Source organism: Hemiscyllium ocellatum, chromosome 37 (assembly GCF_020745735.1).
Source record: "Hemiscyllium ocellatum isolate sHemOce1 chromosome 37, sHemOce1.pat.X.cur, whole genome shotgun sequence".
In the NCBI taxonomy this organism is placed as follows: Eukaryota; Metazoa; Chordata; class Chondrichthyes; order Orectolobiformes; family Hemiscylliidae; genus Hemiscyllium; species Hemiscyllium ocellatum.
The window spans coordinates 17,833,822-17,905,910 of record NC_083437.1 but is presented as its reverse complement, the minus strand read 5'-3'; positions in this window follow the sequence as shown (position 1 = coordinate 17,905,910).

Genomic DNA, 72,089 nt, shown 5'->3' with positions numbered 1-72,089 from the left:
TTGGTGACCCCACTCTGGACTCTCTTTCAGTTATATCATTTATCCTTTTCATTCTCAAACTATTCAAAATGGCGGCGGTTACATCGACAGTTGAAGCTTTTCACTGCATTTTACTGTATTAATCACTGTAAAATGCAAGTGACGATAAATCCATAAATAAATCAGGCTAGTCAAGCTGCAGCCTGGCATAAACATACGTAGGGAATTGTACTTCTCAGAAAAAATGTCCCCAACGACACTATCACCATTGCTGGGTTCACTCTGTGCCCTGTGGGACTGACCCAGTGGAGGTGGCAACACAGTGAGATACAGTAGGAAGGAAACTGCCCTGAGAGTCCTTAATGTTCACTCCCGACTCCATGAAGTCTCTGCGTGTCAGGTCAAACATGGGCAAGGAAGAGCTGTATAGATTTATAGCTGGCGCCAACCCCAACCTCACCAACCATCTCACAACAATCTGCAAAGAAAATCAATCCCTAACTTACACTTTCAACAGCGGCTCAACTCTACTCCTACCAATGGGAGCTCTGTGCACATTTAGGGCCCTGGGTAGTGTTGTTTGACAGAGAGACCTAGGAATTGAGATACATATTTCTTTAAAAATGGTGTAGCAGGTAGACAGGTTGGTAAAGTATGTGTTTGGTACACCTGCCTTCATTGATCAGAACATTGAGTTTAGGCATTGGGATGTCATGTTGTGACTGTACAGGACATTTGTGAGGCCACTTTTGATGTACTATGTACAATTCTGGTCACCCTGCAATAGGAAGGACATTATTAAATTGGAAAGGATGCAGAAACGTTTTACAAGGCTATTACCATAACTGGAGGTTTGAATTGTAAGGGGAGGCTAGATGGGCGGGGACTTTTTTCTCTGGACCAAAGGAGGTTGAGCGGTGACCTCATAGAGGTTTATAAAATCTTAAGGAGTATGGATAGGATGAAAAGCAAGTCTTTTTCCAAGGGTAGGAGAGTCCAACACTAGAGGGCGCAGGCTTAAGGTGAGAGGGGAAAGATTTAAAAGGGACCTGAATGGCAATTTTTTTTTCACAGAGTGATGCATATATTGAATGAGCTGCCAGAGAAAATAATGGAGGAAAGTTCATTTACAACATTTAACAGACGTTTGGACAGGTATCTGATCAGGAAAGGTTTAGAGGGATATTGGCCAAATGCAGGCAAATGGGATTGGTTTAGTATGGCAAACTTTGTTGGCATGGTTGCGTTGAACTGAGAATCTGTTCCCATGCTGCATGACTTTATGACTCCATATAATTGGGTTTTGACATTCTGAAATCTTTAATTCCTGTAAATTAATTCAGTGAACTTTTATTTTAATTTGTAACTAGTAATGTCTCTCTTTCCTTTCTTCCTTGAGAGTGTGAATGCATGTTGCAAACCATTCCTCCTTCCCCTGGGTTTTGAACACAGTAAGAAACCTTACTCTGTTTTAACCTGAAAGCATTTGCTGTGTGTCTTTGTTAAAATGGACTTCACAGAGTTCAGGAAAACACACTACCGCCTACTTTTGAAAGGGGAAGGGAAATGAAATAAGAAAATACATTGAAAAATCAACCCTTGTTTTCAGTCAGTATGAATAACTCAATTCATTTCTCCCTCTTGTCTGTGACCGAAAATATTTAGTTACAATCCACAACACACTCTTTATAAACCAGGTTTCAATTTTGTTGTTTAAAAATAGGACTGAAAATCACCATTCCAAGTGGCAAAAACAGGAAAATAGAGCAGATTTACCTCTTATTGTCTTTGATGTAAAGGATTGATTGGGCACGGAGCGTGTGAAAATTCCTGAAACACAAGTTCGATGTGAGAAAGGTCTGGCCTTGGGTTGGCTGAAAGAAGGAGGTATTTGCCCTCAATCAAGAAAAGAATGTTTAAAGTGAATTTTGATTTGTTTTGGGGAGTGATTAAAAAAAAAGGGATTTGCATAATCTGGAATCTATGGAGATATTTTTCACTGTACTCCATTGAGCAGGTCAAAACTGAACACTAATTCTTTTAAAAGATATGAAGTCTTTGGTATAATTAGAATCTTGGCATTCTCACAGGGAAACACATGAGAGAAAACACAAACTGCTTCACCTCATTTTATGACAACAATCTCTGTTTCATGTCATTACTTGCTCAAGAACAAGATAACTGAGGACCTTATAAAACAGCAGCAAGGAGAGAAGCCTATTATGACTTAACTAGGCTGCTAAGTCACTGGTCTAACTTTAAATGCCCATTCCCATGAGCCTTTGCACTTCATGAGGCCACCTCCATTAAGTATGCAGCTTGACTCCATACTCCTTGTCACTTATACCTCAGTCACATGATACAATGTCTGTAGCTTCCTTAAAACACTTGACTTTGCAATTTCTTTTGGGGGGGTGGTGGTGGTGAGATTAAGCAGCACACGCCTCAGGCAACCTCAATATCTGGAAGAATAAGTGGTTACTTTGATTTTTCTTGTGTCATCTTCCAAGCCATATTTCTACTTAATTCTGAGAGCCTTTCTACGAAGATGAAGTTAAGCATCTTTTTGAGAGAGGCTCATTAATAGTTGTTATCAATGATCAAAGCAGGCACAGCTACAAGAGGAAAAATTATTCAGAGATGGTGACAAAAAAAAAACGCTTTTTTAAAAAAAAGCCATTTTGAGATGAAAGTCAGAAATGAACCCTGTGGCAACAAATGACCAGAATTAGTAATTACATTAAAGGAAATGATTTTGGCATCCAGCTACTCAACAATTCTGTTCAATGTGCACCGATACTCTCACACAGAAGTCTTTCAAGGTTGTCCCAGATTTGTTCCATCCTTTATGATTTGAAGATGATTATTGTCTCATTACCAGGCTCAATATGCTTTTGGATGTGCTTTAACCCAGCACAGCACATCCTGTTCTACAATGCCACATGACAATTTTCACCAATTATTAGGCACAGCCAATTTGGAAAATTATTGTCTTTTGCACCCATGAGATGGTTTAATATTGAGTTTAAGACTAGAAGACATAGGAGTAGAAATTAAGCCATTCGTCCCATCGAGTCTGCTCCACCATTCAATCATGGCTGGTAGATTTTTCAACCCCATTTTCCCACTTTCTTCCCTTAATAAGACCATAAGACATAGGAGTGGAAGGAAGGCCATTCGGCCCATCGAGTCCACTCCGCCATTCAATCATGGCTGATGGGCATTTCAACTGCACTTACCAGCATTCTGCTCGTAGCCCTTAATTCCTTGTGACATCAAGAATTTAGCAATCTCTGTCTTGAAGACATTTAGCGTCCCAGCCTCCACTGCACTCTGCGGCAATGAATTCCACAGGCCCACCACTCTCTGGCTGAAAACATGTCTCCGCATTTCTGTTCTGAACTGACCCCCTCTAATTCTAAGGCTGTGTCCACTGGTCCTAGTCTCCTCACCTAACAGAAACAATTTCCTAGCGTCCACCCTTTCCAAGCCATGTATTATCTTGTAAGTTTCTATTAGATCTCCCCTTAATCTTCTAAACTCCAATGAATACAATCCCAGGATCCTCAGCCATTCCTCGTATGTTAGACCTACCATTCCAGGGATCATCCGTGTGAATCTCCGCTGGACACGCTCCAGTGCCAGTATGTCCTTCCTGAGGTGTGGGGACCAAAACTGGACACAGTACTCCAAATGGGGCTTAACCAGAGCTTTGTAAAGTCTCAGTAGCACAACGGTGCTTTTATATTCCAACCCTCTTGAGAGAAATGACAACATTGCATTCGCTTTCTTAATCACGGACTCAACCTGCATGTTTACCTTTAGAGAATCCTCGACTAGCACTCCCAGATCCCTTTGTACTTTGGCTTTATGAATTTTCTCACCGTTTAGAAAGTAGTCTATGCTTTTATTCTTTTTTCCAAAGTGCAAGACCTCGCATTTGCTCACGTTGAATTCCATCAGCCATTTCCTGGACCACTCTCCCAAACTGTCTAGATCCTTCTGCAGCCTCCCCACTTCCTCAGTACTACCTGCCTGTCCACCTAACTTCGTATCATCGCCAACTTTCTTAGAATGCCCCCAGTCCCTTCATCCAGATCATTGATATACAATGTGAACAGCTGCGGCCCCAACATTGAACCCTGCGGGACACCGCTTGTCACCGGCTGCCATTCTGAAAAAGAACCTTTTATCCCAACTCTCTGCCTTCTGTCAGACAGCCAATCCTCAATCCAGCCCAGCTGCTCACCTCGAACACCATGGGCCCTCACCTTGCTCAGCAGCCTCCCGTGTGGCACCTTTTCAAAGGCCTTTTGGAAGTCTAGATAGACCACATCCACTGGGTTTCCCTGGTTTAACCTACTTGTCACCTCTTCAAAGAATTCCAACAGGTTTGTCAGGCACGACCTCCCCTTACTAAATCCATGTTGACTTGTTCTAATCAGACTCTGCTCTTCCAAGAATTTAGAAACTTCATCCTTAATGATGGATTCTAGAATTTTACCAACAACCGAGATTAGGCTAATTGGCCTATAATTTTCCATTTTTGTCTTGATCCTTTCTTGAACAAGGGGGTTACAACAGTGATCTTCCAATCATCCTGGACTTTCCCTGACTCCAGTGACTTTTGAAAGATCTCAACCAATGCCTCTGCTATTTCCTCAGCCACCTCTCTCTGAACTCTAGGATGTCTCCCATCGGGGCCAGGAGATTTATCAATTTTAAGACCTTTTAGCTTTTCAAGCACTTTCTCTTTTGTAATGGCAACCATACTCAACTCAGTCCCCTGACTCCCTTTAATTGTTGGGATATTTCTCCTGCTATTTTCTTATCTCCCATCACTAGGCTTCTAGCATCAGTTTGAAGTGGCCCAACGTCTACTTTTGCCTGTCATTTGTTTCTTATGTATTGAAAGAAACTTTTAGTATCATTTCTAATATTACTGCCTAGCCTACCTTCATATTTGATCCTCTCCTTCCTTATTTCTCTCTTTGTTATCCTTTGTTTGTTTTTGTACCCTTCCCAATCTTCTGATTTCCCACTGCTCTTAGCCACTTTATAGGATCTCTCTTTTTCTTTAATACATTTTCTGACTTCCTTTGTCAGCCATGGCTCTAATCCCTCCCCAGATAATCTTTCTTTTCTTGGGGATGAACCTCTGTATAGTGTCCTCAATTATACCCACAAACTCCTGCCATTTTTGCTCTACTGTCTTCCCCGCTATACTCTGCTTCCAGTCAATTTTTGTCAGTTCCTCTCTCATGCCCTCATAATTACCTTTATTTAATTGTAACACCATTACATCCGATTATGCCTTCTCTCTTTCAAACTGCAGAATGAACTCTACCATATTATGATCGCTGCTTCCTAAGTGTTCCCTTACTTTAAGATCTTTTATAAAGTCTGGTTCATTACGTAGCACTAGGTCCAGAATAGCCTGCTCCCTTGTGGACTCCATGACAAGCTGTTCCAAAAAGCCATCCTGTAAGCATTCCATGAATTCCCTTTCTTTGGATCCACTGGCAACATTATTTACCCAGTCCACCGGCATATTGAAGTCTCCCATGATCACCGTGACCTTGCCTTTCTGACATGCCTTCTCTATTTCCCGGTACATGTTGCGCCCCTGGTCCTGACCACTGTTAGGAGGTCTGTACACAAATCCAATTATGGTTTTTTTGCCTTTGTGGTTCCTCAATTCCACCCACACAGACTCCACATCATCTGATGCTATGTCATTCAGTGCCATAGATTTAATTTTGTTCTTAACTAACAAGGCAACCCCACCCCCTCTGCCCACCTCCCTGTCTTTTTGATCAGTTGAAAATTCTTGGAGTTTTCACTGCCAGTCCTGACCCCGGCAGTCCTGACACCGGGCAGGCAACACACCATGCGAGACTCCCGATCCGGCTTGCAAAGAATACTATCAGTCCCCCTAATTATAGAATCCTCTATAACCACAACTTGTCTATTTGCTCCCCCCTCTTGAATGGCCTTCTGTACCATGGTGCCGTGGTCAGCTGGCTCATCCTGTCCAGAGCCCTTTTCCTCATCCGTACAGGGAGCAAGAATCTCGTACCTGTTGGACAAGGTCAAGGGCTGAGGCTCCTGCACTCCTGAACTCAGGTTCCCCCTACCTGCCTCACAGTCACATTCATATGTCCCTGATCACTAACTGAATGTGAATTACTTAATCTCCCAGGTGTGACTGCCTCCTGAAACAAAGCGTCCAGGTAACTCTCCCCCTCCCGGATGTGCCGCAGTGTTTGAAGCTCAGATTCCAGATCATCAACTCTGATCCGGAGTTCTTCCAGCAACCAACACTTGCTGCAGATGTGGTCACTGCCACTCACAATGGGATCAGCCAGCTCCCACATCATACAGCTACAGCACATCACCTGCCCAGCCATCTCTGCTTAGTTAATTACGTTGTTACTTTGTACAGGTTTGAGTTAAAATACTTTGACATCTGTCTGCTATAATCTTTTCCTAAAAAAATAATTAATAGATAAACAAAAAAGTAATTTTTTAACCAGTCACTGGTAAAGAAATAGAAAATCCTTACCTTAAAAACCCAGAATACTGAAGGAGGTTAGAGGAGGAGGGTGGGTGGGAGACACTACAGTTGTAGAAGCTCAGGTTTAGCCGCCTTCCTGATTTATATACTCAGTGCTTTCCTTCCCGGCTGCCCCTCTGGTCGTCGTCACTACCCCCTACTTCTCCCGCTCTTTCTGTGAAGAGAGAGAAAAAAACACCGCTGCCCGCTACCAGTAAGTAATGAATTCCACAGATTCACCACTCTCTAGCTGAAGAAGTTTCTCCTTATCTCTGTTCTAAATGGTTTGACTCCATTTGACTCAATAAAGCACTCTCAATGAAATCTTTTCTTTCCCCTCTTTCCCAACATACCGTCTTTCTCAAGTCCTCCATGTGGATTTTCTAAGTTGAAGAACATCAATGCTTTAATAGTGTAAGATTCCCTCGCTGACATCCAGCTCTATACTAACAGCCACGACCTATCATCTGGCACATGATAACAATGTTCAGTTTCCCATAGGTCACGAAGTAACCAAAGTCCTTGATTCTCATTTACACTATGAGCCTCACACAACACCAAATGCCCTTGCCCCATGACATCTACAGTATTCTCCAATTCTGCATCTCACTTTACTCTACTCTTCTGACTCCTATATGAAGCACAAACCCTACCAGTACCTCCAATTCAACACTGAATATAATAGATTAGTTTTTATTGTCACATTTACTCGCTGAGTCTGGTGAAAATTTATATGCCACCAATTACAGCCTCGACTTAGATACAAAAGTAACGAGACACAACTCCTTTAGTGACAAGATCTTAAACAATAGAGAAATAAAGTGTCCAGCATTGCAGAAATAAACGTTCAGTACAACAGACCACAGCCAGCACCTAGCTTCCAGTCTGCACAGGATCCTGGATCCAGATCACGCTGGTGTCCCCACATGAGGAAGAGGCAACTGCGGGAGGCTGGGAGATCACCACACCAAGCCAAGTCGCTGCTGTACCAGGCTGGGAGATCGCCATGCCATGCCACACCATGCCCAGAGGCCACTGTGCCAGGCTGGGAGATTGCCACGCCAAGCCAAGTCGCTGCTGTACCAGGCTGGGAGATTGCCATACCATACCACGCCACACCATGTCACTCCAAGAGGCTACTGCGGGAGGCTGGGAGATCACCACACCATGCCACACCATGGCACACCAAGGCCGCTGCACCAGCTGAGGGATCACCACACCACGTCATGCCAAGAGGCCTCTGCGGGAGCCTGAGAGATTGCCACACCGTGCCGTGCCATGCCATGTCACGCCACACCACACCATGCCAAGAGGACGCTGCACTAGGCTAAGAGTTTGCCACATTTTGCCATGCCAAGAGGCCGCTGCGCTCAGCTGAGAGATCACCTCACCATACCATGCCCCACACCACACCAAGAGGCTGCTGTGCTAGGCTGAGAGATCGCCACACTGCGCCATGCCAAGAGGCCGCTGCGGGAGGCTGGGAGATCATCATGCCACGCCACGCCAAGAGGCTGTTGTACCAGGCTGAGCGATCACCACACCATGCCAAGAAGCCCCTGTGGGAGTGTGAGAGATTGCCACATCATTCCACGCCATGCCAAGAGGCTGCTGCACCAAGTTGGGAGATTGCCATGGCACACCATGCCACGCCATGCCACACCACACCGCGCCACACCAAACATTCACTGCACCAGGCTGGGAGATTGCCATGCCATGCCAAGAAGCTGCTGCAGGAGGCTGGGAGGTCACCATTTCCTCCTGCATTTTGATATTTCCTTCCTGATGCCTTTTGCCTCACTACATCCCTCTTCAACTTGCCCATACCACAGGCCTGTTGTCTTTAGGAGGTATAAAGTTGCTGTGATAAGAGTGAATGTGCCTGAGCATTCCCAATAAAAGTATTTAAATCGATAAAGAGTGTATCTGTGAAAAAAAAGCATGACAGAGAGGAACACTAAATTGAGCAGTTATCATAAGTGGAAAAATGAGCAGAGTGCTGGGGAAACTCTGGTTTGGTAGCATCTATGGAGAAACAGAGTTAACATTTTCAGTTGAACATGACTTTTCTTCAGAATAACAAGTAGGGCTTTTGAAGACAACAAGATGTGTCTAATCCTGGAACTGGCTTGGTTCTTTTACTTGTTAAACGCTAGAGGCAGAAGGTTCATAGTCACTACTAACAGCATCAGAAAGGTTGGAACATTAAAGTAGTAAAGAAATGGGAAATCAAATAACACTGGTGTGGACAGCATGAGATAAGAGGAATGAAAAGCTGAAGGATTTTAGAAGATACATGGCTTTGAGGTCCCAATTAAGAGGGAGTGATGTTGGTTATATGCAAGGAGAAATAACAGCATAGGCACTTGGGGAGAACAAAAGTCAAATTTATTCGAATATGCTAACATATTTGAGTCTCGGAGTTGAAATGTGACATTGAGGTTGTACAGGACTTTGGTGAGGCCTATTTTGGATTACTTTGTGTAGTTCTAGTCCAACAGGTTTATTTGGAAGCACTAGCTTTTGGAGCGCTGCTCCTTCATCAGGTGGTTGTGAAGAAACTGTGCTCTGAAAGCTCTAGTGATTCCAAATAAACCTGTTGGACTATAACCTGGTGTTGTGTGATTTTTAACTTTGTACACCCCAGTCCAACACCAGCGACTCCAAATCATGCGTAATTCTGGCTACCTGTTATAGGAAGGATGTTATTTAACTGGAGAGAGAGTTCAGAAAAGATTTACCAGGATGTTGCTGGGAAGGGAAGGGTTAAGTGATAAAAATAGGCTTGAAAGGCTGGGACATTTTTTTCACTGGAACGTCAGAGGTGAAGGGGTGACTCTTGAGGTTTATAAAATCACGAGGGGCATAGATAAGGTGAATGGTCCTTCAAGCCTTGGGTGAGGGAGATCAAAACTCAGATGTTTTTCAGGTGAGATGAGAAAGACTTTTACACAGACAGTAGTTTAAAAATGATCCGAGGGACACCACTTTTACACAGAGAGTGGTTTGTGTACAGAATGAACTTCCAGAGGAAATGGTGGGTGCGGGTATAGTTACAACATTTAAAAGATATTTGGATAAGTACAAGAATAGGAAACGTTTGGAGGGATATGGGCCAAGCGCAGACAGGTGGAACTAGTTTAGTTTGGGAACATGGATAGCATGGACTGGTTGGACCAAAGGATCCGTTTTCATGCTGTATGACTCTATGACTCTTTAATCATAGATGAGCGAAGAACAGGAATAAGCCACTCTGCCCTTCAAGCCTGCTATGCAATTTGCGAAGATCAAGGTTGATCTGATGACTGTGCATTCTTAGCTGTCCTCGATAACCATTCACCCCTTTGTTTATCAAGAATCCATTTGCCTTTGCCTGGAAAACATTCAATCACTCCATTTTCACTTTGTTTTGAGGAAGAGAGTTTCAAAGGCTCAAGACTTTCCATGAGAAATCATTTCTCCTGATCTCTGTCTTAAATGAGTGACCCTTTAGTATTAAACAGAGACGCATAGTCCTAGACTGTCTCGCAAGCGAAAGCATGCTCGCCAAATGTTACGATCCATCAGGATTGTATATGCTTCAGTCAAGTCACCTTCTTCCACATTGCAACTATACAATCCTACCATACTGTCTAACCTTTCCTCAGTAGGCAACCTACCCATGCTAGATGTTAGTCTTGTAAACCTTCTCTGAACTGCCTCTAATACATTTATACCCTTCCTTTTTTATATACTAAAGAAACTGCCACCAAATTACCTGTGTTACTAATATAAATGAACACATTACACACTCTGCCCAAAGTACTTCCTGCTATGGATTTTCTTTATCAATCTGTCAGCAATGTTATTATGCATCCATAGAGCAGGTGGGACTTAAACTAGGCCTCCTAACTCAGTGGTAAGGACAATACCACTGTATCACAAGAGCCCCTGACTACTGCCTTGCTTTCCTTTTCCTCTTCTTTGTTCTATGTTCTATACCTAGAAATACTATCACGCACAACCGAGCCACATTCCCACCACCAACATCACCCTGATTCTTTAAATTTTTTTTTGTTTTCTCTTTTAGACACTATCCACCACCAGTAAAACACCTGTGTAGCCATTTAGATATTTACATGGAATGCCCAATAATGGTAGGACTTCCATGCACAACTTCCATGCTGCAATGTACAACTGAGCAATGTTTCCGCCACCAAAATGGCTGTAGCATTATTTACCCCATTTACGAACTGCTATAGTGATGGGAATGAGGTCAGCCAGGTGGACTTCAGGGAAGACAAGTTCTCTGATTGGCCCAGGTTAACAGCCCCAATCAGGGAGCCCTGGCTGACAGACATAAACAGGATTGTTCCGCGGTTACGTTAGGGCCTGGGTGTCCTTGGAGAAGGAGCACGCGGTGTCCACCAACACCCTGGAGTTGTTCAGGGAGAGGTGGGCGCCGCAGGGAGTGGAGTGCATCATTTCCCCCTCCAACTCTATTTTGATTTAATTCCTGCCCTCCCCTTCACTGTTTGTTCACACAGCATTGCCCTTTGATGTGAAGGGTACTGCTTGTCACAGGCCACTCGGGTGTTTTCCTACTTTTCCTGGTGGTGGAATTTGAATAAAGATTTGCGCATTTTGTGTCTCTCACTGTGTCTCACAACTACACACACACACCATGGGTGCTGGGGAAAAAATAAGCACCACCGCAGTTAGGCGGTAGTGTGAAAAAAAAAATTAACAGGGAATAAAGGCACTGCTTGTCACTGGCCACTCGGGTGTTTTGCCTGTTAAGAGTTGGACCAGTGGCAGTGTTGTGCCTGTAGGAGAAGAGAAAAAAAAAATAAACAGGAGTGTTCACACAGCATTGCCCTAAAAAAAAAATAAACAGGATTGTTCCGCGGTTACGTTAGGGCCCGGGTGTCCTTGGAGAAGGAGCACGCGGTGTCCACCAACACCCTGGAGTTGTTCAGGGAGAGGTGGGTGCCGCAGGGAGTGGAGTGCATCATTTCCCCCTCCAACTCTATTTTGATTTAGTCCCTGCCCTCCCCTTCACTGTTTGATCACACAGCATTGCCCTTTTGTGAAGGGCACTGCTTGTCACTGGACCACTCAGGTGTTTATCTATCACTTGGGCTGGACCAGTGGCAGTGTGTAGCTGTGCAAGAGGAAGACAGAGAAGAGAAGAGAGAAGAAGGAGGTGGAAGGAGGCGAGAGCTTGGAGTCCTGGGCCTAGTTTTGGAGCTGCAGCCTGGGCCTTGCCCAGGTCAAGTCAGTGTTGCAGCTGACCTGGGGCCCACACCCACTGCTGGTCTCTGAGACCCCACACGGGCCTGCCTCCACCACCGCTGCCTGGGACTTGCCTGAGGCCCCTTCCCACAACCTCCACCACTGGTACGACCTGAGGCCCACCTCCACCGCTGCTGCCTGGGACTTGCCTGGGAATCCCTCCCCAACAGGTCTGCCTCCACTGCTGGGACCGAGGGCCAGCCTGGGACTTGCCAGAGCCTGCCTCAACTGCTGCTGTCGCCTGAGGCCTGCCTCCACCACCACTGCCTGAGGCCACTCCCCAACCAAGGGCCTGCCTGGGACTCGAAAGGCCTGCCTCAACTGCTGTCGCCCGAGGCCTGCCTCCACCACTGCAGCCTGGGACTCGCCTGAGGCCACTCCCCACAACCTCCACCACTGCTGCGACCCGAGGCCCACCTCCACCGCTGCTGCCCAGGACTCAATTTTGGGGCTGCCTGGGACTTGTCTTGGGGCCCCCCCAACAGGCCTGCCCCCAACACTGCAATTGAGGGCCTGCCGAGGACTTGCCTGAGGCCTGCCTCCACCACCGCTGCCTAGGACTCGCCTCGGGTGACTGGCCTCGGGCACCTCCCCAAGGACTTCATCGCTAATACTGCCAGAGGCCCACCTCCACCGCTGCTGCCGGGGGCCGACGGAGTATGGCGAGCCCGAAGGTCGCAGGGCCCAGCCGGACCTATGCCGGGGTAGCCGCTGCCTTGGGCTCGGCTGGCCCAACCCCGGCCGCAACCACATCCCCCTTCAGGCACCTGACCAAACGCCTGGGGGTCAAGGCCTATCCCCATCCCAACATGACCATCGAGGCCTGCAGTAAGGCCATGGCTGGTGTGGTCGGCCCACTGGCCATCGTCGCTGCAGCCCGCATGTACGGGAAGGCCGTCTTCTTCCTTAAGACCGAGCAGGCGGTCCACCTGGCCGTGGAGAGGGGGCTCACTGTGGGCGGGACATATTTGCCAGTCGACCCCTTGGAGGTCACGGCCCAGAGAGTCGTGATCTCCAACGTCCCGCCCTTCATTGCCAGCGAGCTCCTTCTTCCCCACCTCAACACCTTGGGGGAGATCCGGTCAGGTGTTCAACCGCTCCTGCTCGGTCTTAAGGACCCCACCCTCCGCCATGTATACTCCTTCCGACGCCAGGTGTTTATTTGCCTGGCCCGGGAGGAGGTCACGGAGGGATCCTTCACCATCCTCCACGAGGGCGCGGCCTACCGCGCCTTCTGGACGGCGGACGGCGTGCGGTGCCACCTGTGCCGCGAGGTGGGGCATATTAGAAAAAACTGCCCCACCCAGAAGGCTGCCCAGCCCACACCAACGGCTGCGGGTGGTGCCGCCGCACCCACTCCCCCTCCCCCAAAGTCAACACCACAAGCCCCGGCACCGGGGGCTAAGCCAGAGGCTCCCAATGCCTCAGCCTCTGGCAGGGAGGGGGGTGAGCGTCCGACCGAACGGAAGGCGCTCAGGAAGACGCAACGCGTCAAGCCCGCCCACGGGGAGACCACCCTATCCCCATCCCCTTCCCCTTCCCCTCCACGTAGCCCACGACCTGCCCCGCCCCGGCACGACAATGCCCCTGCGGCCGTGCCAGCGTCGCCCCGACGCGGGAACCCTGACCCCCGAACCCCCAAACCCGTACCTGATCCCGGTCCCACTGACCCCGACCCCAACACCGACCCCCACCTCGTTAAGGAAACTCCTGGGGCTTCAACCCCCCCTCCAGAAACTGAGCCCCGCCCCACCCAGCCACCCCCTGGCACTAACCTGGGGGGAACCATCGCTGCTCCACTTCCTGCAGCGACCGTGTCTCTGGGCCCCGGAGAGGGAACTAGGCCCCTGCCCCGCCCGCCATCACCTGATATACCAGGGGCGGGGCAGGAAGTGACACGGCTGACCCTCCCCACCCTGGCCACGCCCCCTGCCTTCCCCCAGCCAATCGTATTCCGGAAAAGGTGGGGGGGAGGGACCTCGGGCCCCATGACCACCAAGGCGGGCGGGGAGGAGAAGGCTCATAAATTCCCCCGTCTCTCTGGGGAAGAGGCACTGGCCCTTGGAGGGGGGAGAAATCCCATCAGCGCGCCGGCGGCGCTGCCCTTCTCCAGGGGATGAGCCGACGGTGTCTCCCCACTGTCCTGCACCATGGCCTGACCTGCCCAAACCCCCAGGGGCGACAGCCGGGCCTTCCACTGCCATAACTCCTCCAGCCCCTGGGGAGGATTTTAACAACAACACGGGCCATGGTGCAGGCGACAGATTTTTATTCACTGCTGGGTCGTCGAGCGGTGGAGGCGAGGAAGGTGTTATCCTCGCTCTTCCCTCCCAGACTGTTTTTCCGGGATCCTTGGCCCTGGGGGAGGACCTTTTCCCCGAGGAGCCGGGCTTCCCGGTGTCGGGAGAGGAGCGGGGCCCCGAGCCTCTGCCGCCCGGCGACCCGAACTCGGGGCGTTCCGGGAAGGGGTGCGCCGAGGAAGGGACTGAAGGTGACCCTGGGGGTGGGGTCACTGGAGGTTTGAGGCCAGTTGGCGGTGCCGGACCAGCCCCCATCCTCTCGGTGGGGGAGGGGTCGGTGACTGTAGGCGACCTCCCGGAGGAGGGTTCTGGATCGGTGGCGGACACCGGGGACGACGCGGAGTCCGTCTCCAGCGACATTTTCGAGTCCCAGGTGCCCCCCACCGATCTCCCCCTCATCCCCCTCGAGGAACTCCGGGAATTTGTCGAGGAAACTCGGAGTCGCCGGGATAGAGCCCAACTGGCGCTCGACCGCTGGAGCTCCTTCGAAAGAGTCTACTGGTCGGCCCACGCTGCGCGCCAGGCGCCCGGGCTTGACGTTAACGAGCGAAAGCGAGTCAGGAACTTCCTGGGAGCACTCCTGGTGAGGGCGAGGGACTTCTGTGCCCCTCTCTCGTCCTCCCAGTAAATGTGTATATAGTTTAACAGTGTGTACTGGTGGTGGTTGCACTATACTTCCGACATGGAGACAACTATAGCCAGCCTCAACATCAACGGCAGCAGGGAGTCAGCGCAGATTCCAGACCCTCTCGGTCCTTCGGGACGGGAGGTATGCGGTGTGCTTCCTGCAAGAAACCCACACTACCCCGGGAGACGAAGCCACCTGGCTCCTGGAGTGGCGAGGGGGGGGTCTACATGAGTCACCTCACCCGCAGATCTGGCGGGGTGGCTATCCTGTTGGCCCCGCATTTTCAGCCGGAGATCTTGGGGGTCAGGGAGCCAGTGCCAGGCCGTTTGCTTCACCTGACGGTTCGGCTGGGGGGCGCGGTGCTTCACTTGGTGAACGTCTACGCTCCCCTGGCCGGGCCGAGGCAAGCGAGCTTCTTCGAAGAAGTGTCCGCTCATCTCGCTTCCATCGACGAGAACCAGTGCGTCGTCCTCGGGGGAGATTTTAACTGCGTCCTCGAGGACAGGGACCACGGCGGTGCCCGCACGAGTTCGGCGTCGGGGAGGAGGTTGGGGGACTTGGTCAAGTCCTTGGACCTGGTGGACGTCTGGCGGAATCTCCATCCTGACTCCATCGCCTTCACCTTCGTGAGGCCTGGGGTCGGAGCGTCCAGAATCGACCGCCTGTACGTTTCGCGGGCGTACGTCTCCTGTTTTCCGAAGGCCTCCACGCGGCAGGTGTCGTGCACGGACCATCACCTGGTGTGGGCGGAACTCCTTCCGTTCGGCGCCAGGTTGGGCTCCGCGTACTGGCACTTTAACAACCTGCTGCTGGAGGACGAGCGGTTCCGGGACTCGTTTTGTCGTTTCTGGGCCGGCTGGAGAAGGAAGCGGGGAAGCTTCCCCTCCCTGAGGCTATGGTGGGACGTGGGCAAGGCTCACGTCCGCGTCTTCTGTCAGGAGTACGCGAGGGGGTCGACAAAGAGGCGGAAATCCAGGATCGGGGAGTTGGAGAGGGAGATGCTCGACCTGGAGTCACGCCTCGGTCAGCCCGACGCGGACCCGGCCCTGCGCGGGGTGTACGAAGAGAAGAAGGCCGCGCTCCGGGACCTGCAGCTCGTCGGGGCTCGGGGCGCGTACGTGAGGTCGCGGCTCCAGCTCCTCCAGGACCTGGACCGCGGCTCCCCCTTCTTCTACTCGCTGGAAAAAAGGCGCGGCACCCGTCAGCAGCTCCTTGTGCTGCTGGCCGACGACGGGTCCCTCGTCTCGGATCCGGAGGGTATCAGGGCCCACGTCCGATCCTATTACACGGCCCTGTTCTCTCCGGATCCGTCCAGCGAGGATGCTCGCAGAGTTCTGTGGGAGGACCTGCCGCAGCTCAGCCCGGAGGACGCCGGAAGGCTCGACGCTCCTGTCACTGAGAGGAGTGCGTCAAGGCTGCCCCCTGTCCGGCCAGCTGTATTCCCTGTGCGTGGAGCCTTTCCTGCGCCTCTTGCGGAGGAGGTTGTCGGGGCTGGTTCTGCGCGGCGCGGGCGCGGGGGTGGTCCTCTCGGCCTACGCCGACGACGTGCTCCTCACTTTCACCGACCCGGCTGACCTGGGGAGGATGCGCGAGTGCCAGGCCGTGTACTCGGCGGCGTCTTCCGCCAGGATCAACTGGGCCAAATGTTCCGGGCTACTGGTGGGTCCGTGGCGGGTGGATTCCCTGCCGGAGGAGTTTCGGGGGTTCAGCTGGAGTACCACCCATCTCCTCTACCTGGGGGTCTACCTCAGCCCGACCGAGGAATCCTGGCCGGCCAACTGGCAGGAGCTGGAGGCCAAAGTCTCGGCTCGCCTAGGCCGCTGGACAGGACTGCTCCGAGTGCTATCTTACAGGAGCCGAGTGCTGGTCATAAACCAGCTGGTGGCCGCCATGCTGTGGTACCGGCTGGTCACTTTGGTCCCTCCTCCTGGCTTTGTCGCTGACATCCAGAGAACGTTGGTCGACTTCTTCTGGGACAAAAAGATGCACTGGGTCGCTGCGCAGGTTCTGAGTCTCCCCATTGAGGAGGGCGGTCAGTCGCTGGTGTGCGTCCGCACCCAGGTCGCGACCTTCCGCCTTCAGACCTTGCAGCGATACCTTTACGTCGAGCCTCCTCCTAGGTGGTGCGCCCTGGCGACGTATTTTTTCCGCCAGGTGCGTAACCTCAACTACGACACGCAGCTCTTGTTCGTCGACCGTGACGGTTTGGAGGTCGCCCTCAAGGTGCTGCCTGTCTTTTACCAGGGCCTGATCACTGTCTGGAACATGGTCGAATCGCGTCGCGCCTACCCTCCGGCAGGAGTAGCGGCTGTCGTCAGGGAGCCGTTGCTCAGGAATCCGCACCTCCGTGCTCGCGGGTTCGAGTGGCTGTCGGAGGGGAGGGCCGTGGCGGCGAGGGTGACCAGGGTCGGGGACGTGCTGGGTGCCGGGCGGCTGGGCTGGACGTTGCCGCAAGACATAGCGAGCAGGGCAGCGGTAGACGTCCAGTATGTGGCCACCGGCATCCGACGCCTTAAAACGGCGGTGCTCGGACCCGACGTAGTGCACCAGTTGGAGGACGCTCAGGTGTGCGGTGGGATCCCGTCCGCGCTCACCCCTGCCCGGACGGAATTTCACATCGGCCCCAAGGTCCCGTACTTCCCGCGGGAGCCTGTGCCCCACAACCTGAGCCGCCTCCGTAATTTTAGTTTTGTTCCGTTCAAGGACGTTAAAAGGCGGGTCCTGTACAGACTGCTGCTGCACACCGTCCACCTCTTCTCCCTCATCCACCGCCCGGACACGCCCTGGCGTGCCCATTTGCCACCGGGCGGTGGGGATCCCCAGTGGAGGGCTCTCTACGCAGGAGTCCTCCCCCTTTCTCTCGGGGATCTGGGGTGGAGGGTGCTGCACGCAGCAGTCCCCTGCAACTGCAGATTGCGGTGGTTCACGGACTCCCAGCCCAACTGCTTGTTCTGTGGCGCTGTGGAGTCCGTGGACCATGTGTATATTGGGTGTGGGCGTTTGCACTCCCTTTTTGATTTTCTGAAAAACCTTCTCCTCTGCTTTTGGTTGCACTTCAGTCCCACGCTCCTGATCTTCGGGCACCCAGTGCGGAGGAGGGAGGGCAGGTCTGAAGACCTCCTCGTGGGTCTGCTCCTGGGCCTGGCCAAACTGGCCATAAACAGGTCCAGGCAGCGGGCCGTGGAGGGGGTCGTTAGGGCCGACTGCCTGCCCCTCTTCCGCGGTTACGTTAGGGCCCGGGTGTCCTTGGAGAAGGAGCACGCGGTGTCCACCAACACCCTGGAGTTGTTCAGGGAGAGGTGGGCGCCGCAGGGATTGGAGTGCATCATTTCCCCCTCCAACTCTATTTTGATTTAGTCCCTGCCCTCCCCTTCACTGTTTTGATGACACAGCATTGCCCTTTGATGTGAAGGGCACTGCTCGTCACAGGCCACTCGGGTGTTTTCCTACTTTTCCTGGTGGTGGGAATTGAATAAAGATTTGTACACTTTGTGTCTCTCACTGTGTCTCACACCTGCACACACACACCATGGGTGCTGGGGATAAAAATAAGCACTACCGCAGTTAGGTGGTAGTGTGGGGGTTAAAAAAATTAAAAAAAATAAACAGGACCGTTCACACAGCATTGCCCTAAAAAAAAATAAATAAACAGGATTGTTCCGCGGTTACGTTAGGGCCCGGGTGTCCTTGGAGAAGGAGCACGCGGTGTCCACCAACACCCTGGAGTTGTTCAGGGAGAGGTGGGTGCCGCAGGGAGTGGAGTGCATCATTTCCCCCTCCAACTCTATTTTGATTTAGTCCCTGCCCTCCCCTTCACTGTTTGTTCACACAGCATTGCCCTTTGATGTGAAGGGCACTGCTTGTCACAGGCCACTCGGGTGTTTTCCTACTTTTCCTGGTGGTGGAAATTGAATAAAGATTTGTACACCTTGTCTCTCACTGTGTCTCACAGCTGCACACACACACCATGGGTACTGGGGATAAAAATAAGCACTACCGCAGTTAGGCGGTAGTGTGGGGGAAAAGAAAAAAAAATAGGAGTCCCCCTGTCCTCCCCTTCACTGTTTGATCACACAGCATTGCCCTTTTGAGAAGGGCACTGCTTGTCACTGGCCACTCGGGTGTTTTCCTATCTTCCTGGTGGTGGAAATTGAAAAAGAGAAAATGAAAAAAAAAGGAGAAAAAAAAAGGAAAAAAGAGAGAAAAAAAACAAATAGGGTATAAGGGCACTGCTTGTCACTGGCCATTCGGGTGTTTTCCTATTTTTCCTGGTGGTGGAAAAAAAACAAAAAAAAATAAACAGGATTGTTCCGCGGTTACGTTAGGGCCTGGGTGTCCTTGGAGAAGGAGCACGCGGTGTCCACCAACACCCTGGAGTCGTTCAGGGAGAGGTGGGCGCCGCAGGGAGTGGAGTGCAGTGCATCATTTCCCCCTCCAACTCTATTTTGATTTAGTCCCTGCCCTCCCCTTCACTGTTTGTTCACACAGCATTGCCCTTTGATGTGAAGGGCACTGCTTGTCACTGGACCACTCAGGTGTTTTCCCAGTCAGGAGTTGGACCAGTGGCAGTGTTGTGCCTGTGGAAGAAGAGAGAAGGAGAAGAAAGAAGAAGAAGAAGAAGGAGGAAGGAGGTGGAAGAAGAAGAAGAAGGAGAAGAACAAGGAGGAGGTGGAAGAAGGAGGTGAGAGCTGTGTGTTCTGGGCCTAGTGTTTGAGCTGACCTGGGGCCCACTCCCACTGCTGGTCTCTGGGACCCCACCTGGGCCTGCCTCCACCACCGCAGCCTGGGAAATCGCCTGAGGCCACTTCCCACAACTTCCACCATTGCTGTGACCTGCGGCCCACCTCCACTGCTGCTGCCTGGTACTCGCTTGGGAGTCCCTCCCTAACAGGTCTGCCTCCACTGCTGGGACAAAGGGCCAGCCTGGGATTTGCCAGAGGCCTGCCTCAACTGCTGCTGCTGCCAGAGGCCTGCCTCCACCACCACTGCCTGGGAGTCTCTCCCCAACTGAGAGCCTGCCTGGGACTCACCAGAGGCCTGCCTCCACCACTGCAGCCTGGGACTTGCCTGAGGCCACTCTCCACAGCCTCCACCACTGCTGCGACCCGAGGCCCACCTCTACCGCTGCTGCCCAGGACTTAATTGTGGGGCTGCCTGGGACTTGTCTTGGGGACCCCCCCTCAACCGGCCTGCCCCCAACACTGCAACTGAGGGCCTGCCGAGGACTTGCCTGAGGCCTGCCTCCACCACCGCTGCCTAGGACTTGCCTCGGGTGACTGGCCTCGGGCACCTCCCCAAGGACTTCATCGCTAATACTGCCAGAGGCCCACCTCCACCGCTGCTGCCGGGGGCCGACGGAGTATGGCGAGCCCGAAGTTCGCAGGGCCCTACCGGACCTACGCCGGGGTAGCCGCTGCCTTAGGCTCAGCTGCTCCAACCCCGGCCGCAACCGCATCCCCCTTCAGGCACCTGACCAAACTCCTGGGGGTCAAGGCCTATCCCCATCCCAACATGACCATTGAGGCCTGCAGTAAGGCCATGGCTGGTGTGGTCGGCCCACTGGCCATCGTCGCTGCGGCCCGCATGTACGGGAAGGCCGTCTTCTTCCTTAAGACCGAGCAGGCGGTCCACCTGGCCGTGGAGAGGGGGCTCACTGTGGGCGGGACACATTTACCCGCCGACCCTTTGTAGGTCACGGCCCAGAGAGTCGTGATCTCCAACGTCCCACCCTTCATTGCCAGTGAGCTCCTTCTTCCCCACCTCACCACCTTGGGGGAGATCCGGTCAGGCGTTCAACCGCTCCTGCTCGGTCTTAAGGACCCCGCCCTCCTTCACGTATACTCCTTCCGACGCCAGGTGTTTATTTGCCTGGCCCGGGAGGAGGTCACGGAAGGCTCGTTCACTGTCCTCCATGAGGGCGCGGCATACCGCGCCTTCTGGACGGCGGACGGCGTACGGTGCCACCTGTGCCGCAAGGTGGGGCACATTAGAAAGAATTGCCCCACCCAGAAGGCTGCCCAGCCCACACCAACGGCTGCGGGTGGTGCCGCCGCACCCACTCCCCCTCCCCTAAAGTCAACACCACAAGCCCCAGCACCGGGGGCTAAGCCGGAGGCTCCCAATGCCTCAGCCTCTGGCAGGGAGGGGGACGAGCGTCCGACCGGACAGAAGGCGCTCAGGAAGACGCAACGCGTCAAGCCTGCCCACGGGGAGACCCACCCTATCCCCATCCCCTTCCCCTTCCCCTTCCCCTCCACGTAGCCCACGACCTGCCCCGCCCCGGCACGACAATGCTCCTGTGGCCGTGCCAGCATCGCCCCGGCGCGGGAACCCTGACCCCCAAACCCGTACCTGATCCTGGTCCCACTGACCCCCACCCCTCCACCCCGTTAAGAAAACTCCTGGGGCTTCAACCCCTCCTCCAGAAACTGAGCCGAGCCCAGCCCAGCCCCTGGCACTAACCTGGGGGGAACCACCGCTGCTCCACTTCCTGCAGCGACTGTGTCTCTGGGCCTCGGAGAGGGAACTGGGCCCCTGCCCCGCCCGCCATCACCTGATATACCAGGGGCGGGGCAGGAAGTGACACGGCTGACCCTCCTCACCCTGGCCACGCCCCCTGCCTTCCCCCAGCCAATCGTATTCCGGGAAAGGCGGGGGGGAGGGACCTCGGGCCCCATGACCACCAAGGCGGGCGGGGAGGAGAAGGCTCATAAACTCCCCCCTGTCTCTCTGGGGAAGAGGCACTGGCCCTTGGAGGGGGGAGAAATCCCATCAGCGCGCCGGCGGCGCTGCCCCTCTCCAGGGGATGAGCCGACGGTGTCTCCCCACTGTCCTGCACCATGGCCCGACCTGCCCAAACTCCCAGGGGCGACAGCCGGGCCTTCCACCGCCATAACTCCTCCAGCCCCTGGGGAGGATTTTAATACCATCACGGGCCATGGTGCAGGCGACCGCCTTCTTTTTACCATTGGGTCGTCGAGCGGTGGAGGGGAGGGAGGTGTTATCCTCGCTCCTCCCTCCCAGACTGTTTTTCCGGGGGCCTTGGCCCTGGGGGAGGACCTTTTCCCCGAGGAGCCGGGCGTCCCGGTGTCGGGAGAGGAGCGGGGCCCCGAGCCTCTGCCGCCCGGCGACCCGAACTCGGTGCGTTCCGGGAAGGGGTGCGCCGAGGAAGATACGGAAGGTGACTCTGGGGGTGGGGTCACTGGAGGTTTGAGGCCAGTTGGCGGTGCCGGACCAGCCCCCATCCTCTCGGTGGGGGAGGGGTCGGTGACCGAAGGCGACCTCCCGGAGGAGGGTTCTGGATCGGTGGCAGACACCGGGGACGACGCGGAGTCCGTCTCCAGCGACATTTTCGAGTCCCAGGTGCCCCCCACCGATCTCCCCCTCATCCCCCTCGAGGAACTCCGGGAATTTGTCGAGGAAACTCGGAGTCGCCGGGATAGAGCCCAACTGGCGCTCGACCGCTGGAGCTCCTTCGAAAGAGTCTACTGGTCGGCCCACGCTGCGCGCCAGGCGCCCGGGCTTGACGTCAATGAGCGAAAGCGAGTCAGGAACTTCCTGGGAGCACTCCTGGTGAGGGCGAGGGACTTCTGTGCCCCTCTCTCGTCCTCCCAGTAAATGTGTATATAGTTTAACTGTGTGTACTGGTGATGGTTGCACTATACTTCCGACATGGAGACAACTATAGCCAGCCTCAACATCAACGGCAGCAGGGAGTCACAGCGCAGATTCCAGACCCTCTCGGTCCTTCGGGACGGGAGGTATGCGGTGTGCTTCCTGCAAGAAACCCACACTACCCCGGGAGACGAAGCCACCTGGCTCCTGGAGTGGCGAGGGGGGGTCTACATGAGTCACCTCACCCGCAGATCTGGTGGGGTGGCTATCCTGTTGGCCCCGCATTTTCAGCCGGAGATCTTGGGGGTCAGGGAGCCAGTGCCAGGCCGTTTGCTTCACCTGACGGTTCGGCTGGGGGGCGCGGTGCTTCACTTGGTGAACGTCTACGCTCCCCTGGCCGGGCCGAGGCAAGCGAGCTTCTTCGAAGAAGTGTCCGCTCATCTCGCTTCCATCGACGAGAACCAGTGCGTCGTCCTCGGGGGAGATTTTAACTGCGTCCTCGAGGACAGGGACCACGGCGGTGCCCGCACGAGTTCGACGTCGGGGAGGAGGTTGGGGGACTTGGTCAAGTCCTTGGACCTGGTGGACGTCTGGCGGAATCTCCATCCTGACTCCATCGCCTTCACCTTCGTGAGGCCTGGGGTCGGAGCGTCCAGAATCGACCGCCTGTACGTTTCGCGGGCGTACGCCTCCTGCTTTCCGAAGGCCTCCACGCGGCAGGTGTCGTGCACGGACCATCACCTGGTGTGGGCGGAACTCCTTCCGTTCGGCGCCAGGTTGGGCTCCGCGTACTGGCACTTTAACAACCTGCTGCTGGAGGACGAGCGGTTCCGGGACTCGTTTTGTCGTTTCTGGGCCGGCTGGAGAAGGAAGCGGGGAAGCTTCCCCTCCCTGAGGCTATGGTGGGACGTGGGCAAGGCTCACGTCCGCGTCTTCTGTCAGGAGTACGCGAGGGGGTCGACGAAGAGGCGGAATCCAGGATCGGGGAGTTGGAGAGGGAGATGCTCGACCTGGAGTCACGCCTCGGTCAGCCCGACGCGGACCCGGCCCTGCGCGGGGTGTACGAAGAGAAGAAGGCCGCGCTCCGGGACCTGCAGCTCGTCGGGGCTCGGGGCGCGTACGTGAGGTTGCGGCTCCAGCTCCTCCAGGACCTGGACCGCGGCTCCCCCTTCTTCTACTCGCTGGAAAAAAGGCGTGGCACCCGTCAGCAGCTCCTTGTGCTGCTGGCCGACGACGGGTCCCTCGTCTCGGATCCGGAGGGTATCAGGGCCCACGTCCGATCCTATTACACGGCCCTGTTCTCTCCGGATCCGTCCAGCGAGGACGCTCGCAGAGTTCTGTGGGAGGACCTGCCGCAGCTCAGCCCGGAGGACGCCGGAAGGCTCGACGCTCCCGTCAACTTAGAGGAGCTGACCGGCGCCCTTGACCGGCTCTCGAGGGGCAAATCCCCGGGGCTGGACGGGCTGACTGTGGAGTTCTTCAGGGCGTTCTGGGACGTCCTGGGGAGCGACTACGCACAGGTCCTGGGGGAGTGTCTAAATGCCGGAGAGCTGCCCCTTTCTTGGCGCAGGGCGGTCATCGTCCTGCTGCCAAAGAAGGGGGACCTTCGTTCTTTGAAGAACTGGCGTCCGGTCTCCCTCCTCAGCACGGACTACAAAATCTTTGCCAGGGTGTTGTCTTCTCGCCTGGCTTCCGTGCTGGCCCACATGATTCACCCGGACCAGTCCTACACGGTCCCGGGCCGGAGGATACAAGACAACGTCCATCTGGTCCGGGACCTGATCCATTTCTGTCGACGGGCTGGTCTGCCGAGCGCCTTCCTGTCTCTCGACCAGGAGAAGGCGTTCGACAGGGTCGATCACGAGTACCTGCTCGGGACTCTGCGGGCATTCGGGTTCGGGACGCAGTTCGTTGCCCGGATCCGACTTTTGTACGCCGCCGCAGAGTGTCTGGTTAAAGTTAACGGGTCCCTGACGGCGCCCCTTCGCTTCGGGAGAGGAGTGCGTCAAGGCTGCCCCCTGTCCGGCCAGCTGTATTCCCTGTGCGTGGAGCCTTTCCTGCGCCTCTTGCGGAGAAGGTTGTCGGGGCTGGTTCTGCGCGGCGCGAGCGCGGGGGTGGTCCTCTCGGCCTACGCCGACGACGTGCTCCTCACTTTCACCGACCCGGCTGACCTGGGGAGGATGCGCGAGTGCCAGGCCGTGTACGCGGCAGCGTCTTCCGCCAGGATCAACTGGGCCAAATGTTCCGGGCTACTGGTGGGTCCGTGGCGGGTGGACTCCCTGCTGGAGGAGTTTCGGGGGTTCAGCTGGAGTACCACCCATCTCCTCTACCTGGGGGTCTACCTCAGCCCGACCGAGGAATCCTGGCCGGCCAACTGGCAGGAGCTGGAGGCCAAAGTCTCGGCTCGCCTAGGCCGCTGGACAGGACTGCTCCGAGTGCTATCTTACAGGAGCCGAGTGCTGGTCATAAACCAGCTGGTGGCCGCCATGCTGTGGTACCGGCTGGTCACTTTGGTCCCTCCTCCTGGCTTTGTCGCTGACATCCAGAGAACGTTGGTCGACTTCTTCTGGGACAAAAAGATGCACTGGGTCGCTGCGCAGGTTCTGAGTCTCCCCATTGAGGAGGGCGGTCAGTCGCTGGTGTGCGTCCGCACCCAGGTCGCGACCTTCCGCCTTCAGACCTTGCAGCGATACCTTTACATCGAGCCTCCTCCTAGGTGGTGCGCCCTGGCGACGTATTTTTTCCGCCAGGTGCGTAACCTCAACTACGACACGCAGCTCTTGTTCGTCGACCGTGACGGTTTGGAGGTCGCCCTCAAGGTGCTGCCTGTCTTTTACCAGGACCTGATCACTGTCTGGAACATGGTCGAATCGCGTCGCGCCTACCCTCCGGCAGGAGTAGCGGCTGTCGTCAGGGAGCCGTTGCTCAGGAATCCGCCCCTCCGTGCTCGCGGGTTCGAGTGGCTGTCGGAGGGGAGGGCCGTGGCGGCGAGGGTGACCAGGGTCGGGGACGTGCTGGGTGCCGGGGGGCTGGGCTGGACGTTACCGCAAGACATAGCGAGCAGGGCAGCGGTAGACGTCCGGTACGTGGCCACCGGCATCCGACGCCTTAAAACGGCAGTGCTCGGACCCGACGTAGTGCACCAGTTGGAGGACTCTCAGGTGTGCGGTGGGATCCCGTCCGCGCTCACCCCTGCCCGGACGGAATTTCACATCGGCCCCAAGGTCCCGTACTTCCCGCGGGAGCCTGTGCCCCACAACCTGAGCCGCCTCCGTAATTTTAGTTTTGTCCCGTTCAAGGACGTTAAAAGGCGGGTCCTGTACAGACTGCTGCTGCACACCGTCCACCTCTTCTCCCTCATCCACCGCCCAGACACGCCCTGGCGTGCCCATTTGCCACCGGGCGGTGGGGATCCCCAGTGGAGGGCTCTCTACGCAGGAGTCCTCCCCCTTTCTCTCGGGGATCTGGGGTGGAGGGTGTTGCACGCAGCAGTCCCCTGCAACTGCAGATTGCGGTGGTTCACGGACTCCCAGCCCAACTGCTTGTTCTGTGGCGCTGTGGAGTCCGTGGACCATGTGTATGTTGGGTGTGGGCGTTTGCACTCCCTTTTTGATTTTCTGAAAAACCTTCTCCTCTGCTTTTGGTTGCACTTCAGTCCCACGCTCCTGATCTTCGGGCACCCAGTGCGGAGGAGGGAGGGCAGGTCTGAAGACCTCCTCGTGGGTCTGCTCCTGGGCCTGGCCAAACTGGCCATAAACAGGTCCAGGCAGCGGGCCGTGGAGGGGGTCGTTAGGGCCGACTGCCTGCCCCTCTTCCGCGGTTACGTTAGGGCCCGGGTGTCCTTGGAGAAGGAGCACGCGGTGTCCACCAACACCCTGGAGTTGTTCAGGGAGAGGTGGGTGCCGCAGGGAGTGGAGTGCATCATTTCCCCCTCCAACTCTATTTTGATTTAGTCCCTGCCCTCCCCTTCACTGTTTGTTCACACAGCATTGCCCTTTGATGTGAAGGGCACTGCTTGTTACTGGCCACCCTGGTGTTTCCTTTCTTCCTGGTGGTGGAAATTGAATAAAGATTTGTGCACTTTGTGTCTCTGACTGCGTCACACACTTGCACACACACCATGGGTGCGGGGGAAAAAATAAGCACTACCGCAGTTAGGCGGTAGTGCGGGGGTTAATTTAAAAAAAGAAAAAAAAAGAGAGAAAAAAATAAACAGGATTGTAGCTGGCTCTAAGGGAGCTGGACCAGTGTCAAGGGCTCTCCATTTTGCCTCAGCGAGGGGACTAACTGAGCTGGCTGCCTACATCCAGTGTGTACTGTTAAAACAAAAGCCAAGCGTGTCCAGGATGCAGTGGCTTTGTCTCAATGTAACTGGTCTAGTCATCCTTTAGCCCAGGCAAATGTTCTAGGAAAGGTGTTCAAATCCCACCAGGATAGGTGTGAAGTGTTGCGTCTTTTAAAATCTGTATTAAAAAGCTTGACTCTCCATCAATTATTGTAAAATACCATAAACAGGAGTGTCAGGGGTTCTGCTCATGCTAGTAGCCAGCTCTGTGCTAGCTGGGGCAGTGTCCATGTAAAGTGTATGTATGAATAAAGGATGACTTGGTGACATAATACTGGTCTCCTTGGAGTTATTTCAACTAACAACTAGTAATCATCCATGTGACCAATTTAGTATTTACAAACAAAGCCTGTTATAGAGAAAGGCAATTTTTTTTTATGTAACCTGTTTTTCTTATGAGCCTGTTTAGGGATGTTATTACACACCTCTGGAGCAGATGGCACTTGAACATGGCCCTCCCAGACCAGGGATAAGGACACTAAGAGGGCCCAAAATCAAGTTTCCTTTTGTTCACCTGTACCCTGTGTAAGATAAAAATAACCTCCTTACTTTTTATATTCTATCCTCGATGAAAAGTAAAAACATTTTATTAAAACTGCTAATTACTTGCTGCATCTGCTTACTACCCATATGCTGTTCACACATTGGGACAACCACATCCTCTCTCTATATCAGAGCTCCACAATCTCTCACCATTTGAGTAAAATGTTGTTTTTATTCTGCCTGCCAAAATGGGCAATTTTGCATTTTCCCGCATCATTCCTCATTTGCCAGATCCCTGTCCACTCACTTCACCCAGCTACACCCACTTTGTGGCCTCTTCACAACTTCTCTCCCTACTGTGTCATAATCAACAACAATTCTTTTAGTCCATTTATCCAGGTCAATTATAGAAATTGTCAAAGTTGAAGTCCCAGCCCCTGTGGCACACCATTTCTCACAGCGTGACAACCAGAATATGACTTTTATTTATTAATTCATGGAATGTGAGTATTGATTGCTAAGGCAACATTTGCTTCTCATTGACAGCTGCTTTTGAGAAGGTGGGGGTGAGCTATCCTGTCGAACCATTGCCTCTTGTTGTACAGGGACACCCAGAGTGCAGTCAGAGTGACCTTGTGATAGTGAAGGACCGATGATAGAGTTCCAAGTCAGGATGATGTGTGACTCAGAGGAGAACTCGCAGGCACTAACATTTCTGTTCATCTACTGCCCTTGTTCAAGGTGCTCCAATCTGTTCTGTTTAAAGAAACTATCCTGAAAACACTAGGAAACCCTGCTCTGCGTTACTTTTGCCCATCTGATGTTTCCCATCTATATGTAGATTAAAAGCTCTATGATTATTACTGAGCCTTTCTGAAAAGTTCCCATTATTTCTTTCTTTATGCTTCACCCTACTGTGTGGTTACTGCAATGACCATCATAATATTGGCATTAAAGAAATTATGCCCCTGCTGAGATAAAGAAATGACTGCCAGCAATGACGTTTTGACGGTAAAATACTTCCTATCATTCCCAACCAGACCAGAGAAGCCAGAACCCTTCACATACTCTGTCATGACAGAGGATTGTGTAAAAAATTCAGTATTCAGAAATCTAACACTTACTCTTCTAATTATGCATGAGGGAGTTAGTAAATCCAAACACAACACAAAAGCAGCTGTTAGATAACTCCATTACATTTAAGAAGCATCCCTGAAAATCATTAAGACTCTCACTGAAGATTGCAAATAGGGCTTTGAACAGCCATCATTGTGAAATAGCATTTGGTAATAGTGGATGTTATTTTAGTGAAAACTTCAAAACCCCTGACACTTAATCCAGGGAGACAAACTTAATCTTCACCAGTAGTTTGAATTATTATCTCCCCGCAGTTTGTCTTTTCACTGTCAATCCCGATACTATGTTGTAATCCTTCCTGACATCATTTCAGAGCTCATTATGATGAAGGATGACAAGGCTTGCTGACAAAATATATTTCACTCTGCATTTGAAAAGTGTTAATAAAATGTTTATGAAAAACTCGTAGGGTGACCAGCTGGTTAGCACCGCTAATCTACAGTCATTGCCTGTTGTCCTTTAGTCTTCTCTGAGCATCTGCAGATGGAAATCAGGTTTTTGTGCTCCCAATAACTCGTAACGTCTAATACTCACCAGAAAAAGGGTGGGTATTGCTGGTCATTGATGTCTGTGCATACATATTGCAAGGGTACCAGCAGCAAAATGAATTTCACGAAAACATAAAACAAGGTGTATTTATATAGTACCTTTGACATGCCCACCATGTCCGAAAGCACTCTGCAGCCAGAGGAGTACTTTTTGAAGTGCTAAATGTGGGAAACACAGCAAGATCCCACAAACATCAGATAACCTCCTTTTCTTGATGTGGTGGTGCCGGAGTTGGACTAGGGTGAACAAAGTCACAAGTCACACCATACTAGGTTACAGTCCAACAGGTTTATTTGAAATCACAAGCTTACAGAGCGCTGCTCCTTTATCAGGTGAAATCCCGAAGAAGGAGCAGCACTCCCAAAGTTTCTGATTTCAAATAAACGTATTGGACTATAACCTGGTGTTGTGTGACTTCTAACCTTTTTTCTTCTGTTGGCCACTGAGGAATAGACAATGGGCAGGGTACAAATGGTGGACTCTCCAGCTCCTGTTTGAAATGTTGTGGTGCTATACAATCCTCCTGAGGGGGTAGACCGGGTTGAATATCTCAGCATCTTGCAGGGTGTAACCTTCTCTCGGAAATGCAGTTCATTGCGAACTTTAGACTTGGCTTCTTAGGGGAGGATTTGAACCTGCAAACCTAATGACCCAGAGGCACAAGCTCAAGTGAGCCACATGCAACTTGCTGTTATGTTTGTCCTTTAGGGAAAAGTGATCCGGTGATTAAGAAATGGTGGAAAGGGAATGATTCTCACCTGGATGCAGAACTACAGTGAGTCTTTCACAAGGAGGTAGCTCTGGCCAACATGGGCTGCAATGGCAAAATCAAGTGAAAGCCCACCTCAACATTGGGATCGTCTTACTCCATCTTTTATGCTTTCCATAAATGATATGGCAAGATTCTTGCTAGTCAAACTGAAGGGAATTAGCACTTGTTAAATGCCATTTAAATGAGAGTTTGGAAAAGATTCTTTCACGCACGAGACCTTAGAGGCCTGCATTCAAACTGGAACTCTATCAACAAACATAGAGACTTGAACCCCATTTATCCACCTCTCAGAAACAGAACTGGAAGTGATATCACCCACCACAGCAAACTGAGACAGATTAATAGCAAGCGGGACAGTACACCAGCACTTCACCAGAAGCTTACTGATGATGTTACCGAGCATGGTGACAAAACAGAGAGAACAAGCCCACCAGCCAGTAACCTTGCAACCCAAGCCATTGAAATGGTACAACTCACTTCATTCATATTCAGCCTTTTCTCATCTTACCGAGTTTGTCAAATCAGCTTGATATTGGGAAAACCTGCTGAGGAAACCACAGCGGGTCCCCGGTAGATTCAGCTCGCCACTTGCCCCAAACTCCATCCGTGTCACTGACAACTAAACCACAGACCAGGGTACCATCCACAGGCACTAGCTGTCAGTCAGGGGCTCCTGGTACAGGAAGTCAAGGGCAGCCTTCGGTTCCAGTCAAGGACATTAGCCAAGGTTCTGTTCAGGCTTGAGGGGTCCATGACGCTGCAGTCCAGGGAGTGTGTCACAGCCAGCCTGGGGGATAGGGAGGAAGATGTACAACCACCAGTCAAGAGTCTGGTGCGACTTGCCCGGGGCAGTGTGTTGACAGTGTGGGCCATGGTCTGTCCGTCAGGAGCACACACAGCAGTTAACATCAGGGATAAGTATGGCCACTTCTACAGGACGATGCCTCAGTCAGATTTCTCCAAGTCTGGGGATTTCAGGGACTAGGGAAGAACATGGTAAATTGTGATGGGCGGGGGAGCAGGATTTGAAAAGGAGAATACAATAATACATGGGTGAGGAAGGGCGAATGCAGTGGGGGAGGTTGCCTATGGGCAGAAGCACTTTGGACAGGGGCAATCTATGACCACACCTTGCATGGTCAGCTTATATACCTGGGGTGGGGGAGGGGAGGGGTGAAAGGTGGGTGGTGCATGTAGACAGTAGGTTGGGTGGAAACCTGAGGAAATATGAAGCCGATGGCCTTTAAAGAATGGGTTGCTAGGAAGGAGATGACATTTAGGGGCTCAATGACACATTCAGAAGCTGGAAGCCATCACCACACGAGCACTCACTGTCACCTTCCATCATGTTGGAGATCGACAGAACACAACGGGGAAGACAATGTCTATAGTCACAGTCGGAACGGGCAGGGTCAGTTACTCGACCTGCGGGAGAAGGAGCTGCAAGAAACACTAACTGAAATAACTCCTCAGAGGCCAGAATCCCATTAGGAGGACTGCAGATGCTGGAGATCAGAGCTTAAAAATGCGTTGCTGGAAATGCGCAGCAGGTCAGGCAGCATCAAAGGAGCAGGAGAATCGAAGGGCTTATGCCCGAAACGTCGATTCTCCTGCTCCTTTGATGCTGCCTGACCTGCTGCGCTTTTCCAGCAACACATTTTTAAGCCAGAATCCTATTGCCAATCATCCTTTAATTACAAATGCCTGGTTTACAGTTATGAAGTGCTGATATGATGATGCATTTAGTGCCTACACAGAAAGATTCACAAACACATGAATTCTACCATTAGGAGCATTTATGCATAAACTGAGAGTGGTGTACAAATCATTTTCGACATCAATATGCTTTCATGTTTCTCTCCCTCCTCTTCCATCCTAGTGCTCTCTTGGGTTCCATAGCTGGGATAGAGGGAGCAGTGGAGCCCATTGGCCTTACAGGTAACCCCAAGTTGGATAAGTCAGACATGCCGAGGGTCTTTCTGCCAGAGGCAGGTTAGCCCTCCTTGGCTTCAACTTCTACGGCTGAGGGGAGGCAGGCACCTCTGCCGTGTCCTGAGCGGAAAATGCAGAGGGGCCTGTACGCATTGCCACTTTAGGCTGGGTGCCTCCTAGCACCACCTAGTCTTCCTGTGAAGAAGGGAGGGGTAGCTGGACTGGAGTCAAGGTTTCCTGCCACCCACCACCATCCCCCCCAGTCCCGAGCACATTCCTGAGGATCAATAGCTGGGGGACAATGGAGTGCAGCTGTGGAGTGTTCCTGCCTCAGCCAGCTGAGAGCCATCACGGTGAGGTGCTCACCAGATTGTGAACCTTCATTGTTGACCACAATAGTTCCACAATTAGGTAGGTTGTTCAATGGTTAGCATTGCTACCTGAAGGAACCAGGGATCTGGGTTCAATTCCAGCCTCGGGCAGACAGTGTCTGCGTGGGTTTCCTCCAGATGCTCCGGTTTCCTCCCACAGTCCAAAGATGTGGACTGTGAGGGGTGGTTTCTGACTCTATGAGGAGTCAGTATCTAGGCTGGTGGGGTGAGCAAGAAGCAGCCTTGTCGATGCTGCACTGTCAGTATTATCCCCTCTCAATGATCCAAGATGGGGGTTCTGAGGGAGTTAGGACTTCCTCCACAGAGGTCGTGGGGAGGCCATTAGACGTTGTGAGAGATGGCATCACAGCCTGTGGTGTGCAATGAATGAGACTGACATTAGAGTCAACATGAGAGTGCAGTGGAATGAAGGATGGTACTTGCTTGGAGGATATGGATGTTTTGGCTTCTCTGAGGGGCGTGGCCCTGGTCTCTTCCTGCAAGGAAGACCCCAGGGCTGCAAACACCCCCTCCCACCTGTGTGGGTTTGCTTATTGTGCTCTTTTATGGTTGGCGGGGAGGGGTGGGTTGGGGGTTGAGCGTGAGTGTGTTGCATGCAATAGTGACTCTGGTAGAGCAGGAGCCTTGGTGGGAGGTGGGTGAAGCAGCAGTGATAGAGTGGGTGGCAGAGAGAAGTGTGGCACCACCCCTGATGGAGTGGAGAAGTCCGTTGACCTTCTATGCCCAAGACACAACATGGACTCAGGTGGCCATCTTGAACCAGGCTGGCAACGTCTGATGATGCAGTTTCCTCTGCCATCTGCAGGACCACCTCACCACCGGAGAGGAGCAGTGCCACCTCCCTCAATTATGTCAGCAGGCAGATAGGGGCAGCGACAGAATGCCAGTGCTTGTCCAGGTACACAGTGGCCTTTTAAAGATGGCGAGGACATGAGAGATGTGGGTCTATGGGTGGATATCCGCAGAGTAGCGATTTGATCCAGAACGTGTTAGAATGTAGATGTGAGAGACACCATCAGGCCCTCTTAGGGAATGAATGAGGCACTTTTGATCAGATACAGGAAGAGAATTGGCTAGGCCTTGTGTCGAACACCACTCCCAGAAAATCTGACGCATCTTAACCAAAAAAAAAAGAAAAGCACAATTTTCCAGGATGGCAAGTCCTGTTTTTGGCATTGTCCTGCAACTAGATTACTCCCGTGATCGTGTTACTGCTCTGCTGGTATACATAAAACCTGTCATATATAAAGAGTAAATTGACATTAAAATATGCACGTGTAGTTGCATCTGATGTATCCGGGCTGTACCCAAATTCTGTTTTGCGACACGGTACATTATTGCTCTGGTTGGATCTACAACACTCCCACCCCTCTCACCTCAATGGTGCAGTTATCGCTGACCTCAGGGTACTTGGCTAGAGTGGCAAATGAGCCTGGAAGTTTGCTCCTAACCTGGATTCAGTGGAAAGTGCTCAGTGTCAATGTGAAAATACTCTTCAGGTGAAGTCAGGATCAGTTTCTTCTGTTCAATAATCAGCCAGCGTTCAGCGTCTGAAAAGCTGCATCTTGAACGAAGTAAAAAGGGAGTGACAGTGCATGTAGACTGTAGCCCATTATAAGCCGGCATTTTCAGAAAATGAGGAATGCGTTCAATATAATAATTCAGGCCTCAAATCAACCTTGCATGGTTATCAGTTCTGGGGAAGCTCTAATGAGGGAAAGGTGGAGTGGACCATTGGTGTAACCATGTGTCAATGAGGAAGGAAAGTGTCGCTGTAAATTATCGAAGTATTAATTAATGCCAGCAGTGAACAATGGGCCCCAAATTCCGTCTACACGAGAGATTAATTTTCGGGACCCATAACACAAAACAACACATTAGTGAGCACCAGACATTATTTACCTTTGATCAAACAATATTACAATCATCAAAATCCAATAATAAAAAAGAATTGCACACTAATAGCGCTCATTTATTATTGTGACAGGAACATGTTTTCTTAAATAAGTATGATTTACCTGCTACTTTTAATTACCTTTAAAATTAATAAAAGGCAACTGTTCACTGGGTATAAAGGGTGACTCCCTCTGTACTCATATTTACTGCTTGACTGCTGATCTGATGTTGAAACCTTAATTCATTCCCATGCTATCTTTAGATTTGACCATATAAGTGTTCTGTTGGCCAGTCTCCCATTTTCCTCTGTAATCTTCTGCTTAACCAAAACTCTGTGGTTTGTACCTCCCTCTAGCATAGTCCTGTCACCACTGCCAGCCCCCTGACCCACACTGATTACTGTTTAAATAATGCTTTAATTCAAACATTCACAATCTTATTTCCTGGTCCCTAAGTGGCCTGGCCTCTCCCTATGGTTGTAGTATCCTCTAGCTTCATGGCCTTTGGAAGTCTCCATACTCCTCACTTCCTGCCTGCAGAGTTTTCATCTTTGTACGATTGAGGCCTGTGACGTTAGATGCCCAGGCCCGAAGCAGCTGCTGCAGGAAGGAGTTACAGTGAAGCAAGCGCTGATGACTGGATGTAGACATGGTCAAATAAAGTATGACGACGACAAGTTGGCACTGCTGCCTCACAATGCAAGGGACTCGGGTTCGATTCTAGCCTCGGGTGACTGTCTGTCCAGAGTTTGCGCATTTCCCTGTGTCTGTGTGGGCTTCTGTTGGGTGCTCCAGCTTCCTCCCACATTCCAAAGATGCACAGGCTCAGTGGATTAGCCCTGGGAAATACAGGGTTACAGATAGGATAGGTCTGGGTGAGATGTTCTTCGGAGATGTGTGCGAACTCAATGGGCCAAATGGCCTGCTTCCAAACTGTAAGGGTTCCTTTGCAACTGAAGGAGAAGCGACTCTACGTAGCATCAATGACAATTCGGAATTACTTGACCATGTTTACATCCAGACTATTGGCAGATGAGAACAGATAAGAGATACCAATGACACAAAGGGAACTGGGACACACCAAGTGCAAGGTCAAAATCCATTTCAAATTATTCCCCTTGCCCCACTCAACCTCTTTGCTTCTGTATCTCTTTCTCTACTCCTTTGAGTACCTATCCCTTTTCTTGGTCATCTGACCAAAGTAACTCAATTTATTTTTTGATGACTCTACAGTTTTAGGTTTAATCTGTTCCTCCCAAGAGGCTACATGGTTAAAGGAGTACCCCCCTTTGGTTGACTATATTCCTGAATGTAAGATCACGTCACACTCATGGAATGAAACTTCCGGCCACCCAGCTCTGTATTCCTGCTACTTTCCACACAGTCTGCTCATCATCATGGTGTCCCACCTTCCCCATCAATTGGAAACCATGATGTGGAGGTGCCAGTGTTGGACTGGAGTGGACAAGGTCAGATGTCACACAATGTCCTGATGAAGGGGCAGTGCTCCAAAAGCTTGTGATTTCAAACAAACTTGTTGATCAATTGGAAGCCACACACGCTTCATTTCCTGTTTGGACCGTGAACAGACTTTTTTTTGCTATCCCAAATGTCAAAAAGGTTAAAAGTATATGTTTCAACATCTCTATGGTTTTGCTCCATGGTTTTTAACAGCGTTGTCTAGGCATTCGATCTTTCATTCCCAGAGATTCCAGAATGTTCCTTAAGAGTTGAGCATCATCAGCTGCTGGGGAAGGCTGATGGTGTGGAGTGGAGTGGTCAGGAGGTCATGAGATTCTGCTAATTGTGGTGTGCAATATGTCTGGTGAACTGGTCTTAGAGTCTCCAACTTTATATTCAGAACCAAGATAATTTATTCCCACCTCATAACATCGTCCAACTTCATCCCCCTCTCCACCCATCTGCTGCCAAAATCCATCTTTGTGTTTTCATCACTCCCAAACGTAACTTTTCCAATCCTCTCCTGGCTGGATTTCCTTCATTCTACCCTCAATAAGTTTCAGGTTATCCAAACCTTGTTACTTTTGTCTGTATCCTCGGCAAGTTCTTTTTCCCATCGCCCCTGTGCTTACATTATTTACACTAGCTTTTGGTCAAGTGATATTTTGATGATAAGATTCTCATCCTTACTGTCAGATCTCTCCATGGTCTCTTCCCTCCCTATCCCTGTAACCTATTCCAGCTTTACAAGTCCCTCTGAGATTTAACTCTGGTCACTTGTGAATTCCCAATTGCAATTGCTCTACTATTTCTGGCCACCGTTTCAGTTACCTTCCTCCGAATTATTATTTTTTTAAAAATTCACTCACAATGCCAGCATTTATTGCCCATCCCTAATTGCCCAGAGAGCAGTTAAGAGTCAACCACACCACTGCGGGTCTGAAGTCACATGTAGGTCAGACCAGGTATGTACAGCAGATTTCCTTCCCTAAAGGACATTGGTGAACCAGATAGGGTTTTCCAACATTCGACAATGGATCCTTGTAATTATTAGACTTTTAATTCCACATATTTATTGAATTCAAATTCAAAATTTGCCATGGGTTCCAAGGACATTACCTGGGTCTCTGGATTAACAGTCCAACAATAATATCACAAGGCCATTGCCTTTCCAAAGTCTGCCATCCCCATTCTAAGCCTCCTCACCTCTCTACCTCACTTTCCTCTTTTCTGTCAGTCCTTAAAGTTTAACCCTTTGACCAAACTTTTGATTGAATACCTCCTCATGTAGTTCAGAGTTGTGAAGCTCCTTGGGATGTTTGAGGAGCTGCATAAATTTTTACTGATGGTCATACTCTTTCCCTTCAGGTCCTGAATGTTGCTCATCATTACGTCTGAGCCACAAAAGCACAATCAAACCTATTCTTCCTCTTCACTATATCTTCACAGCATTAGCGTCACCTCCTGACCCCCAGTAACTTCTCCTTTTCACTACCTTTTGATTTACCTTACCTTCTTTTCCTTTCATCTTTGTTTCTCAATTCATAAACAGCTGTTAATTATTGAATCTCAAATTCAGGAGAGCAGATGTATTTTTTTTGATTGTTTGATCTTATATAATTCATGTGATAATTCCAGTGAGATATCAGAAACAGAAGGTGCCTGATATAGGCAAGTGGTTCCATCAGCATATACTAATGCACTGGCAGGGTTGAAAGCTTCAGATGATTTGCTAATAAAGTGATTAATTACAAGAAGACTCAAGCAGATCTGTGTGGGATGCCATCCAGCGATGGTTCTAATTGGATACCAATCCATTCAATACCGTTGGCAATAGACAATAAACAATAGGTGCAGGAATAGGCCATTCTGCCCTTCGAGCCTGCACCACCATTCATTATGATCATGGCTGATCATCCTCAATCAGTATCCTGTTCCTGCCTTATCCCCATAACCCTTGATTCCACTATCCTTGAGAGCTCTATCCAACTCTTTCTTAAACGAATCCAGAGACTGGGCCTCCACTGCCCTCTGGGGCAAAGCATTCCACACAGCCACCACTCTCTGGGTGAAGAAGTTTCTCCACATCTCTGTCCTAAATGGCCTACCCCTTAATTTTAAGCTGTGCCCTCTGGTTCGGCGCTCACCCATCAGTGGAAACATGTTGCCTGCCTCCAGAGTGTCCAATCCTTTAATAATCTTATATGTCTCAATCAGATCCCCTCTCAGTCTTCTAAACTCAAGGGTATACAAGCCCAGTCGCTCCAATTTTTCAACATAAGATAGTCCCGCCATTCCAGGAATTGACCTCGTGAACCTACGCTGTACTCCCTCAATAGCCAGAATGTCTTTCCTCAAATTTGGAGATCAGAACTGCACACAATATTCCAGGTGTGGTCTCACCAGGGCCCTGTACAGCTGCAGAAGAACCTCTTTGATTTTATACTCAATCCCTTTTGTTATGAAGACCAGCTATTAGCTTTCTTCACTACCTGTTGTACCTGCATGCTTGCCTTCATTGACTGGTGTACAAGAACACCCGGATCTCTTTGTTCTGCCCCTTTACCTAATTTGACTCCATTTAGGGAGTAATCTGCCTTCCTGTTCTTGCCACAAAGTGGATAACCATACACTTACCCACATTAAACTGCATCTGCCATGCATTTGTCCACTCACCTAACCTGTCCAGGTCACCCTGTAATCTCCTAACATCCTCCTTACATTTCACCCTGCCACCCAGCTTTGTATCATCAGCAAATTTGCTCATGTTACTATTAATACCATCTTCTATATCATTAATATATATTGTAAAAAGCTGCAGTCTCAGCACGGATCCCTGCGGTACCCCACTGGTCACTGCCTGCCATTCTGAAAGGGAGTCGTTTATCACTACTCTTTGCTTCCTGTCAGCCAACCAATTTTCAATCCAAGTCAGTACTTTGCCCCCAATACCATGCACCCTAATTTTGCTCACTAACCTCCCATGTGGGACTTTATCAAAGGCTTTCTGAAAGTCCAGGTACACTACATCCACTGGATCTCCCTTGTCCATCTTCAGAGTTACATCCTCAAAAAATTCCAGAAGATTAGTCAAGCATGATTTTCCCTTCATAGATCCATGCTGACTCTGTCCTATCCTGTTACTACTATCCAGATATGCCGTAATCTCATCCTTTATAATTGACTCCAGCATCTTTCCCACCACTGAGGTCAGACTAACTGGTCTATAATTTCCTGCTTTCTCTCACGCTCCTTTCTTAAAAAGTGGTATAACATTAGCCACCCTCCAATCCGCAGGAACTGATCCAGAATCTATCGAACTCTGGAAAATAATCACCAACGCATCCACGATTTCTAGAGCCACCTCCTTCAGTACCTTGGGATGTAGACCATCAGGCCCCAGAAACTTATCAGCTTTCAAACCTAACAGTCCATCCAACACCAATTCCTGGCAAATATAAATTCCCTTCAGTTCAGGTCCTTCAGCCACTGTTACCTCTGGGAGATTGCTTGTGTCTTCCCCAGTGAACACAGATCTGAAGTACCAATTCAATTCTTCTGCTATTTCTTTGTTCCCTGTAATATATTCCCCTGTTTCCGTCTTCAAGGGCCCAATTTTAATCTTACCCATTTTTTTTCCCTTTCATATACCTAAAAAAGCTTTTACTATCCTTCTTTATATTTTTGGCCTGTTTACCTTTGTACCTCATTTTTCTCTGTATATTTCCTTCTTAGTAATCCTCTGTTGTTCTTCAAAGCTTCCCAGTCCTCCGTTTTCCCACTCATCTTTGCTATGTTATACTTTTGTTCTTTTGACTTTATATGTCTCTTAACGTCCCTCATCAGCCACGGCCACCCCTGCCTCCTCATAGGATCTTTCTTCCTTTTTGGAATGAACTGATCCTGCATCTTCTGCATTATACCCAGAAATATCTGCCATTGTTCCTCCACTGTCATTCCTGCTAAGGTATTGCACCATTGAACTTTGGCCAGCTCCTCCCTCATAGCTCCATAGTTCCCTTTATTCAACTGAAATATTGTCACTACCAATTGTACCCTCTCCCTTTCAAATTGCAGATTGAAGCTTATTGTATTATGGTCACTACTTCCCAATGGCTCCTTCACTTCGAGGTCCCTGATCAATTCTGGTTCGTTGCACAATACCAGATACAGAATTGCCTTCTCCCTGATAGAACAGCTGGTGCTGGAGCCTAAGAATCCATCTCAGAGGCACTCCACAAAATCTCTTTCTTGAGGTCCAATACCATCCTGATTCTCCCAGTCTACCTGCATGCTGAAATCCCCCATAACAACCATAGTAACATCTTTGCAACAGGCCAATTTCAGCTCCTTATTCAATTTACACCCTACATCCATATTACTGTTTGGGGGCCTATAGATAACTCCCAAGAGGGTCTTTCTACCCTTAGAATTTCTCAGCTCTATCCACACTGATTCTACATCCCCTGATACTAGGTCCCCCCGCGCAAGGGACTGAATATCATCGTTGGCCTTTTAATTCTGTCCAATTTGAGACAAGAGAAACAGAAATTATTGTTCATTGGGAGCTAAAGCAAGTCATGTTATTTCCTGGAGAAAATTTGAGGTGCAGCACATCAAACGCCTTTAACAGGTGCCAAACTATTGAACCTCCAAGAGAAGCACGGTGAATGTGGTTTGTGGATTCCACGAAAAACATAAAACATCAGGAGCTTTTTGAATCGAAGCTAAATTGATTAGATTAGATTACTTACAGTGTGGAAACAGGCCCTTCGGCCCAACAAGTCCACACCGACCCACCGAAGCGCAACCCACCCATACCCCTACATTTACTCCTTACCTAACACTACAGGCAATTTAGCATGGCCAATTCACCTGACCCGCACATCTTTGGACTGTGGGAGGAAACCAGAGCACCCGGAGGAAACCCACGCAGACACGGGGAGAACGCGCAAACTCCACACAGTCAGTCGCCTGAGTTGTGAACTGAACCCGGTCTCAGGCGCTGTGAGGCAGCAGTGCTAACCACTGTGCCACCATGCTGCCCACTGCAGCATCTTATAATTGTGTTGTTGTAGATGTATAGGTGGAAGGTAGAAAACCTCAGGTATTTTTTTGGAGGTGTACCCTTTTTGCCACCATCTGTTTGTGTAGCTAATTGTGTTCTTTTTGCAATGAGGATAAATATGGTGAGAAGCCTGCTTTGAATTTTTCTGCCATTAAATGCTGCCCTGTGCTCCCTGGATTATGGAGTAAAAAGTGAGGTCTGCAGATGCTGGAGATCAGAGCTGAAAATGCGTTGCTGGTTAAAACACAGCAGGTTAGGCAGCTAGATGCTGGAGATCAGAGCTGAAAATATGTTGCTGGTCCTGATGAAGGGCTCTGGCCCGAAACGTCGAATTTCCTGTTCCTTGGATGCTGCCTAACCTGCTGTGCTTTAACCAGCAACACATTTTCAGCTCCCTGGATTATGCACTGGTTAGAACCCTGGGTGGGGGGGCGGTGGTCGGGGAGGGGTGGTGGTGATGGAGAGAAGACATTAACCCCAGGAGAGGATGAGGTCAAAGATTATACAACACTAGTTTATAGTCCAACAGATTTATTTGAAATGACAAGTTCTTGAAGCGCTGCCCCTTCATCAGGATGTCACCTGATAAAGGAGCAGTGCCCTGAAAGCTTGTGATTTCAAAAAAACATGTTGGACTAAAACTTGGTGTCATGTTATTTTTGACCTTATCCACCACCAGTCCACCTTCACACCAGGAGAGGCTGTCAGGTAAAAGACCATGAAAACTGGCTCATCTGTTCATGAGGATAGTGGGGCTTGTTGCGTCAGTTCTTCAGACCAAGACACCGGGAGAAAAATAACTTCCCTCATGAATCATCAAAAATCTAATCTGAAAATAGGCATTCTTAACACAAGGATAAACTGACAAAATGGGGGCAACGTAACTACAGATATAGTCAGACACTTACACACTCATGTACACGCACACACTCAAACACGTATGCATACATATACAAAAGCTGATACACTCATACTCGTACACACACTCTCTCACACATACATGCACACACTCACACATACTTTCACGCATACACACTCTCACACACACAAAACACTCAAACTCACAACACTCACACACACTCTCATGCGTACACACTCACACACTCTCACACATACCCTCTCACACGCACACACATCTCACACAAAACACTCAAACTCACAACACTCACACACACTCTCATGCGTACACACTCACACACTCTCACGCATACCCTCTCACACGCACACACACATCTCACCCACTGACACACGCACACACACACACACACAGGCACATATGTGTGTGCACAGCCAATAGAATGCTTGAGGCTATTAGAGCTATAACACATCGACCTGGATTCAGCTGAATAACCAGGCTGAAAGCATATCAGCCAGTGTGCAATCAGCCTGTAAATTTATAAAAAGCCTACATGTAACTTGATCTTGTGTGTGAAAGTGGTTTAAATTCACAACCTAGAAATTGCTCCTGATTATATTAATGGACAGAAATATAGTGCATTCACAAGGTAAGCTCTCTCTCCTATCTTAAGGCAAATGAATCCCAGTTAACTCCTCCATTATAGAAAGACAGTAAGCATTTGCTTTCAGGCTCATACATTAGGTTCATGGGCACAGAGTGTCTTGTCGGTTCGGGAGTAGCCACGGTTAGTGAATATTGATGGGGAGGTGCTTGGTCATGAGGGAGGACATCAGCGATCACCGGCAAAGGGAGGGAGGGGTGTGTGATGCTAGTGATTGTGGGCAGAGTCAGTGATCTCATAGTGGGAAGATCATTGGTGGTGAGGGGCGCACCAAGCATGGAGAGGCCAAGAGGAAGCACTCTTACACGTATTGACCATGACACCGTGCTGCAGAAGCAACAGTCCTCACTTCACCTTAGCTGTCAGATTTCCTGAGGCCTGGAAAACTTGGCCAACTAAAGATAAATCTGGAAGCAAGGTTATTGCCTGAGGTACATGCTCTGATTAAATTATTTAACTGAGCATTTTGCTATCTGGGATTGAGTTACTGTCAACACACTGTTCTGCTTTCTATAAAACTAGCAATGGGTGGGTTCAAGCTGAGTTGTGTTGGATTTGAGACTTTAAATTCTATTTGTGCTTCCCTGCGCAATTCTACACAATTCGGGGTTAAATCTGCCCTCTGTACTTCTGCAAGCAAGAGGAACTTGGAGTCCTGTTCTCGTTTGAAATTGCCCTCTGGATGGCTTTCAGAGGGATGAAAGATAAAGGTGGAATACCTGAACTTGTACACTTCAGTAAATGGTAACCACTTCCAGCCTGTACCTTGGCAAAGACCAGGTGAACCCACACTGGGCTAGAGTTGAACTATGGATCTGCTGTGACTCAGAAACATAAGAGTATCCTGCAGAAGGCACACTTGAATGTCTGATTGGCGCTACCACCAGACCTGGCATTGCACTGACAGTGCGACAGCAGAAAATTGACTTTCAGAAATGCAAGCCATTTGGTTTAGTATAACCTCCATGATGAAGGGCTTTTGCCTGAAACGTCGATTTCGCTGCACTTTGGATGCTGCCTGAACTGCTGTGCTCTTCCGGCACCACTGATCCAGAATCTGGTTTCCAGCATCTGCAGTCATTGATCTTACCTTATAACCTCCATGATACTGTCCAAGGGAAGTCTACTCCATCTTTCTGTGAGGAATTGGCTAATCTGCACTTTGGGCATCACTGCAGGATTTCAAGGTTTTGAGAGAGATGAGCATTGGCCATGGGATTCTCATATCCCAACACTGTCCAGTGCAGTGCACAGGCTGATAATCAACTGTGATACTCACTATGGTTGAGCAGCTCAGTCTGCCAGCTCACCCGTTAAAGTATGAAAATTGTTTTGAGGGACCGGTTGGCCTGTGCAGACAGTTGCCTGGGAGACAGGGAAAAGAATGAAATAGCAGGCATGATTTTCCCATAGCCTGAAGCAGGTCCTGACCCATGGCATGGTCTTGGCCTGTCAGAGTGACTCTCACTGAGGCACAGCCTGCTACTGGGCTGCTGCTGCCTGCCATATTGCACTGACTTCCCAGTGCCAGGCCTCCTCCCCAGTGTATGCACACAGCGGGCGGGCCACACCACCCCAGGAAACCGTGCCGCACTGAGGGGAAAACTGGGACCTTGAATTGTTTCTCATTGCAACCCATCTCCAAGAACACCACCAGGGTGAGGGAGCAGAGTGTCAGACTGCTCTTCCAGCCTAGGGTTCCATTACATCCCACTGCCTCCCAGCTTCCAAACTCCATGGGCCCAGGCCAATACAGTTCAGCTGAAAGCACAGAACTCCAAACTGTCCGTGACAATCACATCAGGTCAACTGACACAGCTGTACCTTGCAATAGATTGAAAGCCTTCATCTAACAAAAATTACATCAACTTAACTTCAAAATCATACAGCCGCTGTATGGTTTTGAAGTTAAGTTGATGTAATTTTAATAAGGTAAAAAATGAGGTCTGCAGATGCTGGAGATCAGAGCTGAAAATGTGTTGCTGGTTAAAGCACAGCAGGTAAGGGTTTTACTGGAACAGTATATTTTTATAGAGTTGGAGACAGATAATACACAGTTAAGAAAAAGGGGGGGCTTAGAGCTGTGAATAGTTGCTGTTTAATGTTCACTTTTAGAGTTAAAGAATAAATTGATATTATTTTCTTTAAATAGCAGAGTTCTCTGTCACTCATATTTTAACAGATTATGAGGTGAGGTGAGCTTTTCTGGGTGTTTTGGGTTAATTAACAGCTGGGTCACTGCAGTGTGATAACAATGTCCTATCCAGAAACTCTCAGCTGTGACAATGCAACAATGGAAAATCACTATTAATTATCTCTGCCAAGAGATGGGGATATTCTGATACACATTCTGACCTGTCAATCATGAGTGTAGGGCGTTTCATCATTCGAACCTGCAGTACAGATGTTGATAGATTCTGTGATTTCTCTGGTCTCAATTTCACAGCAGAGAATTTATCAGCTAAAGCATTGGAAGAGAGCAATAATAATCATTAATCTGACATTTGTCAATGGTAGTTCTACAAATCAGCACATGTGTTAACCATAGCAACATTGCAATGTATAAGTACGGAAAACCCCACTGAAGATAACTAGCAGTTTTTGAAGCATCAGGTATATGATGATATCCACTTTATCACTTAAGCCTCCATAGAGAGATCAAAATTCTAGTTGATGAGGTACCAAAATATTACGCCAATGTCAAGACAAGGGAAATAGATTTCTTAGCATGCAATCTTTGAAGATGCTATACCTTCCAACCTGAGAGACAAAACAATTTTTCTGAACTGGAATTGTCAGTCGTTGTTCAGAACAGCTATGTAGTTTGTTTTAAAATGAAATGTGGTTCTGTGTACATCTAATTGGCTACTACTCAGACAGGGCTGAAAATGTGTTGCTGGAAAAGCACAGCAGGTCAGGCAGCATCCAGGGAGCAGGAGAATCGACGTTTCGGGCATGAGCCCTTCTTCAGGAATGAGGAAGGTGTGTCCAGCAGGCTAAGATAAAAGGGAGGAAGTCAGAAAATGAAAGCATTTGGTTGTGGTATCTTTTACTGGAAAAGTTGAGATCTGCCTTCGATATTCTGTCAGGTTCAGCAGTATTATCTAAATGGGTCCTGGTTTTCTGCTGCTCATCCAAACTGCCTATCGTCCAAGTGCACCAAAGGGTGAGGTAGGCCTGCAACAGTGAGCCCGCCTGCTGCTCATTATAGATACTGTGCACATTATTTGTTGTGTATGTCTCTCTGACAGTCGTACATTAATCCAGAACATGAAGGAAATTACAGACAGATTGGACTGGTGTGCTTTATAATTGTACAGTGAACAAATAGAGATGCATTTGAACGGAATCTGTCCACAGTACAAACTGCCATGAAATCAGTAATCATAACGGAGGCTGAGGGGTGACCTTATAGAGGTTTATAAAATCATCAGGGGCATGGATGGGATAAATAGGCAAAGTCTTTTCCCTGGGGTGGGGGAGTCCAGAACTAGAAGGCATAGGTTTAAGGTGAGAGGGGAAAGATATGAAAGAGACCGAAGGGGCAACTATTTCATGCAGAACGTGGTACATGTATGGAATGAGCTGCCAGAGGAAGTGGTGGAGGCTGGTACAATTGCAACATTTAAAAGACGTTAGGATGGGTATATGAATAGGAAGGGTTAACAGGGATATGGACCGGGTGCTGGCAGGTGGGACTAGATTGGGTTGGAATATCTGGTCGGCATGGACGGGTTGGATCGAAGGGTCTGTTTCCATGCTGTGCATCTCTATGACTCTGTAAATACAAAAACACATCATTCAGAACATCAAAATCCCACTTTTTCCTGGGTGTTACGTTTCTATGAAATTTGACAGTCATCTCAGCCACAGTTGGTTTTCTTCCTCTTGTTATTTGGCAATTTTTTCACTGGACAGGTTTTAAGACAGTTTTGCCACTTACTTGCCCAGTATTCAGCCAGTAGAGCTGTCTATATAAACTAGTTACTGTTTCCCTCACCCTGCTGTCCTGAGTGAGGGAAAAGTTTGGAGATTAACTTGCACTATTTTCAAAATTACTAGTGCTCTTCAAATCATTGAGCCCAGAGAGTTGACAGGAAATGGTTAGCCCTCCTTCCATTATCGGACTAGAAGGCATGAGCCAATTCACTGAGAACAACGATACATCTTCCATCAATCTGCAATTTATATTTGAAACCTTTGTAAACCTACATGAGATATCATTGAAACCTAACTCATTGTGTGGCAAAATAGTTGAAAACTGTAAAATGTAACACACCCGCAGGCACATATTTTGCTGATACCCACTATCTTGAGCCACAGTTGAAGAATAACTATTTGGGTGAAATAATAGGCAGTAGCCTAATCCAGGAATGAATAATTCTGGAAAGGGAGGGAGAATTACTCCAATGCAATATGTAGAGTGCTGCATTCTGGACTCAAGGTTCATCATGTGTTTCTTTGTTATCTTTTCCTCTTCCTTCTCCTCCTTTGTCTCCTCTTCCATCTTCATGCAATCCTCACCGATGTACAGTTCCACTTCTGTAAGTAGCCCCCAATCCCTTAAGAAGTGCATCCTTTGGGTTAAGCACCATGACTGGACTTTTCAAGGGAATGGTAATTGATTCAGTTGCAAATTTAGCTGCACGTCCTCCACCATCGGCGCTTCATGTCCACTGGCAGTCACTCATACCCACATTAGGAAAAACAAACGTTCCAATATCTGCCTGCAGTGTTCTCAAGGTGAAGGGTAATGATTGTCATTGTGTTTGCCAACTGTGAAGCTAATCCATTGTGCACTCAGCCATTTTTGCAGATTACAGGGGATTTAAAAAGCTCAAGATCATGTTAGTTAGGAAACAGTTATGGCAGCTATTTCCACTCAGTTGTGTAAGTGACTCCACTCTGCGTAATTAAAACTGTTCTCCATTTGATGATTACATAGAAGAGAAGGCACAAGAGAAAGTTTTAAAAGGAGAGATGCATTCTTAAAAGGGCTTTAATGCCAAACAATTTATAATGATGGGACCCACCAATCACTGAGATTCATGGATGGTGGAAATGTGTTGGGCATCATGGGGAAATTAAGTCAAATTTCATGTTGTGCCTTAGTGGGTGGACAAATGGGAAGTGTAATTCAAGAACATTGGTATCCATCTTCTGCCATTTGACTTCAGGAATACCAGGAATGTTAAAGGAAATGGTCTAAGGATGAAGGTTAACATATCTTTAAAAAAATGAAAGGAAGAATAAGTATCATCTGTTAATTGTAAGAAAGTTGCATTTAATTAAGTATAATTGAAAGCATTAACTGAGGGTTTGAGCATATTTAAAGATTTACTAAAATTGGGGATGGTTGATTTAAGAGCTTTTTGGTTTTAATTTTCCCCTCTGTAAATAAAATAAGACCCAGAAAAGACTGGTTCCAGCATCATCCTTTACCAGTTGGCTTACTGGAGTAGAACATACAGGAGTTGGGAGGTCCTGTTGCGGCTGTACAGGACATTGGTTAGGTAAAGAGGCATTTGGATGGGTATAACTGAGTGGAAATAGCTTCCATAACTGTTTCCTAACTAACATGATCTGAGCTTTTTAAATCCCCTGTAATCTGCAAAAATGGCTGAGTGCACAATGGATTAGCTTCGCAGTTGGCAAACACAATGACAGTCAGTATATGAATAGGAAGGGTTTGGAGGGATATGAGCCGGGTGCTGGCAGGTGGGACTAGATTGGGTTGGGATATCTGGTCGGCATGGACGGGTTGGACCGAAGGGTCTGTTTCCATGCTGTACTATGACTATGACTATATTAATGACTTCTAAATATGAGCCTTTTGGTTTCCTACTCTAAATGATCATACATTGATTGCCTCTAAAAGAAGAGGCACCAAGTTTCTCCCAGACCTCCCTGTAGGCCTCTAATTCTCTTTACATTAAGTGTGCAAGATCAGTCAGACCTGATATTAATGTAGGCTCCGTACAAGCAAATATTTGGTCCCCTCCTAGCCTTATATTTTCATTCATCACCTTACTGTAAATATATACCTGAAAGTGGGAACTCGGCACTTCATGCTTTGCGTTTTGAACATACGTCCTACCAGTCAATAATACACTAACTTCAAATGCCACACTGTGCTATCTTGTAATAAGCCTCGTTTATGAAGTTATTCCATTGAGAACAGATTGACAGGTGAAAGGCCAGTGTAGTGTACAGATTCAATTCAGGCCACTGTAGATAGCCTGTGTGACATAGTCTGATGGAGGATTCCAACTGTGTTGCAAAATCAAAAATACATACTTCAGAAACAATTTCGCCACTGAGCAGAATGTTTCTGACTGTTGGTTGTGTATTCATACTTATCCTGTCAACACCATCCAATAGACAAGGGTCCATTTCCAGAGTGGCAAGATAATATTCAGTTCTACCCCTTCACTCTCTGACTTCCTCCATCTTGAGAATGACTGCTATTTCTTTAGACTGTAACTCATGTGTGTCACAGAAATTCTGCCATTTTAAGTAGTTCCATCCACAAATTGGTGCTTGTGTCAGTGGCCTGCAATCGACCTGATTATACTGAACCCAAAAGATGCATAACTTCAGCCTGGTAGCTTCCAATCCCATGTCTTAACCATCAGTGAAACTGCCTACTAAATCCTCTAAAACAATGCTTGTTTCTGCCCTGGCCTAGCCATGGATTTTGGCAAAGCCTTTGACAAAGACCTACATAGGAGACTGATCCAGAAGGTAAAAGCACATGGAATCCAGGGTAATTTGGCAAGTTGGATCCAAAATTGGCAGAGTGGTAGAAGACAGAAGGTTGTGTGTTTAAGGCCGGTCAGTGCTGGATCTCTTGTTGTTTATGATATATATGTTTGATTTGGATGAGAAAGTGGGAGTGATAAATAACTTTGAGGATGATATGAAGATTGGCTGCGTGGCTAACAGTGAGAAAGAAGGTCTTAGGCTATAGGGTGATATAGATGAGTTAGTCAGATTGGCAGATGGAATTTAACCCTGAAAAGTGTGAGGTGATGCACTTTGGAAGAAGTAACAAGACAAGGGAGTACTCAATGAATGGTAGGACACTCAGAAGCTCAGAGGGATCTTGGGTAGCTTGTCTACATATTGCTGGAGGCAGTAGAACAGATTAATGGGGTGGGTAAGAAGACACAAAGGATGCTTGCCTTTATCAGGTGCGCCATAGTTTATATGAGTAGTGATGTTATTTTGCAGCTGTACAGAACTTTGGACAGGCCACAGCTGGAACCCTGCATATAGTTCTGGTAACTGCACTGTAGGAAGGATGTGGTTGCACCTTTGAGATTGAAGAGGAGGGCAAACCAAGGATTGCCTGGGGTGGAGCATTACAGCGATGTAGACAGGTTGGATAAGATTGGGTCGTTTTCTTTGATGCAGAGAAGGCTGAGGGGGGACCCAACTGAAGTGCATAAAATTATGAGCAGCATGGACGGGGTGGATAGAAAGCAGCCGTTTTCTTTAGTTGAAGGGCCAATAACAAGGGGGCATAATTTTAAGGTGAAAGGCAGAGCTTTAGAGAGGATTGGTGGAAAAGCTTTTCATCCAAAAGATGATAGGAATCTGGAATGCACTGCCTGGAGAGTAGTGGAGATGGGAAACCTCACCACCTTTAAAAAATATGTGGATGAGTGCTTGAAATTTTATGACAATCAAGGCTGGGGCCGAGTGCTGGAAAGTAGGTTGACAGACAGTCAATGGACCAAAGGGCCTATTCTATGCAGTATGAATCTATGACTCTAAGACTATAGCTGGAGCCCTTGTCCGCATTTGCATTGTCTCCAGGCCGGATGCTCCAGAGCATGTTTTGTATTTGCACTGTTACAGTGCTGTTTCATTGACAGACTGGAGAGGGCGGTGTAGGGGGAGGTTGACTGCCAGCTCTACTAGTGTCTTTCTCATACTTGAGATTGCCATTAGAAGCATCAGTAGATGATAAATGTGCTGATTGTAAAGACCATGGGCTGAACTTTATGGCTTATAGACCATGTTTGGTGGAGTGATTCTCGTTGTGAGGCTAAGTATGTTTCTTCCAATTTATTTTACTGAGCTCACCGTACAAACTAGCCATCGGGAAAACTTCAGGACATGTTCTATGGGTACCAACTATGTGCAGCACATATCCAGAGATATTGACATCTGGCATATGTCGCCAACCTCTACGAACCTTTATGGCATGTCTCTGATCCACTCACAGAATGTTTCTGTACTTCAGTGCTGCAACTCAGGCTGCACCTGGTAACTCCCATTGTAATGCTGCAGCAAGGACACTGGGTGCACTGGGTCATGCACTTAGCTCATGAACTGTACAGGCTATATCTTTGGGCTCATCGCTTGCTCTCAATACCATCACTCACTCTTAGCCTATTTGGATGCTTATATCATCCCTGCCTCACACTGCCTAGCTTTCTTCACTTCGGCTCTCACAGCCAGAAATATTGGGCTCATAATACTGCTTTTTTTGCCATAAATATTTAATGCACACACAAAGGCCAGAATGCTTGACAAGATTATCAAGTCAAGAGAGGATAACCTTTGCTCAGCGGGTTCCAGGCACAGAAAGTCAAGAGCAGCCTCCGATACCAGTTCAGGCCCTGCTCGAGACAGTCAGAATCGTGATTCTCTCCTCACAGGGGATGAGGAGCTGAATAACATCTTGACACTTCTTGCTCTATTTTGGAAGTCATCCTTCTGGAATGAGAGAGAGAGAGAGAGACAGGTATTATGAAAGATGAAAATTTGGCATAGCTATTGTTGGTGCAAAGTCCCCCTGTTCACACTGGATTGTATTGAAGATGCTGGTCCACATTTACCAACCCTCCAGGATCTCACCACACTCTCTCCTTATGAATAGAAGGATGCTATCACTGTTCCTCATTCCTTATCAGGGTCGAAGGATCTTCTTGGTTTGCAGTAATAGAGTAACAACCTTCATAATCAGAGGCCCTTGTCTAAATAAGATGTAATTTGTTGCATGAAAGCAATAAGGACAAGTTACATTAGTAAGATAGACGTTGTTATTCAGTCTATGAGGAATCTTTGGACACAGGCCTGTACTCCAGGTCCTGATCCTCAACCAAACCTGCATGACTTTGTCAGATTAGCTGGAGATTGAAACACTCTCCAAAGTGAAGCCTTTCAGCACCAATACCTTTCAGGGCGGCACGGTGGCACAGTGGTTAGCACTGCTGCCTCACAGCGCCTGAAGACCCGGGTTCAATTCCCGACTCAGGCGACTGACTGTGTGGAGTTTGCACGTTCTCCCCGTGTCTGCGTGGGTTTCCTCCGGGTGCTCCGGTTTCCTCCCACAGTCCAAAGATGTGCGGGTCAGGTGAATTGGCCATGCTAAATTGCCCGTAGTGTTAGGTAAGGGGTAATGTAGGGGTATGGGTGGGGTTTCGCTTCGGCGGGTCGGTGTGGACTTGTTGGGCCGAAGGGCCTGTTTCCACACTGTAAGTCTAATCTAATCAGCTTCCACTAAACTTGCATCCTACCTCATGCTGTGGTGTTCTGACTCAGTCCTTGATGAAGGAGGCCATCTGGGATGTTTTATGGTGGAACTGATCCTCCTGGCATGGAATACGACTGAGGCAGAGGAATTTGGAGTAAAGGATAATGTTTTTGCAGGCTCCCATATGGTCAACGGTGCCCTCCAGTGCATCTCCTCCACTTCCAGCACCTCTGCCTTTGAACGCCACCCCTCCAATTGCAACAAGAGCAAAACCCCCGGTCTTCACCTTCCATCCCACCAATCTCCGGATATAATGCATCATCTTCTGCCATTTCTGCCAGCTACAAGCAACCCCCACCACTAGGGATACTTTTCCTCCCCATCCCTATCTATGTTATGTAGAGACCATTCCCTCCGTGACTCCCTTGTTAGGTCCACTCCTCCCACATACCCACTATCCACTCCCAGCACATTCCCCTTCCATGCAATAGGTGTAAAACCTACACCCATACCTCCCCCCCCTCACCTCCATCCAAGGCCCCAAAGTATCCTTCCACATCTGACAGATTTACCTGTATGTACTTCCACACATGTCATCTACTGTGTCCATTGCTCCTGATGTGGTCTCCTCTACATTGGGGAGACAGGACACCAACTTGTGGAATGTTTCAGAGAACATCTCTGGGGCATTTGCACCAAATAACCCCACCGTCCTGTGGCCAAACACTTCAACTCCCCCTCCCACTCTGCCAAGGTCATGGCCTCCTCTACCGTCAAACTCTAGCCACCTGACGCCTGGGGGGAAGAACCCCTCATCTTCCTCCTTGGGACTCTCCAATCACACGGGATCAATGTTGATTTCACCAGTTTCCTCATTTCCCCTACCCCCACCTAATACCAGACCCAACCCTCTAACTCAGCACCAACCTCTTAAACTGTCCTAACTGTCTATCTCCCTTCCCATTCTATCCGCTCTACCTTTCTCTCTGACCCATCACCATCACCCCCAACCTTCATCTATCTATCACCTTCCCAGCTACCTTCTCCCAGTCCCACCCCCTTGATTCAGTCCCCGGTTCCTGATGAAGGGCTTATGCTCAAAATACTAATTCTCCTGCTCCTCGGATGCTGCCTGACTGGCTGTGCTTTCCCAGCGCCATACTTTTCGACTCTGATCTCCAGCATCTGTAGTCCTCACTTTCTCTTGATATCCTTACCTAGGCTTGCCTACATGCTATCTCCACACCCACAGCAACGTGGTTGACCCTTAACTGCCCTCTGAGAAATAAAGGTCAGGTAATAAATGTTAGCCTAGCCAGCCACGTCCTTCTCTCACGAATGAATGAATTTTTAAAAAGTGCTGCTGTCTATTTGCATAGAGCAAGATCCCAGAGGAAGCAATGTGATAACAAAGGACAGTGAGGGCCTAGGTTTAACAAATTATTCCAAAGATGCCTCTTTGATGATACTGCCCTCTATGAATAATTCATTGAGTTATCAGTCATTGAGTCATAGAAGTGTACAGTACTGAAACAGACCCTTTGGTCCAACTCGTCCATGCCGACCAGATATCCTAAATTAATCTAATCCCATTTGCCAGCATTTGGCCCATATCCCTCTAAACCCTTCCTATTCACATACCCATCCAGATGCCTTTAAATGTTGTAATTGTACCAGCCTCCACCACTTCTCTGGCAGCTCATTCCATATACGCATCACACTGTGCGTGAAAAAATTGCCTTTAGGTCCCTTATAACTCTTTCCCATCTCATCTTAAACCTCCACTCTGGGGAAAGAGCCTATCCATGCCCCTCATAATTTTTGAAACCTTTATCATGTCACCCCTCAGCCTCTGACATTCCAGGGAAAATAGCTCCAGCCAGTCACTGAGATGATGAGCTCAGACTATTAAATGCAAGACATTTTTCGACTCAAGTGTCTGGAGTGGGGCTTCAGCCTATAACCTTCAATCATAACAAGTCAATCTGTTCCAAAGATAGCATTATGGTTAAAGTGATTTGAGAAACTGAAATGTGAAAAAAGTGCATCATAGCTCCTGCCTCTGGGAATTTAACTTTTCGGCAGTTTGGATATCTAATTTAGGAATTATACAGATGGATAGTGCATAATGGAAAAGTTCATCGGAATTCTTTTTGACTAAAGAATGAAAAAGTGCTGTGTTAATTGAACTTGTCTATTTAAGTGTCCAGTTTTGACACAGAATTTTGATCCTAATTGCTGATTAACATTGCTGAGTTTGCCTGGAACTACTAAATGGGCAGTTTCGGGGCGAATTTCATCTAGAGGTGTGCCAGACAGGGGTTTGGTGAAATTCAACTGCAGTGAGCTGCATGATCGGTTGCTTCCAGCCTGGATCTCTTGAGAAAGGGACCTTGCAGGCATCACCAGAGTGTAGCGCGAGCCTGTAGAGGGAGCCTACCCTATTAATATAGCACCAGTAATGCAGCAAATTTAGACCATGTTGATGCAGGCAACATATATTGTTTGTCATTCTGTGAACAACAGCCATTGACCTGCAAGATGGAATTATGTGTTCAGTTCTGGTCTCCCCACGATAGGAAAGAGGTTGTTAAACTTGAAAGGGCTTAGAAAAGATTTACAAGGATGTTGCTGGGGTTGGAAAGTTTGAGCTGTAGGGAGAGGCTGAATAAACTGTATTTATTTTCCCTGGAACATTAGAGGCCAAGAGGTGACCATATATATATATATATGGCAATGGATAAATAGTCAAGGTCTTTTCTTCGGGGTAGGAGCAGCAGAGATACAGCTGTCAATGAGTGGAGCAAGTTGGTCGTGCACATCCACTCAGCCCATGCTACAATCACGTTGGTGATGATGGCACATTAAGTTTGTGTGCTGCCCAGCACCACTGAACCAATATGGGTGAGACAGCAGTTTCAAACACTTGTGCCCAAGAAACAGGGCAGAGCTATTTTCACCCATGCTGTTTAGTACTCAAATGACAATTGGACCCAATTTTCCTAAACCCAATGCATGGCACCCCCACACACAATTCCCCCAGCTGTAGCTGGTACACAGTGCCATATTATACAATAGCTCAAGGACTAGTGATAGACATAGTTCGTCAGGCTAAAGAAATTAAAGGGTATGGGGAGAAAATCGGAAAATGGGATTAAATTGGATGATCAGTCAAGATCATATTGAATGGTGGAGCAGTCTTGAGGGGCTTAATGGCCTGCTGCTCCTATTTTCTTTAAGGGACTGAATGGCCTGCTGCTCCTATTTTCTGTGAGGGGCTGAATGGCCTGCTGCTCCTATTTTCTGTGAGGGGCTGAATGGCCTGCTGCTCCTATTTTCTTTAAGGGACTGAATGGCCTGCTGCTCCTATTTTCTGTGAGGGGCTGAATGGCCTGCTGCTCCTATTTTCTGTGTTTCTATGACTGAAGGAGAGCGGGCTCCTGTTCTTGGATGTGGTATTTGTTGGAAGATGTTCAAAAGGGTGAGTGTCCTCTCTGACAATACTCTGGCTTTAAGAATTGTATTTTGTCCTTTTTTTTGAAGAGAGCTTGAGACAGTGGTCTGCTCCCAGCCAATAAAGTAAACAGCTTGTGATGCCCTGGGTTTTTTAAAAAAACATTGGAACAACAGTAGCTGTCTGAAGGTTTGGGGTCAAACTCCCACAGAATTAAGTGTTTAATTTCAACTCAGTAGCTGTTGAGATTTGGAAGCTGTTATACATCTCTCCCTGCTACAGCAAAACATTTGAATTTTCCCTCGACCTCTTTCTCTCTCTCTCTCTCTCTCTCTCTCTCTCTGAGTTTTCTCTTGATGTTCTTTCCTCCTGGACTACTGAATTATATGGGAGACAATGTATTTTGCTGAATTTGCCTTTGCCAAGGGTGCGTTTATGGGATGTTACTATATTGGAACAGTTCCTGTTTCGTAGATAAATAATCTATTGTTCTGTCAAGTCTTCCAATATATTTAAGGTATTCCAATTCTTCTTTCTTTTATTGTATTTTATCTATAGAGTATGAGTTAAGTATGTTTTGCTTTGAGCCTGATAAATTTACCAATCGAATTGGATCCAGAACACCATGCCTTACACTTGCTTTCTAAACTAAGGAAATGTTGGGGTGTAGGCTATTTTGTTAATATATATTGAGGGCTTTTGGTCCATAGCTCTTGATCCTCTGGTGCTGTCCTGCATGGCCTTATCTCCTCGTCCCATTCTTCACCCAGGCCAAAGATCCCCCACAGGAAGATCCTCAGCATCAAGAACTTGCTCCTGGGGACTCCAATAAGATGGAGAGATATGGCACTCACTGATGAAATCCTTGGAGGATTAGCAGAATAAATGGATAAATACAATCTACCCTTGAACAGCCCCGTAGGCAACTTCTCCCAGCACAGCTCAACTTCCTTATCAAAACGAGGTCTTTCGAACTAACCCAGCATTTCAACTTAAGAGCCCATCTTTACCTCTTTAGTATCTGAGCTGTTTGGAAATAGCACCCTACTGTGTTTACTTTTGAAGATATATTCCTATTGAAGATTTCATACCCTGTTAGCTGAAGTTTAATCTGTCTCATTTTTCAAATGCACACCAGAACGCAGCAGGTCTGGAGGTGGGCGAGAGCAAATCTGTCCAGAGATTGCCTGCCCAAGGCAATGAAACAAGTGCATCATGTCTGTGAATGTAGTACTGCCAGCAACCAGCATCAGACAGTGCACTAATAAACAAGGCCAGTTTATCTTCCTGCTTCCAATCTAAAAACAAATGCCTGAGTCTCGGCCGATCAACATGTTTCCATCCATTTTTTGTTTCAGTCATTGAGTTGAGTTACAGGGAGATTTTGTTATTGAATGTAAGATTGCTTGCTGTATTAGATTAAAGACCCACTCACCAGCGCTATAGAGGCAAAGTGTTAACATTTGCCTGCTCAACCATTTCCTCTGATAGTAGCAGCACAGTGCTGGCTGACATTAGAACCAGGCTCACACATAAGAGGAACTGATAAAACAGCCTCGGCATTTTAAGTAGACACAAATATTATCACAAAATGTAAGTTGAGGCTGGTCTGGTTGGACTTCAAGTGTACAGTTCCACCCAATCCTGATTGCCTTGTTAGCCATGAATCAATCTACTCCAGCTGTAAATATATTAAGTGATCTCTCCTCTACTGTTTTCTGTGAAAAGAGCTCCCAAGTTCCACAATCCTCAGGGAAAAATAATCCTCCTTATCTCCTTAATTTGGAAACCCCTCGTATTTAAAACTGTGTCCCTGAATTCTACTCTCAACTCACAAAAGGGAAACATCCTGTTAGCATCCACCCTGTTAGGGCCCTCAGAATCCAATATGTTTTAATAAGACCACTTTACATCTTTCTACTATGGTGGTACAGTGGCGCAGTGGTTAGCACTGCTGCCTCACAGCGCCAGGGACCCAGGTTTGATTCCCGCATCAGGCAACTATCTGTGTGGAGTTTGCACATTCCCCTTGTGTCTGCCTGGGTTTCCTCCCACTATCAATAGATATGCAGGTCAGGTGAATTGCCCATGGGAAACTGCCCATAATGTTAGGTGCATTAGTCAGGGGTAAATGTAGGGTGTGGGAATGGGTCTGGGTGGATTACTTTCAGAGGGTCAGTGTGGACTTGTTGGGCTGAAGGGCCTGTATCCATACTGTAGGGAATCTAATCTAAACTCCAATGGATATAAATCTAGCTGGTTTGACATTCCTCATAAGATAAAACCTCCCTCCCAGGTAACAATAGAGTGAACCTTCGTTGAACAACGTCTAATTCATCTTGATCCTTAGAAAAGGAGATCAAGCTATATAGTATTTCAGATGTGGCCTCAACAACTCTCCATGAAACTGCAGCAAATGTTCGTAAAAACTGAAAGAATTGTGGATGCTCTAAGTCAGAAAATAAAGCAGAAATTGCCTGAAACATTCAGCAGGTCTGGTGGCATCTGTGGAAAGAAATCAGAGTTAACATTTCAGGATTGAGTGACCCTTTCTCCAAGGTCTTTCTGGGTTCTGAGGAAGGTCACTCGACCTTAAACATTAATTCTGATTTCTCTCCACAGATGCTGCCAGAGCCATTGAGCTTATCCGGCATTTTCTGTTTTTATAGCAAATCTTCCTTCCTTTTATGTTCCATTCCCTTCACAATGAATGGCAAGATTCCATTTGCCTTCCTAATCACTTGCTGCATTTGCAAACCAACATTTTGTGATTCGTGCCCCAAGGCATCTCTCTGCCCCTCAGAATACTGCAATCTGTCTCCATATGCTGAAACTCTGTGTGCCAAAGTGGACAATAATCCACTGTGCCCTCTCAAAAGACAAAACATCCAATCTGGGCAAAAGTCAAAACTGAGAGTGTCTTTATCCCTCAGGCAGTTTAATTAACGTGAAGTTAAACACTAGCACAGTCTGGAAACAGAGTCAGAGGAAAAACATCCATGGTGCTTCCTCAGGGGTGTCCCTTTCCTCTGCATGTTGAAGGCCTCTTCTTGTTGAACATTGCCTAGCTCCCACAGCCTTATTTGTTTTTTTTTTCCAGCCAGACCTTATGGCCACCGGTCTTGTCAGGCACACGTAGTAAAGGAGAGTGCCCATGATGGTGATCAAGCGATACCTGGAGTCTCGAGGGAGTTCTGAGAGGTGGGCCTTGTATTACTAACATATTCGAGGCTTTAATGAGTCAAGTATTGAGGCAGGATAAAGATTTGAGTCGTAAAGAGGGAACCAACAAAGGCTGTGCCTAGATTAGGTCAAGAGCCTTGCTTGTCTCAGTGGGTAGCACTCTAAGTCTTTAAAATCCACTCCAGGGCTTAAACATGGCAAACTGGAAATGACATCACCATAGAAAATGATGTCACCACAGGAATTAATATCACCAACCCAAGGAATCGCAAACATATAAATAGAAAGAGGGCCACACCACCACCGCTTCATCCGGATGCTCACTGAAGATGTTACCTAGTATGGTGACGAAACATCTGTAAATGAACCTTCCAGCTGAACGAGCAAACCCTACATCCAAATGGCAAACAAATTTGATAACCTCATGCAGTAGTGAGGAAGAGCCATATTGTCAGAGCGACCACTTCTTGGATGAACCATTAAAGTGGGAGCTCCCCTGCTTTCTCACCTGACCATACATGGTACTGTTTCAAAAATCAGGCCAGTTATTGATTTGATTTGATTTATTGTCACTTCTATTTTGTTAGAAAATACAGTGAAAGGTTTGTAGAATGTTGCCACTCGATCCAGGCCGCTGGGCCCACTCGAGTGTGCACTGCTGGGCCCACGTGAATCCATGCTCCTGGATGTGATAAAGCACCAGGAGACAATGAGGCAGCATTGGGAAGGAGGGAGAAAGGCAGAACCAGAGTCCAAATCAGACATGGCTGCTCTCCAAGTATTCATGAACAGTATCTGAGGAGCTAACAGTCAGTCACAGCAAATGCTGCTGTTCAAAATTGTTCTTGAAGATTCCTCACTGGGTTAGCCAATAATGTAGCCTGTGCAAGTATAAGGGAGGAGGTTATGTCATTAAAATTGTGGAAAATTGAACTTAATAACAAACTGGAAAAGGCCATGGATGCATTAGCCTTTCCTCTGAGATGAAATGATTGTGATAAGCACTGTCCAAAGGTTGTTTCAATGTTGTTAGGATAAATCCCCCTGTATCAAAGCAATGCTTTTTGAGCCAAGAACATCATGCAGCGATTCACGAGGCAGGCTCCACGTCGCAGAGACTGGCATCTGTGCCTGGGAGAGGAGGGAGAGTACTTCAGAGAAAGGAGACAGAGGGCTGCATTGTCCTCTTGCAGAGCCTTCTAGCATTTCTGTGGCTGATAACTGAGGAAGGGTACTTCAGGTATCACCGAGGCCAAGATGGAGTCTTGAGCTGAAACAACTGTTTCATTTTAAATTTGGTGGAAGACGTCATTTTAGTTTTTTAAAAAAAGAAATTTGTTCACAGGCTGGGGACATCACTTTTATCACCCATTCCTAATGGGGGATAACCACATTGCTGTGGGTCTAGAAACACAGGTAAGGAGGGGTTCAGTTTTTTTCCCCCAACAATTGATTCATTGTTAGACTCTTAATTGCATATTTTTATTGAATTGAATTCAAATTCCACCATCTACTATAGCAGGCTTTGAACCCAGATCCCCAGGATATGGTGTGTCTCTTGGGATTAACAATCCAGTAGTAATACCACTGGGCTGTCACCTCTCCATGCAGTAAAAGACTTTCCAAAGGCTCACTAAAAGACTGATTTCTACTCAAATGCCCACTAGCCTCACTGAAGAAACAGCAGAACACTTGGGCAGCTGAAGCCTCAGCGAACACTCTTTCCTAACGGCAGCAAGTTAAGAGACAGTAATTCCAAACACCTCTCCAAGGGATCCTCATTATTCATGTTCACTGGCTGCTAGAGCTGGGATGAGGATCTCTATGCAGCAGAAGAGTTTTCTGGATTCTTTATTTAAGTGTCACCAATAATCGTGTCACATTTATTCTGCAAATTCACTGAGGAACTTGTTCAAAAGTGACTAAAAACAGAGCTGCTCTGCATTGGTAGGATTCACCATGGGACAGGGCTGCTTAGATGTCAATGGCATCTCATCGGTTGTTCTCATTGGTTGAGGAATGGGGAGGACATGAGGTCACGGATATGAAGGTCACCCCCTGGTGCTGCAGGAGACAGTGTTGACTGGAGAAGGGGGATGACCTGGTCTCCATCCATCCCACATACAGCCCAGCTTCACCTCCATCCACCTGTCCCTCACCCACCTCCTCTATGGGCACGGAGCACAAAATCACTGCATTGTTGAAGCGCAGGAAGGAGCCGTTCTGCCCATTGTCTCAGTGCTAACTCTCCAAATGGGCCTTATGACTTTGTGCTGTTTCTTTTTCCTGTAACCTTACACATTGTTTCTAATAAAACAAATCACCTAATGCTTTGTAGAATGCTCCACTACACTTTTAGGCAATGTACTCCATGACCTAGCTACGCACTGTGTGAAATAACTTGTTCTTCCATTGCATTTGCTTCTTTTGCAAATTGCTTTGTGTCTGACCGCCTTGTCTTCGATTTCTCTGTATCCAGCTCCCATTGTCCCCTGATCACCTCCACCAGAACTTGTAGTGCCACATCTGAGAACATCTGTACTCTCTCCTCCAATCCCGGAGTCATTCTGCAACGTGCCAATGTGTGCCTGCCACAGCACTCTGTACCTTTTGCATATGTGGGTATGAGATGTACGCATATACTGCTCCATAAACATAGCACAAATCAGCCCTTCTGTGTTAAATCTGCTGGTGTCTGGATTAACATGTTCAAATTGTGGTAACCAGCAGTTCAAACCAATGTAGTGTGGAAAAATTGGACTTTTAAACAGGCAAGCCACATTGACACTATATCCATTAAACAGCTGTTCAAAACTTTTGGCCAAACTACTATCTGAAGAATATGGGATATGAGTTTTTTTTTAATGGAATGAGATCTGGCAAAGTGAAGGGTTTGGAAAAGGAACTAGCATCTACAGACATGTTCAAATGCAACACACACCCACATTAGTCCCAATCGATTGGAGCCAATGGGTGTGCTTATAATTACCCCGTCCATTGAAATCAGTGAGTCTGTCCTGCTGCTTTCAAATTCTCAATAAACTCTTAGCTCTAATATCATTGCAGTAATGCCTGTTGATGCTGCTAATTCAGGCTCTAACCTCATCATGAATACATCCAAGTAAAAAGAAAACCATTTGATCAACTAATTATGAACAAAGCCACGGGAGTCTGAGTGGTGTGATCCACTGCATCTCTGACACCTCAGATAGCGCACTGTCAACAGCACTAATAGAAAAAGGCTAATCAATTTATGTTAGTTTTTCCATCAGTGATAACCTAGCCTCCTGCACACACTCTCAGGACAAGTAGAGGACATTTAAAATTTTATCATACAAAAAAAACTTCTGCCAACAATCAGGCTTCAATGCTTACTAACTTCATAGAATCCCTACTGTGTGGAAGCAGGCCATTCGACCCATCAAGTCCACACTGACTCCTTCAAAATGCATCCCACCAACCTCTCCCTCCATCTCTGTAACCCTCCCATGGCCAGTCCACCTGACCTGCACATCTTAATTCTGTGGGAGGAAACCAGAGCACCCAGAGGAAACTCAAACCAGTGTCGCCCCGGCGCGGGAACCCTGAACCCCAAACCCGTACCTGATCCTGGCCCCACTGACCCTACACCTAACCCCCGCCCCATTACAGAAATCTCTGGGGCTTCAACACCCGACCTGGGGGTCCCTGAGCCAGAGCCAGAGCCCTGCCCCACCCTGGCACTAACCTGGGGGGAACCACCGCTGCCTCACCACCTGCAGCGACCATGTCTCTGGGCCCCGGAGAGGGAACTGGGCCCCTGCCCCGCCCACCATTATCTGATAAACCAGGGGCGGGGCAGGAAGTGACACATCTGGCCCTCCCCACCCTGGCCACGCCCCCATCTTCCCCCAGCCAGTTGTATTCCGGGAAAGGCTGGGGGGGGAGGGACCTCGGGCCCCCATGACCACCAAGGCGAGTGGGGAGGGGAAGGTCCATAAACTCCCCCCTGTCTCTCTGGGGAAGAGGTGCTGGCCCTTGGAGGGGGGAAGTGTTAGGGGGAGAGGAGGGTGATCGCAGCAGTGCGCCGGTGGTGTTGCCCCTCTCCAGGGGATGAGCCGATGATGTCTCCTGCATGTCCTGCACCATGGCCTGACCTGCCCAAACCTGCAGGGGCTACAGCTAGGCCTTCCACCGCTATAACACCTCCGTCCCCTGGGGAGGACTGTAATAACCACACGGGCTGTGGTGCAGGTGACAATGGTGAATCCTCTGCTGGGTCGTCGAGCGGTGGAGGGGAGGAAGGTGCTATCCTCGCTCCTCCCTCCCAGACTGTTTTTCCGGGGGGCCTTGGCCCTGGGGGAGAACCTTTTCCCTGAGGAGCCGGGCATCCCAGTGTCGAGAGAGGAGCGGGGCCCCGAGCCTCTACCACCCGACGACCCGAACTCGGGGCGGGTTCTGGGAAGGGGTGTGCCGAGGAAGGTACTGCCGGTGACCCTGGGGATGGTGTCGCTGGGGGTTCGAGGCCAGTTGGCAGTGCCAGACCAGCCCCCATTCTCTCGATGGGGGAGGGGTCGGTGACCGAGGGCGACCTCCCGGAGGAGGGTTCGGGTTCGGTGGTGGACACTGGGGATGACGCGGAGTCCGTCTGCAGTGATGTTTTTGAGTCCCAGGTGCCCCCCACCGATCTCTCTCTCATCCCCCTCGAGGAACTCCGGGGGTTTGTCGAGGAAACTCGGAGTCGCCAGGATTGAGCACAACTGGCGCTTGACCGCTGGAGCGCCTTCGAGAGAGTTTACTGGTCGGCCCACGCTGCGCGCCAGGCACCCGGGCTCGACGCGAATGAGCGAAAGCGAGTCAGGAACATCCTGGTGAGGGCGAGGCACTTCTGTGCCCCTCTCTCGTCCTCCCAGTAAATACATAAAAAATAGTTTTTTAACTGTACTGGTGATGGTTGCACTATGCTTCCGACATGGAGACAACTATAGCCAGCCTCAACATCAACGGCAGCAGGGAGTCACAGCGCAGATTCCAGACCCCCTCGGTCTTTCGGGACGGGAGGTATGCGGTGTGCTTCCTGCAAGAAACCCACACTACCCCAGGAGACGAAGCCACCTGGCTCCTGGAGTGGCGAGGGGGGGTCTGCATGAGTCACCTCACCCGCAGATCTGGCGGGGTGGCTATCTTGTTGGCCCCGCATTTTCAGCTGGAGATCTTGGGGGTCAGGGAGCCAGTGCCAGGCCGTTTGCTTCACCTGACGGTTCGGCTGGGGGGCGCGGTGCTTCACTTGGTGAACGTCTACGCTCCCCTGGCCGGGCCGAGGCAAGCGAGCTTCTTCGGAGAAGTGTCCGCTCATCTCGCTTCCATCGACGAGAACCAGTGCGTCGTCCTCGGGGGGTTTTAATTGCGTCCTCGAGGACAGGGACCACAGCGGTGCCCGCACGAGTTCGGCGTCGGGGAGGAGGTTGGGGGACTTGATCAAGTCCTTGGACCTGGTGGACGTCTGGCGGAATCTCCATCCTGACTCCATCGCCTTCACCTTCGTGAGGCCTGGGGTCGGAGCGTCCAGAATCGACAGCCTATACATTTCGCGGGTGTACGCCTCTTGTTTTCCGAAGGCCTCCACGCGGCAGGTGTCGTGCACGGACCATCACCTGGTGTGGGCGAAACTCCTTCCGTTCGGCGCCAGGTTGGGCTCCGCGTACTGGCACTTTAACAACCTGCTGCTGGAGGACGAGCGGTTCCGGGACTCGTTTTGTCGTTTCTGGGCCGGCTGGAGAAGGAAGCGGGGAAGCTTCCCCTCCCTGAGGCTATGGTGGGACGTGGGCAAGGCTCACGTCCGCGTCTTCTGTTAGGAGTATGCGAGGGGGTCGACGAAGAGGCGGGAATCCCGGAATGGGGAGTTGGAGAGGGAGATGCTCGACCTGGAGTCACGCCTCGGTCAGCCCGACGCGGACCCGGCCCTGCGCGGGGTGTACGAAGAGAAGAAGGCCGCGCTCCGGGACCTGCAGCTCATCGGGGCTCGGGGCGCGTACGTGAGGTCGCGGCTCCAGCTCCTCCAGGACCTGGACCGCGGCTCCCCCTTCTTCTACTCGCTGGAAAAAAAGGCGTGGCACCCGTCAGCAGCTCCTTGTGCTGCTGGCCGACGACGGGTCTCTCGTCTCGGATCCGGAGGGTATCAGGGCCCATGTCCGATCCTATTACACGGCCCTGTTCTCTCCGGATCCGTCCAGCGAGGATGCTCGCAGAGTTCTGTGGGAGGACCTGCCGCAGCTCAGCCCGGAGGACGCCGGAAGGCTCGACGCTCCCGTCACTTTAGAGGAGCTGACCGGCGCCCTCGACCGGCTCGCGAGGGGCAAATCCCCGGGGCTGGACGGGCTGACTGTGGAGTTCTTCAGGGTGTTCTGGGACGTCCTGGAGAGCGACTACGCACAGGTCATGAGGGAGTGTCTAAATGCCGGAGAGCTGCCCCTTTCTTGGCGCAGGGCGGTCATCGTCCTGCTGCCAAAGAAGGGGGACCTTCGTTCCTTGAAGAACTGGCGTCCGGTCTCCCTCCTCAGCACGGACTACAAAATCTTCGCCAGGGTGTTGTCTTCTCGCCTGGCTCCCGTGCTGGCCCACATGATTCACCCAGACCAGTCCTACACGGTCCCGGGCCGGAGGATACACGACAACGTCCACCTGGTCCGGGACCTGATCCATTTCTGTCGACGGGCTGGTCTGCCGAGCACCTTCCTGTCTCTCGACCAAGAGAAGGCATTCGACAGGGTCGATCACGTGTACCTGCTCGGGACTCTGCGGGCATTCGGGTTCTGGATGCAGTTCGTCGCCCGGATCCGACTTTTGTACGCCGCCGCAGAGTGTCTGGTTAAAGTTAACGGGTCCCTGACGGCGCCCCTTCGCTTCGGGAGAGGAGTGCGTCCAGGCTGCCCCCTGTGCATGGAGCCTTTCCTGCGTCTCTTGCGGAGGAGGTTGTCGGGGCTGATTCTGCGCGGCGCGGGCATGGGAATGGTCCTCTCGGCCTACGCCGACGACATGCTCCTCACTTTCACTGACCTAGCTGACCTGGGGAGGATGCGCGAGTGCCAGGCCGTGTACTCGGCAGCGTCTTCCGCCAGGATCAACTGGGCCAAATGTTCCGGACTACTGGTGGGTCCGTGGCGGGTGGACTCTCTGCCGGAGGAGTTTCGGGGGTTCAGCTGGAGTACCACCCATCTCCTCTACCTGGGGGTCTACCTCAGCCCGACCGAGGAATCCTGGCCGGCCAACTGGCAGGAGCTGGAGGCCAAAGTCTCGGCTCGCCTAGGCCGCTGGACAGGACTGCTCCGAGTGCTATCTTACAGGAGCCGAGTGCTGGTCATAAACCAGCTGGTGGCCGCCATTCTGTGGTACCGGCTGGTCACTTTGGTCCCTCCTCCTGGCTTTGTCGCTGACATCCAGAGAACGTTGGTCGACTTCTTCTGGGACAAAAAGATGCACTGGGTCGCTGCGCAGGTTCTGAGTCTCCCTATTGAGGAGGGCGGTCAGTCGCTGGTGTGCGTCCGCACCCAGGTCACGATGATCTGCCTTCAGACCTTGCAGCGATACCTTTACGTCGAGCCGCCTCTGAGGTGGTGCGCCCTGGCGACTTATTTTTTTCCGCCAGGTGCGTAACCTCAACTACGACACGCAGCTCCTGTTCGTCGATCGTGACGGTTTGGAGGTCGCCCTCAAGGAGATGCCTGTCTTTTGCCAGGACCTGATCACTGTCTGGAACATGGTCGAATCGCGTCGCGCCTACCCTCCGGCAGGAGTAGCGGCTGTCGTCAGGGAGCCGTTACTCAGGAATCCGCACCTCCGTGCTCGCGGGTTCGAGTGGCTGTCGGAGGGGAGGGTTGTGGCGGCGAGGGTGACCAGGGTCGGGGACGTGCTGGGTGCTGGGGGCCTTGGCTGGGCGCTGCCACAGGACATAGTGAGCAGGGCAGCTGTAGACGTCTGGTACGTGGCCACCGCCATCCGATGTCTTAAAACGGCGGTGCTCGGAGCCAAGGTAGTGCACCAGTTGGAGGGTGCTCAGGTGTGTGGTGGGATCCCGTCCGTGCTCACCCCAGCCCGGACGCATTTTCACATTGGCCCCAAGGTCCCGTACTTCCCGTGGGAGCCTGTGCCCCACAACCTGAGCCGCCTCTGGAATTTTTAATTTTGTCCCGTTCAAGGGGTAAAAAGGCAGACCCTATATAGACTGCTGTTGAACACCGTCCACCTCTTCTCCCTTATCCCCCATCTGCACATGCCTTGGCGTGCCCATTTGCCACCGGGGATCCCCAGTGGAGGGCCCTCTACGCGGGGGTTCTTCCCCCTTTCTCTCCCCCCTCCAATTCTATTTTGATTTAATCCTGGCCCTCCCCTTCACTGTTTGATCACACAGCATTGTCCTTTGATGTGAAGGGCACTGCTTGTCACTGGCCACCCGAGTGTTTTCCTATCTTCCTGGTCGTGGATACCAAATAAAGATTCGTACACCTTGTGTCTCTCTCCTGCGCGCACACACAACATGGGTGCTGGAAGGAAAAAAGGAAATAAAAATAAACAGGAGTCTCAGAGGTTCTGTTCACTCTGAGAGCTGCCTCTCCAGAAGCTGGATCTGTGTCAAAGGCTCTCCACGTGTCAATAAAAGGTGACTTGTTGATCTTTGTGGAGTTACCTCATGAACCACACATGCTCGCTTGCTCGTTTTGTATTTCCAACCTGATTAGGTTAAAAGTGCCAATGGAGACATACAATCGCAAGGCAGGGGGAGAGTTTCAGAGGTGTACCCCATCAACAGCTGACAATGCAGCAGGTGCAGGTGAGCTACAAAAGAGCCTCCTGGTCAAACCGGGTGAGGGTGGTTTATTGTAGTCCCCATGTTCTGGCCCAACTCCATTTCCATTAACCTCAAACTTATTGAGGATCAAAGATAGCACAGGGGATGTTCATGTTTAATTTTCCCTTGCAAATATCTCACGTTACATTAGTTTGACTTTATTCATGTATGCATCACCATTAATTCTAGGGACTAGCTTAGTCAGAAAGCTAATGGACAGGCACACCTCATGGTTGGCACACATTCATGATTCAAGGCGAGTTAGGGAAATGTCTACTGTCGAAGAAACAATGCTGTATTTTTGCGTTCCCTCTTTATTTCTATGTCCATGTTAGAATCCAGTCGTAGACTTGCATCTCTGTGGAGCCTGGTTGTACTGGTGGCTGGTTCTCCCTTCCATGCCTTGTAAAGGATAATGTCTGAGGTGAAATGTTTGATGTGGCCCAAACTCTGGTAGCTAACACCCTGCAATGGGCCTTTCAATGGACATTAATGACGCCACCCTGTCTCATTATCTTATTGTGATTGACTGTTCATCCACAAGCTCAGCCAGGATGCTAGGCCCTTCACTCAATAATACCTGCCCACCTTCCCATCTCTTCACTCTCCCTTTCTGGCCCCAAGTGCTACACAAGCTGCCATTCTCCTGCTATCTCCCCTGAGCCATGGAGTTAAACAAGGAGAGGAAAGGGACTGAACTTAGACAACCGCGCCAAGCCAACTGGCACATGTCACCCTTAAACAATGTGAACCAGATGCCATGAGATTCGCGTGCATTGCTGCCTTCACCATGTATGTAAACTATTCATGGCATGAAAAACATGTTACATGTTGGCACCTACTACAGGAATGCATACACCTGACATGCCACAAGTACACCTCCGCACCTCTACTGAAGTCACTTCACCTGACGAAGGAGCAGCGCCCAAAAGTTTGTGATTTTCAAAACTCCTGTTGGGTGATAACCTGGTGTCATGTGACTTTGTCCACCCCAGTCTAACACCAGCATCTGCACATCAAGGTTAAGAAAGTGGGGTCTTCATTATGACTTCAGTTGGCATGGGAATTGAATGTGTTAGCTGTTGGCATCACTGTACTTGCAAACCAGCCGTCCATCCAACTGAGCCGACCAACTCCAAGTAGCATCACAGGGTTACATAGATTACAGCAGTTCAAGAAAGTGGCTCACCATTATCTTTTTCCTTTGGGAGATGGGGGTGGAGGTGGGTGGGGAGGGGTTGTTGACGGTATTTAGGAACGTACAATAAATTCTGCCCCATCCAGCAAAACCCAGATCCGCTAATCATTGTTTTGAAAACGCATGGCAGTCAGTGGTATAGCAGTTGAAATTGAGGTGACCTTGCCAAGCATTGGCAGTGCCACCCTTGCATTGTTCAATTTGGCTGCAGGTATCTTTGCTACAGATGGGAGAGTTCTGCCCTGTTGACCCAAAGCGAGTTGCAGCAGTTGTCCTCTGTCATTGGCAGAGAAAAGAGCCAAAGGTTGCAGATGGTCAGAAGCCTCTTAATCTTGCTGGCATGCCTTCTTTCATCCCATAACATCTCAACCATGAAATATGCGGAACTCTAAAAACAAACTTACCACAGGAATGGAACAAAATGGTCCCAAAAAATCGGTTTGAATACCAAATATAAAGATGGCAAAGAAAGGACCCTATTGCAATTTTACTGCAAACATTGCAAATAAAAGCAATCAACTTTTCTCATTTCTTTTCCAAATGGCCACACAAGGAGAGCAAAGCAAACCTTGCACAAATGCCGCTGAATTGCTCATTCAATTTTCTTGCATGAAATTTGCATTCGTAATGAGCACATGAAATGGGCTCAGGTCTCTCAGCTCAGTAAAAGCAGGGGATGCTTGAATTGCAATGAAGTTGTTTCCAGCAAATGCTTTGCAAATCCAACATCTCCTCTTCAGCTGAACTGGGTTATAAAACTTTGTACACCCCAGTCCAACACCGGCATCTCCAAATCACAGCTGAACTGCCCAATGTTGTAGAGTGTTTCACATTCTTACTGCATTTGGAGCCAAGAGACTTGTCTTGAGTTCTATTACGGTTTTATTAGTGACTATTTTATACCTTTGGTTTTGAATTCCTTCCCACCCACATTATAAAAGTCACACATAATGTAAAGGCAAACAACAAGTCATCCCCATGTTTAATTTTACCCATACTGATGCTCAGTCTTTCCTGCTAGATGTTAAACTCAAACATTTAATCTCATGCAGTGGTAGGTCTTATACTTCAGCACAGTAAGTGCAGTAATGTATATAATCTGAATAAAAAGTTTGAATTATTTTACTGTAACTACATGGATCTATGAATAGGAAGGATTTAGAGGGATATGGCACAATTGATGGCAAACAGGATAAGGTTATATTGGCATATTTGATCAGCATGGATGAGTTTGACTGCAAGGTCTGTTTCCATGCTGCATACTCTAAGACATCCAGAATACTGGTAGAATAGAGCAGGTAAAGCAAATTATTTGAATGCTGTGACAAAGACAAACTGAGACTAAAGGAAGACAAGAATGTAGTGAATACCTCCATTCTATTCCAAATTCATCCCAAACCACCTTGATGAATTCATTTAGGATTTTGATTAGATTGATTTCGGTTTGTGATGAATTCCCTGTTTTTTGTGGTGTGCAATTTCTGCTCTAGCAGTCAGTGGTGTAACTTTCAGGGAACAGATATTTCCAAAGGATTGCCACATTTGACTGGTGTGAGCAGTTGTCGAGACAGTCCGCAACAAAATGGGTTTTGGGAGGGTTTCAAGGCCCAATCTTCAAAAGTGATCACTTGGAACCCATTGTGGGACTTTAGATTAGATTAGATTAGATTCCCTACAGTGTGGAAACAGGCCCTTCGGCCCAACTAGTCTACACTGACCCTCCAAGGAGTAACTCACCCAGACCCATTTCCCTCTGACTAACATACCTCATACTGTGGTCAATTTAACTTGGCTAATTCACTGAGATTTGATGACCCAAAGCTTTACTAATGTCAGATGGTGGGGAGGGAGGTGTTTCTGAAAAATCCATGGGGTCTATCTTGATCACCGTTGAGGTTTGATTTGTTTTCATGTTACTCATATTTGCCTCATGTTACTGGGATGTTTTAGAATAGCACAGTCTAATTTTTTTTCGTCAATAATCTTTGCTTGTGTAGATTTTATTTGTAATAAGTAGTTATTCCTTGTTGACGAAAGAAACTTGGGTGAATAGCATCAAATATCAAACCAGATACTGGTCAGCACTGCTGCCTCACTGTTCCAGGTACCCGTCTTCCATTCCAGCTTCAGTGACTGTCTTTATGGAGTTTGCACATTCTCCGTGTGTCTACGTGTGTTTCCTTTGGGTGCACTAGTTTCCTCCCACAGTACAAAGGTTAGGTGGATTGGCCATGCTAAATGGTCTCATAGTGTCCAGGAATGTGTACATTAGGTGGATGAGCCCATGGGAAACGCAGAGTCACATGGGTAGGGTAGGGAGGTGGGTTGGGTAGGATGCTCTTCAGCGGGTCGGTGTGAACTCAATGGGCTGAATGGCCTGCTTCCACACTGTAGGGATTCCATACTATACAGATCACTATAATTGGTCAAATCCCTAAGTGGGTAAAGTCTAAACTTTGTTTATGGGCAAATGTTCTAAACAGGAATCAGTGCACCTTCATACCATTTTCAGTTCAATATGATCCTCACCTTTCTTAAAAGAATGGTTAAAATGCAGCAGACAGCTTTCTAAGAATTTACAAAACACCAGTCCGACTTTGTCTATACAATGGAAAGGATTGTCATTCATCGTTGCTGCTGTTATTGTGGAGACCAGGTCGATCAGCGTACTTACATTTTCCTACATACACAAATCGAGTGGATGCACTGTTCTGAGCAGGGAATCCCACTCAACGGGAGCACAATTTGGATTCTTTTTGTGCGCAGCTCCTTGCTGTGAGCGTGGAACTGCTGAATACACCCCAAAGGGTAACGTGCAGAATCACATCGATATGCCACTTGGATGTCAGACCAACAGGGAGGCAGCACAAAACTGGCAAGTTCAGTTTTAGTGACAGGAAGGAAACTGGAATTGAAAAGCATTGGAGAGTACCTAGAGGCAGAAAATGTAATGAAATAGTCAGTATGGATTCTGACTCCCCCTTTAACTGACCTCATGGAATTCTTTCAGAAAGGTAAATGAGGGTATTTCAGTAGATGTCAGCTTTTTGGACTGTCAATAGGCTTTTGATATGTGTGATAACTCCACAGAGGACTGGTTTACCATCACTAAATCAACCTTTATTGACAAGTGCCCAGTACACTGGCAGTGACCAGCCAGCTCAGAGTCAGTTCCTGAAGTCAGGAAATTCTAAATCTCCTGTTTATATATTTTTTATTAAACGGTACAAGTTACCAACAAACAGTTAACATAAACAGCTGAAAAATGTATTACTAGAAAGGCACTGCAGGTCAGGCAGCATCCAAGGATCAGGAGAATTGACGTTTCGGACATAAGCCCTTCTTCAGGCTCATGCCTGAAATGTCGATTCTTCTGCTCTTTGGATGCTGGCTGACCTGCTGCGCTTTTTCAGCAACACATTTTCAGCTCTGACCTTCAGCATCTGCAGTCCTCACTTTCTCCTAGTTAACATAAACAGCCATATACAATTGGCAGGGGAAAGGGGTGGCAAGGCCAGACCCCCAACTCTACCAGACAACCAGTTCAAAGGGAAATGAGGACGAACCTTGAATATCCCCTGTTTATTTAAGATTTCTATTTTAGATTAGATTTCCCACAGTATGGAAACAGGCCCTTTAGCCTAACAAGCTGACACCAACCCGCTGAAGAACAACCCACCCAGACCTATTCCTCTACATTTACTCCTGACTAACGTACCTAACACTATGGGCAACTTAGCACGGCCATTTCACCTCACCTGCACATCTTTGAATTGTGTGAGGAAACCGGAGCACTCGGAGGAAACTCACGCAGACACAGGCAGAACGTGCAAACTCAACATGGACAGTCGCCCGAAGTGGGAATTGGACTCGGATCCCTGGCGCTGTGAGGCAGCAGTGCTAACCACTGAACCACAAGGGCTCAGTCCAAACATCAAAAAAGTGAAGGCACACACAGAGCAACGAAAACTAGAGTTATCCCCTGTTATTATTTTTTCATTTTTTATTTTGTTAAACAGTAAAAAATGCAGTTAACAA